This window comes from Gossypium arboreum, chromosome 3 (genome assembly GCF_025698485.1).
Source record: "Gossypium arboreum isolate Shixiya-1 chromosome 3, ASM2569848v2, whole genome shotgun sequence".
NCBI lineage: Eukaryota > Viridiplantae > Streptophyta > Magnoliopsida > Malvales > Malvaceae > Gossypium > Gossypium arboreum.
The window spans coordinates 45,001,336-45,073,424 of record NC_069072.1 but is presented as its reverse complement, the minus strand read 5'-3'; the positions used below and the strand labels follow the sequence as shown (position 1 = coordinate 45,073,424).

Sequence of the window (72,089 nt, the reverse complement as noted above, 5' to 3'; positions counted from 1 at the left end):
GAAATTAGACTCATCAAGATTCGATTACATAATTTATTAATTATTTAATTCCATTTCTACTATTTTTAGTGATTTTTAAAATTCACATCACTGCTGCTGTCAGCATCTATTTTAAGGTAAATTTTTTTTACCTATTTCATAGTTTTCAATGAATCAACTAGTAATTTGACATACATTATTTCCAAGTATAATCACGATTAGCCATGACATACGTAGCACCAATAGGACCATGATTGGCCATTCCAATGGCTAATCATTACCGATTACTTCCACACCACTTAATAACCATATCATAAGACCATATATACAAAATGATCATAATGTTATACTCAAAATATACAAGCCATTTTCGCATGGCTATACGAATATACATTACTAAAAGATACTTAATCAACAACAAGGGTCAGCCCTATACATGCCATTATCAAGTTCAACTGAAGAGTACCAAAAAGAGGCTTAGATAGTGTGGATGACTTCAACTTTGACACTTCCGAGTCCGATAGCTGACGAACAAAATCTATAAACAGAGAATTAAAGCAAAAGAATAAGCATTTCGATGCTTAGTAAGTTTTAAATAATGAAATCATTTAAAAGAATGGCATAATAATATCTAAGTTTGTTTGTTTCATCCTTTGGCCGAATAGAAAATAACTAAGGTACTACTTTTATCATTCATATCACAAAGGTGAAAGCAATATATATATCCAACTAAATTCATTCTATAGTCGAATACATTCATCTCACATTTTCGTGTCAATCTCATGCATATACACCTACATCTCACATTTGTGAAGTTGAACTCTCTAATTCGGAACTCATACATCATAATCAGATCATAAACGTTCGAATGATTTTAAACAATGGCCTAAGCATCCCCACCAATTTCAAAGTCATAATTTAACATAATCATATTCTCAACGAGAGTAAATTACTTACCTAGTTATCTTACTGTAAGTAGCACATTTGTTTAAAATTGTTTCAACATGTATTATATGATTTCTCGTACGAATATTTACGAGTTTTCAACTCAATATTATGCCGTCACAGACGCCCTTCGGAACCAAGCCCGATTCTTAGCGCTGACTCAAAAAGCCCTTCGAGACCAAGCTCGGATTATGACATTGGCCCGAAGGCCCTTCGAAACTAGGTTCGATTATGACACTGGCTCAAAAGCCCTTCGAGACCAAGCTCGGATTATGACACTGGCTCAAAAGCCCTTCGAGACCAAGCTCGGATTTAAACCCCGATTAACATTCACACATATATGTGTATATATATATATATAATTACTTTATCAAATCATAAGTTAAGTTCCATTACTTAAAGACTTACTTCGGATGTTGTCGAACGATTTCAACGGCTATTCGATTTCTTTTTCCTTTCCCTTATCCAAATTTGATCCTCTAAGCTCTTGAGCTAAATCAAACAATTTACTTCCCAATCAAACACAATCATACGACATCCATATACAGTTTAGAACCAATTCATTTGAATCAATTTACCACTTAAGTCTATCACCATTTCGCTTTCAAATTTGTGTACTTGGTAAGTCACATTAAACAACTACAAATATAACTTTAATACATATTTATTTTGAATGTCCCCATGACACAAGATGTATACATAAGGCACTAACATACATATAAGTATATATATACTTATGAAATTTTCATATTTTAGTCGATTACTTAAGTTATGCACAATCACGTATTTATATACACTCTCATATTCATTATTATAATTATTGCCGAATACTTAACACAACTAAGCTAAGAATTTACCCAATATCATCTTAATTAATCTCTACTTATACATCAAAATTTCCAATACAAAGTATTTAGCACCTATGCACTTAAACCGGATTAACAAACACCCGTAGACCATGACCGAATGTCATCTAAACACAAGTCAACAAAATCTCATGATTTCAAATCAAACTCTTAACAAGAATGCACAATGTCGAACCCTTAGATGATTGAACATCTAATTTAGACAATCTAGAGCACCTAAATGGCACTTGTTCAAAACCTTAAACAACTACATGTTCGGCTATTACCATAAGTGCAATAAAAATTTATACTATCAATAAGCTCAACTTCTTGCAACAACAATTTCTTCCTCAAAGATTAAAGGCTAAAATCAAATTATTTCCTCATTAACCATAACCGAATGTGCCATTCATCCATCAAGATTCAATTTTTTTTTTGGCATGGGCTAAGTAAGAAATAAGATGATTAACCTACAACAAGCTTAAATTTCAAAAATCCAATACATTTCACTAACCTTTCTTCTCCTTCAATGACCGAAAGTCTCCTTTCTCCCCAACTCTTCTTCTCTTTCAGTTTTTGGAAAGAAACAAGGTGAGTACTTTTTTTTTTGTTTTCACCCACCTACTATTTTATTACATTCATCCATGATAATATGGCATCTAGGTAATTAAAGTTAATAGAAAATTCATATTTGATTATATAATTTGTAGCATGGCTGGCCACTACCTATAGTTTGGCTAATTTGACATGCAAGTACAAGCACTTTCCAACATATATTAATAGGCCACTTTAGCACTTGCCTAGCACATTTCTAAATTTTCTCATACAAGTCCTATTTAATAAATTTCACATACTATATATAAAATTTAAGCATGAATTTTTCACACATGCATATTCATATATAATAAGCATCAAATATGACTGTTAATTATTTTTATGACTCGGTTTCGTGGTCCCGAAACCACTTTCCGACTAGGGTCAAATTAGGGATGTTACAACTCTGCCCCACTTAAAAATTTTCGTCCCCGAAAATCTTACAAGTGAATAAATTTGGGTATCATTCTTTCATAGAGTTCTTGGTTTCCCAAGTAGCTTCTTCAATCCCGTGTTTGAACCATAACACCTTTACTAAAGGAACCTTTTTGTTTCGTAATTCTTTCACCTCACGAGCTAGGATACGAATTGGTTCTTCTTCATAACTTACATCGGATTGAATTTCCACCTCCGATGGATTAATTATGTGCGAAGGATCGGATCTATAACGTCGAAGCATCGAAACATGAAAAACATTGTGAATCTTTTCGAGTTCAGGGGGTAAAATCAATCAATATGCAACTGGACCAATTCGTTCGGATATTTCATACGGCCCAATGAACCTCGGACTCAATTTCCCCTTACGGCCAAATCTGAGTATCTTTTTCCAAGGTGAAACTTTAAGAAACACTTTATCTCCCACTTGATACTCAATGTCTTTTCGTTTCAAATCCGCGTACGACTTCTGACGATCTGCGGTTTGCTTTCGGACTTTCACGATTACTTTTACTTTCTTTCAAAGCATCTTTAATCAAATCAACCCCGAAGATTTTTCTTTCCTAAGCTCGGTCCAAAACAACGGTGTACGGCATTTACAACCATACAAAGCCTCGTAAGGTGCCATCTTAATACTTGATTGAAAACTATTGTTGTGGCGAATTCAATCAAAGGTAAATACCGTTCCCATGAATCACTAAACTCAAGGATGCAACATCTCAACATATCCTCGAGTATCCGAATTATCCGCTCGGATTGACCATCGATCAGGGGTGAAAAGCGGTGCTAAAATGCAACTTGGTACCCAAAGCTTCTTGCAATTTCTTCCAAAATCGCGAGGTGAATCTCGGATCTCTATCCGACACAATAGAAATAGGTACCCCGTGTAATCTTACAATCTGAGAAACATACAATTCAGCCAGTTTATCCAGTGAATAATCCGTACGTACGGGAATAAAATGAGTTGACTTAGTCAGTCTATCAACAACAACCCAAATCACATCTTTCTTACTTGCCGACAATGGCAACCCAGATACAAAATCTATTGTAACTCGATCCCATTTCCATTCAGGTATCATGATTGGCTGAAGTAAACCTGTAGGCACTTGATGTTCCGCTTTCACTTGTTGACATATTAAACACTTCGAAACAAAATCGGATATGTCTCGTTTCATACCATGCCACCAAAACTGATGTCTCAGATCGTTGTACATTTTCGTACTCCCCGGATGAATTGACATTCGGCTACAATGAGCTTCGTTCAGAATCGTCGAGATAAGTTCTGAATTTCTTGGAACACACAAACGACTTCTGAACCTCAAACAATCGTCATCATCAATTTGAAACTCTGATTCCATATTCGAAACACATTCAGCCCGTTTTGCAACCAATTCATCATCGACTTTCTGAGCTTCACGAATTTGATGAATCAACAATGGTTTGGCCTTTAATTCTGCTACTAACACATTATCGGATAGAACGGACAAGTGTACATTCATCGCTCGTAAAGCAAACAATGATTTACGACTTAAAGCATCCGCAACCACATTAGCCTTTCCCGGGTGATAGTCAATGACAAGCTCATAATCTTTTAACAACTCAAGCCAACGTCTTTGTTGCAGATTCAAATCTCTTTGAGTCATCAAATATTTGAGACTTTTGTGATCCGAAAATACATGGCACTTCTCACCAAATAAGTAATGTCGCCATATTTTCAAAGCGAATACGATGGCGACTAATTGAGATCATGGGTTGGATAATTTTTCGATGTGGCTTCAATTGCCTCGACGCATAAGCTACAACTCGACCTTCTTGCATCAATACACAACCCAACCCAAGTAAGGATGCATCATTGTAAATGACAAACTCTTTGCACGATTAATTTGTACTAATCTTGGAGCTTGATCAAATAAGTTTTTAGTTGATCGAAATTTTATGACATTTTTACGTCCATTCAAACTTAACATATTTCGAAGTAGTTTCGTCATTGGTGTGGCTATCATCGAGAAACCCTTTACAAACCGTCAGTAGTAATGTGAGCAAGTCCCAAAAGCTCGAACCTCAATAATATTTCTCGGAGGCTTCCGGTTAAGTATGGCTAAAATTTTGCTCGGATCAACTCGAATACCCGATGTAGATACCACATGACCCAAAAAGCTAACTTCTCTCAACCAGAACTCACATTTACTGAACTTAGCATATAACTGCTTATCCCGTAAAATCTGCAACACTAATCTCAAGTGTTCAGCATGTTTGGTTTCATCTCTCGAATAGACCAAAATGTCATCAATAAACACAATTACAAACTGATCCAGAAACTGTCTGAAGATCCGATTCATCAAATCCATAAATACCGCAGGGGCATTAGTGAGTCCAAACGGCATCACTAAGAACTCATAGTGACCGTATCTCGTTCTAAAAGTAGTTTTGGGTATATCTGAATTTCAAACCCGCAACTGATAATAACCCGATCTCAAATCTATCTTTGAAAACATTGAGGCTCCCTTTAGTTGATCAAACAAATCATCAATAAGGGTAACAGATATTTATTCTTTATTGTCACTTTATTCAGCTGACGATAGTTGATGCATGTAACACCCCGAAACCGTGGCCGTCACCGGGATCGAACACGAGGTGTAATCTGGCTTAATTCATCACTTATACAGCTCAAACAATTTATTTTAAAACTCCCAGACAAACTATCAATCTGCGTTATAGTCACTTAAAAATTCGTATCTTGAGTTCTGAAACTCGAAATTTAATTCCGAAAATTTTTCCTGAAACTAGACTCATATATCTATCTACTAAATTTTTCCACAATTTTTGGTCCGTCCAATTAGTACAGTTTATTAGTTAAAGTCTCCCCTATTTTAGGGTTCGACTACTCTGACCTGTGTATTACGAACCAGATATCTCTCTGTACAGAGATTCAATGACTATGCCGTTTGTCTCTAATAAAACTAGACTCAATAAGGAATCTGTACATATAAGGTATGACTTCTAATTATCTTTGTAGAAATTATGGTGAATTTCCAAATTCGGAACAGGGGATCTAGAAATCGTTCTGCCCTGTTTCACAAGATTTTAAATATCTCATACAATATAGCTCATATACTTGTTTTACTTCTTCCATGTGAAAATAGACTCATCAAGCTTCGATTCCATAATTTATTCATTATTTAATTCCATTTCTACTATTTTTAGTGAATTTTCAATTTCACATCACTCTCGCTGTCTGCATCTATTATTAGAGTAAATTTTACCTATTAGAGTAATTTAACAAACATATCACCAAGTATGATCATGACTAGCCATACCAAAGGCTAATCATTACCAAGCATTTCCTTACTACTCAATAACCATATCATGAGTGTAACACCGGACATGATTAGCCATGACAAAGCGGCATAATAATCAAATAGACTTTAACTATTGCTTATAACTAAGTATTATAAGACCAAATCCAACTTAACATTTATGCCATTTTGCATGGCTAAAAGTATACATACCAAAGTTCAAACAAAACATAATAGCCTATACATGCGAAATGTCCTCTTAGACCAACTAAGAAGAAGATACCAAAAGTTGCAAGTGGTGTGATGGCTTGACGATGGTCCCGAGCACACAAAAATGGATCAAAGGAACCTAAATAAGTGACAAATAAACACACCGAATGAGTATATAACTCGATGAAGTCATAAGCATTACTTCGCTGTCCATTTATAAAATATCATAAAAGAAAACAAATAATGCAAGATTAGGTACTCCATCCATACCGACTATGCTATAATTTCACGCACATTTATCATTACATGCTCTCAATTAGCCAAGCCTCCATTGACATCTCGTATGATATTCGATATGATATTTGATGCATTTCCACACATCATTTTATTTTCGTTTAAATTATACTAATAATAGCATTTCATCTATTCCACAATAATCTTATGTTCCTAACTTCAAATATAATCACCACATAGGTTCAAGACTTACCAAGCTCAGTTCCAAATATAAACATAACGTCTATTCCTTATGAACTCAAAATATCTACTCATTCCATGTCCATGATTTACTCGATAAAAGTCGCACACTTAACGTTAATAATTATTGAAAATATATAGTAAGTCTGCACACTTAGTGCTTAATAGTCAAACTCGCACACTTAGTGCTATACAATTAAACTCGCACACTTAGTGCCAATCACATTATCGTAAATGTTTATACCCGCACACTTAGTGCCGAAATCAACAACTCAATACATCACACTTCTTTTTACAATCGATAATTTTGTCATTACATGCATTTATATATCATTCCATTCGACATAAGTACATAAGTATTATGATTATTTAAATCAATACGAAATATATGCTTAATAACTTACCTTGTGTTGGGTAAAACGGTTCCAACTCGGCTACTCGATGTTCTTTCCTTTGCCTTTGCTTGATTCTCCTCCTTTAACTTCTTGAGCTTAATCAATAAATTAACTAGTTTAACCGTCTTGCTAAATATTTATATCAAAATATTAATGATTTCATATAATAGGAGATACATGACTAATTCTTATCTTCCTACCATATGTTTTTGAGCTATTCGGCTAATAACCATATGCTATCACCCTACTCTCAATAATCCAATCACACATGCATATATATTTATATGGCTGAATGTGAAAAACTTAGACTCAACATCACCTATGCTCTTAATTTGATGGCCGAATATGCATACATATATTTATGATATCAACTATACTATCATCTTTAATTCACCTAAACACAAAATTTCATCTCATGAACACTTGACCGAATTTTTCCTAATCTAGCATGGCTTCACATCTATTTGTAACATCCTATAAATCCACATATACCACATTTCTACATAAATTTTCTTTTACTTTACCACTACTTCCATTCACAACATCAAAAGCACCATACTCTTAGCATTTACCTCTTCCTAACCATATGCCATCTAAGTACCCCTTTAGGTAGAAAATTAACATATGGGTTGTAATAAGACATTGGCTACTAACTAGATTTTCACAAGAATTTAGTAAAAGTAACATAAATCCTACCTTAATCAACCCCTTTTGAGTTGGCCGTATGTCTAGAGCATTTCTTCTTTCCTTCTCCTAACTCACGGCAATTGCAAGAAAAGAAAGAAGATGAATACTCCTCTTCCTTCCTTATTTTATTCATCTTTTCTTTTAATTCCTTTCTTTAATTTATTTTAATTGCTAACTAATAAAAGAATTGCATTGAAATTCAACCTAGTGGATGGGCATCATGGCTTGGCGGCCACTACTTGGGTTTTGGGCAATTTGACATGCAAACCAAGTTTCCTCACTTTGTTATTATTTGGTCCTTACATATCCCCTATCATATTTTCTTAAGTTCTCAACTAAGTCAATCACATGAAATTCACATTCATAAGTCTAAATTAAAACATCAAATTTTCACACATGCATTAATACACATAGAGGATATGCAACCAAATTTTTTTAAATAAATTTTGGGACTCGGTCTTGTGGCCTCGAAACCACATCCCGACTAGGGTCGAATTAGGACTGTCACAACTCTCCCTCACTCAAAAATTTTCGTCCCCGAAAATCTTACCAGCGAATAATTTTGGATAAAATTCTTTTACTGAATCCTCGAGCTCCCAAGTAGCTTCTTCGACCCCATGTTTATGCCACAGTACCTTCACTAATGGGATTTTCTTATTTCGCAATTCTTTTACTTCACGTGTTAGAATGCAAACCGGTTCTTCCTCGTAACTCAAATCCGATTGAATTTCGATCTCAGATGGAGTAATTATGTGTGATGGATCGGACCTATATCGTCGAAGCATCGAGACATGAAAAACGTTATGAATCTTTTCAAGTTCGGGGGGTAAAATAAATCTATATGCAACTAGACCAACTCGTTCGGATATTTCATACGGCCCAATGAACCTCGGACTCAATTTGCCCTTACGACCAAATCTGAGTATCTTCTTCCAAGGCGAAACTTTTAGAAACAGTTTATCTCCCACCTGATACTCAATGTCTTTTCATTTCAAATCCGCGTACGACTTCTGACGATCTGATGCTGCCTTCAGACTTTCACGAATTATTTTTACTTTCTGCTCAGCATCTTTAATCAAATCGACTCCAAAAATTTTACTTTCACCGAGCTCGGTCCAAAATAATGGTGTACGACATTTACGACCGTACAAAGCCTCGTAAGGTGCCATCTTAATGCTTGATTGAAAACTATTGTTGTACGCGAATTCAATCAAAGGTAAATACCGCTCCCATGAACCACTAAACTTAAGGATGCAACATCTCAACATATCCTCGAGTATCTGAATTATCCGTTCGGATTGACCATCAGTCTGTGGATGAAAAGCGGTGCTAAAATGCAACTTGGTACCCAAAGCTTCTTGCAATTTCTTCCAAAATCGCGAGGTGAATCTCGAATCTCTATCCGACACAATAGAAATAGGTACCCCGTGTAATCTTACAATCTGAGAGACATACAATTCTGCCAATTTATCAAGCAAAAAATCTGTATGGACAGGGATAAAATGAGCAGTCTTTGTCAATCTATCAACGATAACCCAGACCGAGTCTTTCTTATTTTGTGTCAATGGTAAACCGGATACAAAATCCATTGTTACCGATCCCATTTCCATTCGGGTATCATGATTGGTCAAGTAATCCGAAGGCACTTGATGTTCCGCTTTCACTTGTTGACATATCAAACACTTGACACAAAGTCGAGATGTCTCGTTTCATACTGACCACCAAAGCGGCGTTTCAAATCATTGTACATTTTGTGCTACCCGGGTGGATAGACATTCGGCTATTATGAGCCTCATTCAAAATCATTGAAATAAGTTCCGAATTTCTTGGAACACATAATCGACCTTTGAATGTCAAACAATCATTGTAGTCAATCCGAAACTCCGATTCCTCATTCGAAGCACATTCAGCTCGTTTAGCAACCAATTCATCATCGACTTTCTGGGATTCAAATATTTGACGAATCCATAATGGTTTGGCTTTTAATTCAGCTACTAGCACATTTTCGGATGAGATGGACAGGTGAACATTCATCGCTCTCAAAGCAAATAACGCTTTATGACTTAAAGCATCGGCAACCACGTTAGCTTTGCCCGGGTGATAATCAATGATAAGTTCATAATCTTTCAACAATTCAAGCCAGCGTCTTTGTCGCAGATTCAGATCTCTTTGAGTCATCAAATATTTAAGACTTTTGTGGTCCGTGTAAATATGACACCTTTCTCCAAACAAGTAATGTCGCCATATTTTCATGGCGAACACTATGGCCGCTAATTCAAGATCATGGGTCGGATAGTTTCTCTCATGCGGCTTTAATTGTCTCGACGCGTAAGCCACAACTCGACCTTCTTGCATCAACACACACCCTAGCCCAAGCAAGGATGCATCACTATAAATGAAAAACTCTTTCTGGGACTCTGGTCAGTACTAGCAGCTGGAGCTTGATTAAGCAGGTTTTTAGTCGATTGAAACTTTCTGACGACTTCGACCATTCAAACTCAACATCTTTTGAAGTAGTCTTATCAAGCGGTGCACTATCATCGAAAAACCTTTTACAAACCGTCGGTAGTATCCAGCAAGTCCCAAAAAGCTCCTAACTTCAGTAACATTCCTCGGAGGTTTCCAATCGAGTATGGCCGAAATTTTGTTCGGATCAACTCTAATTCCCGATGCGGATACGACGTGCCCTAAAAAGCTAACCTCTCTCAACCAAAATTCGCATTTACTGAATTTCGCGTATAACTGCTTGTCTCGTAAAATCTGTAATACTAATCTCAAATGCTCGGCATGTTCAGCTTTATCTTGGGAATAAATTAAAATATCATCAATAAACACAACCACAAACTGATCCAAGTATTGTCTGAAAATTCGATTCATTAAATCCATGAATATCGCAGGGGCATTAGTAAGCCCAAACGGCATCACTAAGAATTTGTAGTGACCATATCTCATTCTAAAAGCAGTTTTGGGTATGTCTGAGTCTTTAACTTTCAACTGATAATAACCCGACCTCAAATCTATCTTTGAAAACACCGAGGCTCCTTCAATTGATCAAACAAATCATCAATACGCGTAGCGGATATTTATTCTTTATTGTTACTTTATTCAAGCGGCGATAGTCGATGCACAACCTCATGGTTCCATCATTCTTTTCACAAACAATCTTGGTGCACCCAATGGTGAAAAACTTCGGTCGAGCAAAACCTCTATCCGTCAATTCTTGCAACTGAATTTTCAATTCCTTTAATTCCGTTAATGCCATACGATACGGGGTTATCGAGATTGGCGTGGTACCGTGTACAAGTTCGATGCCAAATTCTACCTCTCGAAGCAGTGGCAACCCGGTAACTCCTCGGGAAAAACATCGAATACTGCAAACGACCGGCACCGATCCGAAGTTTCCTTTCCGTCTCTTTGCCATCAAATACATACGCAAGATATGTTTCACACCCTTCCTCACATATCTCCGGCGATCATCGAGGATATTGTTCTTGGCACTCCCTTAAATCAAGAGACTCAACTCGGACTATCTCATTATTTGCACCCTTAAATCAATGGTTTTTCTTTTGCAACTCACCATTGCATCATATACGGTCAACCGGTCCATACCAAGAATAACATCAAATTCATCAAATGGTAAAAGCATCAAATCGGCGGAAAAGCAGATTCTCGGATCATTAGAGGCATCTCTTACACACTTTGTCAACAAGCGCATATTGACCCAAGGGATTTGACACTCGAATTACGAACTCAGTAGACTCAATAGGCAGAGTCTTACTGGATACTAAAGTCTCACATACATACGAATGAGTAGAGCCAGGGTCGATTAATGTAATTACATTAGTATCAAAAAGAGTGAAAGTACCAGTGATAACATCAGGGGAGGATGCTTCCTCTCGTGCACGGATGGCATATGCCCTAACAGGAGTACGGGTCTCAGATCGAACAACCGTATCAAAAGTCCCTCTCTGACCACCACCCCTGCCTCCTGAAATTCTCGGTGGTCTACCCCTAACCGTTGTTCCACTAGGTCTTGCACCTTGCATCTTATTTTTCTCATGGAATTTCGTGTAATCTCTAATGAAGTGATCCTTCGAACCGCATCTGTAACAGGCCCTGTTAGTGGACTTACCCCAAAATTCACTTATGTGTCGTCTTCCACATTGTGGACATTCAGGTTTTTCTTGGCGATTGTTACCCACACTAGCAACCGAAGTAGCTCGTGAGTCCGTTAATGGTTGTGTCCTAATAAAAATTCCCTGATCGTCTTGGTTTGTGAGTGTCCTCCTAAACTTCTTTATAGTGAGAACGGAGTTCTACTCGTTGATCTTTTACGAAAGTCTCTAGCTTGATTACGCCTTCTTTTCTCCTTTCCAAGTTCTTCCGCCTTGCAAGCTCGTTCAACTAGTGTTACAAATTCTTTTATCTCTAAAATACCCACTAGTAGCTTTAAATCTTCATTCAATCCTTTCTCAAATCTTTTGCACATAGCAATTTCATCGGCTACACACTCCCGAGCATATCGATTGAGTCTTACGAACTCACGTTCGTATTCAGATACTGTCATGCGGCCTTGCTTAAGTTCCAAGAATTCCTTACGCTTTTCATCGATGAACCGTTGGCTAATATGCTTTTTTTGAAACTCTGTTTGAAAGAAATCCCAAGTAACTCGTTCCTTCGGGACTATGGAAATCAAGGTCCTCCACCAATAGTAGGCTGAGTCTCGCAACAAAGATATAGTACACTTTAAACACTCATCAGGTGTGCAGGACAGTTCATCAAAAACTCGGATGGTGTTATCAAGCCAGAACTCGGCCCTTTCAGCATCATCAGTAACTACGGCGCTGAATTCCTCGGCCCTGCGCTTCCTAATCAAGTCTACAGGTGGTTTACTCGGCCTTACAGGATCAGTAGTCGATGGCATTATAGGCTCCTGGGGTGGATTATTTAAATTCGGGAATGGTTGGGTAGCCGAATTAGTGTGGGCATATTGTGCGACCCACTCTTTCATCATAGTAAAGAAGGCTTGTTTTGCCCCCTCATTTTGATTATTCGCAGATGACTGAGGTTCAACAGGCGGTGTCCCTTGCAGAGCAGCCGCTACACTTTCAACGTCATCCGCTAAGGTTCTCTCTAAACCGGGATCCATTTACTAATCAAAACAAAAATTTTAGCCGTCAGAAGTCATCACACTATTAAACACTAACATTAAGGCATGTATAGCTAGACTCATACGCGCTATGGTAGTCCTAGAACCGACTAAACCATAGCTCTAATACCAATAAAAATGTAACACCCCGAAACCGTGGCCGTCACGAGGATCGAACATGAGGTGTAATCGCTTAATTCATCACTTATCTGACTCAAACAATTTATTTTAAAACTCCAGACAAACTGTCAATCTGCGTTATAGTCACTTAAAAATTCGTATCTTGAGTTCTGAAACTCGAAATTTAATTCCGAAAATTTTTCCTGAAACTAGACTCATATATCTATCTACTAAACGTTTTCCACAATTTTTGGTCTGTTCAATTAGTATAGTTTATTAGTTAAAGTCTCCCCTGTTTCAGGGTTCGACTACTCTGACCTCTGTGTATTACGAACCAGATATCTCTCTGTACAGAGATTCAATGACTATGCCATTTGTCCTTAATAAAACTAGACTCAATAAGGAATCTGTAAATATAAGGTATGACTTCTAATTATCTTTGTAGAAATTATGGTGAATTTCCAAATTCGCAACAGGGGATCCAGAAATCGTTCTGGCCCTGTTTCACAAGATTTTAAATATCTCATACAATATAGCTCATATACTTGTTTTACTTCTTCCATGTGAAAATAGACTCATCAAGCTTCGATTCCATAATTTATTCATTATTTAATTCCATTTCTAATATTTTTAGTGATTTTTCAATTTCACATCACTCTCGTTTATGCGCATCTATTATTAGAGTAAATTTTACCTATTAGAGTAATGTAACAAACATATCACCAAGTATGATCATGACTAGCCACACCAAAGGCTAATCATTACCAAGCATTTCCTTACTACTCAATAACCATATCATGAGTGTAACACCGGACATGATTAGCCATGACAAACGGCATAATAATCAAATAGACTTTAACTATTGCTTATAACTAAGTATTATAAGACCAAATCCAACTTAACATTTATGCCATTTTCGCATGGCTAAAAGTATACATACCAAAGTTCAAACAAAACATAATAGCCTATACATGCCGAAATGTCCTCTTAGACCAACTAAGAAGAAGATACCAAAAAGTTGCAAGCTGGTGTGATGGCTTCGACGATGGTCCCGAGCACACAAAAATGGATCAAAGGAACCTAAATAAGTGACAAATAAACACCTTGAATGAGTATATAACTCAAGAAGTCATAAGCATTACATCGCTGTCCATTTATAAAATATCATAAAAGAAAACAAATAATGCAAGATTAGGTACTCCATCCATACCGACTATGCTATAATTTCACGCACATTTATCATTACATGCTCTCAACTAGCCAAGCCTCCATTGACATCTCGTATGATATTCGATATGATATTTGATGCATTTCCACACATCATTTTATTTTTGTTTAAATTATACTAATAATAGCATTTCATCTATTCCACAATAATCTTATGTTCCTAACTTCAAATATAATCACCACATAGGTTCAAGACTTACCAAGCTCAGTTCCAAATATAAACATAACGTCTATTCCTTATGAACTCAAAATATCTACTCATTCCGCTGTCCATGATTTACTCGATAAAGTCGCACACTTAACGTTAATAATTATTCGAAAATATATAGTAAGTCCGCACACTTAGTGCTTAATAGTCAAACTCGCACACTTAGTGCTATACAATTAAACTCGCACACTTAGTGCCAATCTCATTATCGTAAATGTTTATACTCGCACACTTAGTGCCGAAATCAACAACTCAATACATCACACTTCTTTTTACAATCGATAATTTTGTCACTACATGCATTTATATATCATTCCATTCGGCATAAGTACATAAGTATTATGATTATTTAAATCAATACGAAATATATGCTTAATAACTTACCTTGTGTTAGGTAAAACGGTTCCAACTCGGCTACTCGATGTTCTTTCCTTTGCCTTTGCTTGATTCTCCTCCTTTAACTTCTTGAGCTTAATCAATAAATTAACTAGTTTAACCGCCTTGCTAAATATTTATATCAAAATATTAATGATTTCATATCATAGGAGATACATGACTAATTCTTGTCTTCCTACCATATGTTTTTGAGCTATTCGGCTAATAACCATATGCTATCACCCTACTCTCAATAATCCAATCACACATGCATATATATATATATATGGCCGAATGTGCAAAACTTAGACTCAACATCACCTATGCTCTTAATTTGATGGCCGAATATGCATACATATATTTATGATATCAACTATACTATCATCTTTAATTCACCTAAACACAAAATTTCATCTCATGAACACTTGAACGAATTTTTCCTAATCTAGCATGGCTTCACATCTATTTGTAACATCCTATAAATCCACATATACCACATTTCTACATAAATTTTCTTTTACTTTACCACTACTTCCATTCACAACATCAAAAGCACCATACTCTTAGCATTTACCTCTTCCTAACCATATGCCATCTAAGTACCCCTTTAGGTAGAAAATTAACATATGGGTTGTAATAAGACATTGGCTACTAACTAGATTTTCACAAGAATTTAGTAAAAGTAACATAAATCCTACCTTAATCAACCCCTTTTGAGTTGGCCGTATGTCTAGAGCATTTCTTCTTTCCTTCTCCTAACTCACGGCAATTGCAAGAAAAGAAAGAAGATGAATACTCCCTCTTCCTTCCTTATTTTATTCATCTTTTCTTTTTAATTCCTTTCTTTAATTTATTTTAATTGCTAACTAATAAAAGAATTGCATTGAAATTCAACCTAGTGGATGGGCATCATGGCTTGGCAGGCCACTACTTGGGTTTTTGGGCAATTTGACATGCAAACCCAAGTTTCCTCACTTTGTTATTATTTGGTCCTTACATATCCCCCTATCATATTTTCTTAAGTTCTCAACTAAGTCAATCACATGAAATTCACATTCATAAGTCTAAATTAAAACATCAAATTTTCACACATGCATTAATACACATAGAGGATATGCAACCAAATTTTTTTAAATAAATTTTGGGACTCGGTCTTGTGGCCTCGAAACCATATTCCGACTAGGGTCGAATTAGGACTGTCACAATGCACAACCTCATGGTTCCGTCCTTCTTTTTCACAAACAATACTGGTGCACCCCAAGGTGAAAAACTCGGTCGAGGAAAACCTCTATCCGTCAACTCTTGCAATTGAGTTTTCAATTCTTTCAATTCCATTGGTGCCATACGATATGGAGCTATCGAAATCAGTGTAGTCCTAGGTACAAGTTCGATGCCAAACTCTACCTCCCGAACAGGTGGTAACCCCGGTAATTCTTCGAGAAAAACATCCGGATATTCACAAACCACTGGTACCGATTCAAGTTTCTTTTCTGATTCTTTATTATCAAGTACGTATGCAAGATACGCTTCACACCCCTTTCTCACATATTTTTGAGCTAACATCGAGGATATTATTGTTGGTAATCCGTTCCAATTAGTAGACTCAACTCGGATTATCTCATTATTTGTACATCTCAAATCGATGGTCTTACTTTTGCAATTTACAATTGCATCATGTACGGTCAACCAATCCATCCCGAGGATAACATCAAATTCCTCAAACGGTAAAAGCATCAAATCGGCCGGAAAACAGGAACCTCGAATTACTAGGGGACATTTCTTACACACCTTATCAACAAGCACATAATGACCCAAGGGATTTGACACTCTAATAACAAACTCAGTAGACTCAACAGTAAAGTCTTCTTGGATGCTAAAGTCTCACATATATAAGAATGAGTAGAACCGGGGTCAATCAAAGCAATCACATCAAGATCAAAGAGAGTGAATGTACGGTAATAACATCAGCGAAGAAGCATCCTCACGTGCACGTATAGCATAAGCTCTAGCAGAGCACGAGCCTCGGATCCGTGGTAACATCTCTAGATCCTCTCTCGACCGCCACTAGCATTCCCGCATTTTTAGATGGTCTACCTCGGCAAAGTAGTAGCACCCAGTTTCCCACTCTGATTTACATTCTGTTCAGACAATCTCGGGCAATCCTTGATAAAGTGGTCAGCTGATTCGCACTTATAACAGGAGCGGTCATGGAATATACAACTCCCCGAATGCCATTTACCGCACATCGGCACTCCGTCTGTCCCGACGATCATTTCCAACACGGCAATCAAGTGACTCACAGATTATTGTGGGGTCGATCACGATCTCGTCTCGAAAAGCCCAAAGTGTCTTTAGATCGGCCTGGATCACTTTTAAATTTCTTTGATGATTGTTGAAAGGGCTTTCTTCAAGACCTCTTATGAAATTCTCTTACTTCCACTTCAGCTTTTCTTTTCTCCTTATTGAGCTCTTCGGCTTTGCAAGCTTGTTCGACAAGTACTACAAATTCTCTAATTTCAAGAATGCCAACATACAGTTTTATATCTTTGTTCAACCCGTCCTCGAAGCGTTTACACATGATAGCCTCGGACGAAACACATTCCCGAGCGTATTTACTAAGTCTGACAAACTTTCGCTCATAATCGAATCGACATAGAACCTCGCTTAAGCTCAAGAAATTCTTTCCGCTTCGATCGATGAATCTTTGACTGATATATTTCTTGCGAACTTCGGTTTGAAAGAATTCCCAAGTAACCCGTTCTCTCGGCACGACGGAAACCAAAGTATTCCACCAATAGTAGGAAGAATCATGTAACAGAGATATAGCACATTTTAAACATTCATCAGGTGTGCACGATAATTCATCGAACACACGAATAGTATTATCAAGCCAAAACTTAGCCTGCTCAGCATCATCACTGTCAGTAGCCTTGAACTCAGTAGCCCCATGCTTTCGAATCCTATCAACCGGGGCTTGTTCAACCTCGACGGTTAACTCTGGGAGATATTACAGTGCGAGGTTTGTATTAGTCGGGGTGGGGTTGTGGGACGGTAGTATTAGTTCGAATATCTTGATTGAACCAATCATTCATCACGCTATAAAAGGCCTGCCTAGCTTCATAATTCTGATTACTAGCAATAGGTTGAGAGTCTACCGGCGCCGTCCCATGTGCTAGAGTAGGCGATACACTCTCAACATCATCACTACCGCTTCGGTTGGGATCGGGATCCATTACTATAAATAAACACATTTTTAAGCGTAAATCACCACACTATCGATAAACACATAATGGCATGTATAGCTATTCCCCTACGTATTACGGTAGTCCTAGAATGGACTAAACCGTAGCTCGATACCAATTAAATGTAACACCCGTGCAGAGACCGTTGGGAGTCGAACACGAGGTGCTAACGGACTTAATTCCTTACTTAACAGCTCATACAATTCATTTTTTAAATTTCAGACGAGTGGCTAAGCGCATCACAGTCACTCTAAAATCATAACTCGAGTTCCAAAACTCGAAATCCAATTCCGTAAATTTTTCCTGAAACTACACTCATGCATATATTTACTAAGTTTTTTTTCTAGAATTTTTGATTGGGCCAATTAGTAAAGTTTATTAGTTAAAGTCTCCCCTATTTCAGGGTTTGGCTACTCTGACCTTCATTCATTACGACTTGGATATCTCCCTGTACAGGGCTTCAATACTTATGTCGTTTGTTTCTAATGAAACTAGACTCAAAAAGAAATCTGTACATATAAAGCATGACTTCTAATTATCTCTGGTTAATTTATGGTGAATTTCCAAAGTCAGAATAGGGGATCCAGAAATCGCTCTGGCCCTATTTCACGAAAACTTAAACGTCTCATAAAATACAGCTCATATGGTCATTTCGTTTCTTTCATATGAAATTAGACTCATCAAGATTCGATTACATAATTCATTAATTATTTAATTCCATTTTTACTATTTTTAGTGATTTTTCAAATTCACATCACTACTGCTGTCAGCATCTATTTTAAGGTAAATTTTTTTACCTATTTCATAGTTTTCTATGAATCAACTAGTAATTTGACATACATTATTTCCAAGTATAATCACGATTAGCCATGACATACGTAGCACCAATAGGAACATGATTGGCCATTCCAATGGCTAATCATTACCAGACACTTCCACACCACTTAATAACCATATCATAAGACCATATATACAAAATGATCATAATGTTATACTCAAAATATACAAGATATTTTCGCATGGCTATACGAATATACATTACCAAAAGATACTTAATCAACAACAAGGGTCAGCCCTATACATGCCATTATCAAGTTCAATTGAAGAGTACCAAAAAGTGGCTTAGATAGTGTGGATGACTTCGACTTTGACACTTCCGAGTCCGATGGTGACGAACAAAATCTATAAGCAGAGAATTAAAGCAAAAGAATAAGCATTTCGATGCTTAGTAAGTTTTAAATAATGAAATCATTTAAAAGAATGGCATAATAATATCTAAGTTTGTTTGTTTCATCCTTTGGCGAATAGAAAATAACTAAGGTACTACTTTTATCATTCATATCACAAAGGTGAAAGCAATATATATATCCAACTAAATTCATTCTATAGTCGAATCGTTCATCTCACATTTCCGTGTCAATCTCATGCATATACACCTACATCTAACATTTGTGAAGTTGAACTCTAATTGAACTCATACATCATAATCGATCATAAACGTTGAATGATTTTAAACAATAGCCTAAGCATCCCCACCAATTTCGAGTCATAATTTAACATAATCATATTCTCAACGAGTAAATTACTTACCTAGTTATCTTCTTGTAAGTAGCACATTTGTTTAAAATTGTTTCAACATGTATTATATGATTTCTCGTACGAATATTTACGAGTTTTCAACTCAATATTATGCCGTCACAGACGCCCTTCGAAACCAAGCCCGATTCTTAGCGCTGACTTAAAAAGCCCTTCGAGACCAAGCTCGGATTATGACATTGGCCCGAAGGCCCTTCGAAACTAGGTTTGGTTATGACACTGGCTCAAAAGCCCTTCGAGACCAAGCTCGGATTATGACACTGGCTCAAAAGCCCTTTGAGACCAAGCTCGGATTATGACACTGGCTCAAAAGCTCTTCGAGACCAAGCTCAGATTTAAACCCCGATTAACATTCACACATATATGCATAAATATATAATTGCTTTATCAAATCATAAGCTAAGTTCCATTACTTAAAGACTTACCTCGGATGTTGTCGAACGATTTCAACGGCTATTCGATTTCTTTTTCCTTTCCCTTATCCAACTTTGATCCTCTAAGCTCTTGAGCTAAATCAAACAATTTACTTCCCGATCAAACACAATCATACGACATCCATATATAGTTTAGAACCAATTCATTTGAATCAATTTACCACTTAAGTCTATCACCATTTCGCTTTCAAATTTGTGTACTTGGTAAGTCACATTAAACAACTACAAATATAACTTTAATACATATTTATTTTCGAATGTCCCCATGACACAAGATGTATACATAAGGCACTAACATACATATAAGTATATATATACTTATGAAATTTTCATATTTTAGTCGATTACTTAAGTTATGCACAATCACATATTTATATACACTCTTATATTCATTATTATAATTATTGCCGAATACTTAACACAACTAAGCTAAGAATTTACCCAATATCATCTTAATTAATTTCTACTTATACATCAAAATTTCCAATACAAAGTATTTAGCACCTATGCACTTAAACTGGATTAACAAAGACCCGTAGACCATGACCGAATGCCATCTAAACACAAGTCAACAAAATCTTATGATTTCAAGTCAAACTCTTAACAAGAATGCACAATGTCGAACCCTTAGATGATTGAACATCTAATTTAGACAATCTAGAGCACCTAAACGACACTTGTTCAAAACCTTAAACAACTACATGTTCGGCTATTACCATAAGTGCAATAAAAATTTATACTATCAATAAGCTCAACTTCTTGCAACAACAATTTCTTCCTCAAAGATTAAAGGCTAAAATCAAATTATTTCCTTATTAACCATAACCGAATGTGCCATTCCTCCATCAAGATTCAATTTTTTTTTTTGGCATGGGCTAAGTAAGAAATAAGATGATTAACCTACAACAAGCTTAAATTTCAAAAATCCAATACCTTTCACTAACCTTTCTTCTCCTTCAATGGCCGAAAGTCTTCTTTCTCCCCAACTCTTCTTCTCTTTCGGTTTTTGGAAAGAAACAAGGTGAGTACTTTTTTTTTTTGTTTTCACCCACCGACTATTTTATTACATTCATCCATGATAATATGGCATCTAGCTAATTAAAGTTAATAGAAAATTCATATTTGATTATATAATTTGTAGCATGGCCGGCCACTACCTATAGTTTGGCTAATTTGACATGCAAGTACAAGCACTTTCCAACATATATTAATAGGCCACTTTAGCATTTGCTTAGCACATTTCTAAATTTTCTCATACAAGTCCTATTTAATAAATTTCACATACTATATACAAAATTTAAGCATGAATTTTTCACACATGCATATTCATATATAATAAGCATCAAATATGACTGTTAATTATTTTTATGACTCGGTTTTGTGGTCCCGAAACCACTTTCCGACTAGGGTCAAATTACGGCTGTCACATTGGAAGATCTTGCTAGGGTAGCGATTAGTTGGTTGATGAAGAACCTGAAACGAAAGTTGATTGGGATTACCGAAGAAAGCTAATCACCCATCATCATATTTGATTCCTTCTACTTTTACTATCACTTGAAATTTAGTTTTCTTTTATATTATTTCCTTTTTGTTATTATTACTATAGAAAACAAAAAAATCTCTTACTTATGTTTTCATACTACAGCTTGATTAAAGTATTAATTAGATCTTTTAATGTGTAGGTTAAAATTTATCTAGCCTTTCCTTCCCTTGGGTACGGTCCTCAGAGTACTCACCCACTCCGTTGTAAAACTATTCTTGCGAATACCACCTCGTAATTTTATATTTTACTATAGTATTCACACTCTGAACATTAATACATCTGGAGGCGGTCAAATGCAAAGCTTACTATTTGGTCTTAATTCATTCCTCACCTTTAGTACTAAATTACTAACATTGTAATATTACAATCCAACATTATAGATATATTCTCAATTCAACCACAATAAATACATAAAAGTACTTAACTATATCATATGAACTTACCTAATAAAAATCAACTAGCAAATTGAATCATAGAGACTATTCAACAAATTTTCCCTTTTCTTGATTATTCTCCGATCAATACAAATATTGATCTATATAATAGTTAATTCAAAATTATCAATACCAAATACCTTATAATACTTAAATACATACATATAACCTTTTAAATTCATTTTACACAATTTCCATAAATTTTGATATTTTATTCAATTTAGTCATTAAAACTGAAACCATCATATCTTTCACATTTAAACCCCGTTTTACAATCCAATTTCAATTTCATCTTTCTACAGCCTTATAGATCCAAAAATTATAGAAATTTCATGTTAATTTTGAAATATTTTCATTTTAATCTTGTAACATCCCTAACCCCTCTCTGTCACAAATTAGGGTTATGAGCATTACCGTACAATTAGAACATTTATAATTAATTCATTTAAAAATCAAAAACATAACTTAAACCATTCCTACATACACATATCATCCCTAAATCAAGGCCTTAAGGATCTAAAAATACTTTATCTAGACCAATTTGAAATCATTTAAAAAGCCTAGGAAAAATTCAAAAAAATTGAAAACAGGGGTTACACTGCCGTGTCACACGCTCGTATGCCAGGCTATGTAACTAACTGACTTGCACCTTAAGCATTCAACAGGTGATACATGGCCATGTCGCCAAGCCATGCGTCTTATACGGCCGAGTCAGACACCCGTGTCTCTGGCCGTGTGGACCTAAAATGTACCTTAAACAACAAGCTTAACATTTCAAGCATACTTGGGACTTAAGCAATTCAAATACCAATCATTTAACCTATTCAAAATACGATTAAACATACTCAAAACATGCCAAAACAATCATCCTAAGTGCCTAACCAATGTACCCTCATTGGTCCATATTTTATATAATCAAAACACATCAACAATGCATCATCCAAATCAAAGTTTAAAGTATGTCAAAATCACTCAATTTAGCTTAACATAAAGCTACTTATGCCAAAATCACTCAATTTAGCTTAACATAAAGCTACTTAAGACATCAAGCTTTAAGTTTCATACACATGTCAAGCCTTTGGTCAAAACACATACTAACATTTAGCTTTAAACATAAACATATACTTATAACTCAATTTAAACCACATTCACAAAACAACTAACAACCAAAGACATCCTAGGTACATGCCATTACAAAATTAAACATCACTACACTTAAGATTGAGATTGTTGTTGGATGCTGAGTCGGCGATCAAAAGAGAGCACCTAACCTGCGCATGGAAAACAAAACCACATGTTGAGTAAAACTCAGTGATATTTCTATAATCTGAACTTTTTAAGACATGATATGATACAAGAATGCTCAAATTGAATTATATCATCATACTACTATCTAACATATAATTACAAGATATCACCATTTCAATTTCATGCATTTTATCACATTATTTCATGCTATACTCAATTTTCACAAGTATTCAAATTTAGTTGGTTTGAACATATATCTCAATTCACATCACTTGCTATATAAATAGTTTTTCATAGACCAATCAACAATTTACTTATATTATGGCACAAACCAATCCATAGTAAGTAACTTCACTTATTCGAATAACCACAAGTATATCTAAAGCATTTGAATTTATTTCACAACTTTAATAATCTAACTCAAGAATATATCATATCTTCTAATGAATAAATGTACATACATAAGTAAATATAATCTTCTTTAGTAATACCTATAACCATCCTTCTTAGATGATTCATAAAACTTTGTTGTATAGTCTAGTTGATACATAACACTTGGTGCTTAGCAGATAATTCGCAAAAGAGTTTGCGCCCAGCGCTAGTCAGATAAACCGATAAATGTGTTCCCAGCACTAGTCAGATTGTAACACCCCTAACCCGTACTCATCACCGAAATAGGGTTAAAAAGCATTATTAGAGTTTTCTGAACATTCAAAGATAATTCATGTCAAATACTATACATTTTCTGAGATTATTCATAACCCTCAAAGCCCAATACAAGTATCAAAATCGAATTGGGACTAAATCGGGAACCTAGAAAATTTTTCGTGAAATTTCAAAATTTTTCCCACGTAGCCACACGGCTAAGTGACACACACATGTCCTAAGCCGTGTGGTATATGAAACAAGTCACACGGCCGTCTTCCAAGCCCATGTAACTCTCTGACTTGCAAAACATTAAGGTGCAGTTTTCACACGGCTAAGACATACGCCCGTGTCTTAGGCCGCGTAGCACACACGGCTAAGACACACGCTCTTGTCTTAGGCCGTGTAGTACACACGGCTAAGACACACGCCTGTGTCTCTGCTAGTGTGCTCAATTCTGAGCATTCTATTTCCCAAATTTAAGATGTAGGGGACACACGGCCAGTCTACACGCCCATGTGCATGGCCGTGTGTCACACACGGCTAAGACACACGCCTGTGTCTCTGCCCACATGGATGAAAATAGGCCATTTAAAGGCCACTTGTCTCACCCTTTTTACAATCAACCTAGATACAACATTTTCATATACCAATACAACCCAATCAAGCAACCAATACAAGCCAAAAATCAAGTTTTAAACCTAATATGTTATCACACAAAACATTTGCATAAAATTACTACATTAACTCCATTCATTGATTATTATAAGCTATTACTAAGTGCATGCATACAAACATACATATATGTATATGTGTCACTATCAACTATATTACAAGTTTACTTCTTTTTAATTTAAACCTATACATGCTATGCAGTCCTTAAAATGCATAACAAAATCTACCAGAGTTATCTGGATAGTGTGAAGTGATGTGTTGATCCGACCCTCTGAACTTCTTGAAAATCTGAACTAGTTTGTAAATTTTGTTGTAGCTCAAGAACTATTCGGATAATTTGTAACACCCCTTACTCGTGTCTGATGCCAGAACAGGGTACGAGGCATTACCGGACTTAATTGTTCATAAACATGCAAAAATCGGGCTACAAAATTTCTTTTAATTCAAAACTTTTCATACACATGCATAATGTCTCATACTCGGGCCTACAAATCCCTAAACATGCATTGAAAGTAGTTAGGGACTAAACCAAGAACCTTAGTAAATTTTGGAAAAACTTAAAAAATTTCTTTCCATGAGACAGGGTCACACGCCCTATGGACATAGGGACACGCCCGTGTACCTTCGACACGCCTGTGTCCCGCCTGTGTCCTCAGGCCGTGCAACTCTCTGTCTATGATGTCAGCGAATAATTTGAACCATATGGCCAAGCCACACACCATGTGCTAAGGCCGTGTCCCCCACACGGTTGAGACACACGACTGTGTCTTGGCCTGTGTCAACACTTAGGCTATTTTCCAAGCGTTCATGTTACCTATAAACCCTTACAACCTTATACATATTTAAACCACAAATCATGGCATCATTTTAGTGATTAAACATGTGACAGCCCTAAAGTGACCCTAGTCGGAAAGCAGTTTCGGGACCGCTAAACTGAGTCACCAAATTATTTGAATGTGATATTTATTATCTAAAATATGTGAATATGAATGTGCGAAAATTTTAAGCTTCGATTTAGTTAATTGCATGTGAATGTGGTACATAGGACTTGTGTGACACTTTTGAAATGTGATAGGCTAATCTAGAAGGATCTAATAGTGCATGTAAACAAAAAGGAGGACTTGCATGTCAATTTTCCCCCCCTAATTAGTAGTGGCCGGCCATGAGCATGAGGGTGGACAAAATGTTATGGCTAAAACATGTCATAAACATGTTGGGTTGATGCTTTATGTTAGGAATAATAAAATAAAGAGCATGGGCAATAAAATATTAATGTTAGTATGTGTGTGGTTGTTTCCCCCCCATTGCCGTGAGTTGAAGAAAAGAAAACAAAGAAAGAAAAAAAAAGAAAAAAAAAAGTGTCCATCCTTTTTCATTTCTTTTGGCCGAAAGTTCTAAGGAAGAAGGAAGGAGCTCTTGCTTCATGTTCGGCTTGGAAGAGGATTAGGAAGAGGTTCGGCCATACTTGTATCTAGGTTAAGGTATGTTTGATGTTGTGCCATGAGATTCATGCATGTTTTTAGTAGTTAGCTTGAGTTCTAACTAGCCCATGGTTCAAATCTTTACTATGTCATGGAGATGATATTCGGCTAAGGTGGATTTGTGTTGATGTCATTTGCATGCTAAAAGTGAAGCTTTGTAATGATGCATGTGATGGTGGATTGATGACTCTTGAATCTTCTTTTTAGCATTTTTGAGTGAGACATTAAGTTCTTTGTTTAACCATGACCAAAATTGAAATGGTATGGTGTTGTGATGCATTCGGCCATGGTAGGAAGTAGAAGAGAAATATGGTTGTTGTTCACGTTATTTGGATGAGAAATGGTAGTAAGGTGAAGTGCAAATGTTAGTGTTTGATTTACTAGTGTATATATGTGTATGTTCGGCCACATGAATGAGTACATAAGTTGATGTGTATGTTCGGCCATAGGTAAGCATATTGATGGCTTTATCTTGACTTAGAAAATTCGGCTAAGGGGAAATATTAGCTAATATGTGGAATTCGATTCGTGATTTCGTACATATGTGACTCTAATGTCTAATGTATATATGGGCTAAGTACCTTGAGCTTCTCTTTTGATGTTCGAATGAATTGTATTAAATTGCTTAATGTGATTAAAAATGGGTATGGCCATTTTGTATTTGAGCTAAAGGTGGCCATATGACCCATCAAATTCATTGTCATGTTCGGCCATAAGCTAGCATAATGAGACTTTAATAAGTTAAATTTGTTTAAATTAAGCTCAAGAGCAAAGGGGAACTAAATCCGATAAAGGGAAGGAAAAAGTGGTCGAATAGCCATCGAAATCGTTCGACAACATCCGAGGTAAGTTTTCGAGCAATGAGACTTAGTTTGTGATTTGATTAAGTCATAATGTATGTGCATAGAGATCGTGTTATAAAGCAAACTAAACCATCTTTGTTTGTATGTGGCTAGTGAGCCGAAATGGGAATGCTTAATCGTGACTTGTGTTTGAACTCTAATTATGAAAATGAAATTAGATGTGTCATGATTTATTGATATGTGCATGAATGTTCGGATGATAACCGGGCTAAGTCCCGAGAGCATTTGAGCTAGTGGCTAATTTCGGGCTAAGTCCCGAAGGCATTCGTGCGAGCTACTATATCCGGGCTAAGTCCCGAAGGCATTTGTGCGAGCTATTATATTCGGGCTAAGTCCCGAAGGCATTTGTGCGAGTTATTATACCGGGCTAAGTCCCGAAGGCATTTGTGCAAGTTACTATAACCGGGCTAAGTCCCGAAGGCATTTGAGCTAGTGGCTTATCCGGCTAAACTCCAAAGGTACTTGGTTTGAGAACGAGTGATCTTGCTGTAATAATTTAAATTGATACGCTCGTAAAACCCAACGATGAGGTACATTTCGTATATGCATTATGGTGGTGATTCTGTTTAACTAATATCCGCTCAGTAAATTAATGAGCTTCTGGCCTTGGCTAAGTTGATCTTTTGCGTATGAATATAAGGGTTGGTAATGTGAAGTAAGTATGATATTGAGAATTTGTGCATATGAGATTATCCGTTTAGCCATATGAATGCTATACTTTGGTTGTGTCTAATTTCATGGCTCAAACTTACTAAGCATTAAATGCTTACTCCGTTTCTTTGATTCTCTGTTTTATAGATTTTGGGTTCGTCGGCTATCGGACTCGGGATTGTCGAAGTCGAAGTCATCCACACTATCAAAGCCCCTTTTGGTACACTTTTGGTTGAACTTTGAAATGGCATGTATAGGACTACCCTTTTTGTTGTTGGTCATGGACCCTTTGGTTTTGTATAAATTTGGATAGCCATGCGAAAATGGCTTATATACACTTTGAGCTTAATATTATAATCGTCTTGTATGATGTTCATTAAGAGGTATGGAAATGTTTGGGAACGATTAGCCATTGGAATGGTTAATCATGATCATATTTTGTGCTATATATGCTAAAGGGCTAGTTGAATCATGGAAACTATGTAATAGGTAAAGTCTACCTTAAAAATAGATGCTGATAGCAGCAGTGACGTGAATGTGAAAAATCACTAAAAATATTAGGAATGGAATTAAATAGTGAATAAATTATGTAATCGAACCTTGATGAATCTATTTTCATAGGAAAGTAACGAAATGATCATATAAACAGTATATTATGAGATATTTAAGTTTTCGCGAAACAGGGCCAGAACGGTTTCTGGATTCCCTGTTCCGACTTTTGAAATTTATTATTAATTAACCAGAGATAATTAGAAGTCATGCCATATATGTACAGATTCCTTTTCGAGTCTAGTTTCTATAGAAACAAACGGCATCAGTATTGAAGCCCTGTACAGGGAGATATCCAAGTCGTAATGCACAAAGGTCAGTGTAGTTGAACCCTGAAACAGGGGAGACTTTAATTAATAAACTGTACTAAATGGCTCGACCAAAAATTCTAGAAAAAAATTGTAGATTGATATATGAGTCTAGTTTCAGGAAAAATTTACAAAACTAATTTTCGAGTTTTGAAACTCAAGATATGATTTTTAAGGCGAAAGTGACGCAGTAACCCGTGTGTCTAGAAATTTTTAAATGGACTATGGAAATAAGTGAATTAAGGCTGTTAACCCCTCGTGTCCGACCCCGGCGACGGTCTCGGGTATGGGGTGTTACAAAACACTCTTTATTAAGACATATTCATAAAATTAACATGTCCTCTTCTAAGCAATGCATCTACTCATTCAATACCAAGTCTAGATTCCTTAATTCACATTCATAAGACTTGTCATTTTGATGATCACTTTTACCATTATATTAGGGTTACCAACTTATCCATCAAGCACTCATTTTCAATCATTATCATGTTGTTTTTATAACGTGCAATTACTACAGGGTTATGACCACCTCAATTGGTCATAGAGCATATATCCAACACACATGTCATATTACCAACCATGCATCACAAACAAACATAATCACATCATCAACATTAGACATGACATGAATAGCTAGGTTTACAAGCCATAATGAATATGAGCCACATCTCATAGCCATATACATATAAATCAATATAAGCCAATACATTTGGCCAAAGCATAATAACACATGACAATAACCTAGATCCCTATACATGCCACTCACTTGAAATTTCTAATATATGCTTAATTATTCCAAAGGTAGTGACTTGATAGTGTGATGCTGCTTCCGACAATCTCCAACACTGAGCTAACCTAACCTGTCAACACTAAAGAAAAGGAAAGGAAGGGAGTAAGCTTTATAGCTTAGTAAGACCGTATGAAAATAATAACCAATTTATCAACTTGCTTCTCAAGGTAATACAACCCTATTTGCATTTTTACTTATGTTCCAGTCAAGTTGTTTTCTCGAGTCATGGTCTCTAAATCATTTATATCTGGAGCTACTGAACTCCAAATTAAGATCTACTAATTTTCCCTAAAACTAGACTCAAATATCTTCTTATCGTAAAATTTTCAGAATTTTTGGCTTAGCCAATAAATACAGTTTATTCCTTAAATTTACCCATTTATTGCTGTTAGATAGTTTCGACCCTTCTTCACTAAAAATTAATTATATCATAATACAGGACTTGGAGATGTTCCTATATATTTTTTTTTGAAAATAGATTCTAAGCATATAAATTATTACCCATAACTATTTTTTTACAATTTCCAATGATTTTCTCAAATCAGAACAGGGGATTTTGAAATCATTCTGACTCTATCTCACATTAATTTAAATATTTCATAGTATGAAATGCCTTTGCTTACACCTTTTCTTCTATGTGAAACTAGACTCATTAAGATTTAATTTCATATTTTATTTAGCCTTTAACTCAATTTCCATAATTTTTGGTGGATTTTCAAAGTCGGACTGCTGTTGCTGTCCAAAACTATTTTAGTGTAAATTTATGATACTAAGTTTATCACCCTTACTAATTCATTCTCACCACATTGGTAAAAATACATGTTTATACATCTTAAGTATAGACTTATAATCACAAGGTCATCACAAAATCATTCTCATAGGCATGACTTACCTATTTATATCCTCACTAAATGTACATCATAAACCAAAATCATTTCTCATGAGTTTGGCATACATACCTAAGTTACTCAACATGCTCTTAGACTTACTCATATTCATTCCTTATTAATCATACAACATGAATTGAGTTCACATCTCATCAATTTCATGTAAGTACCTGTACCACTCACAACATGGTCATAAGTTCTCTTATTTCGATATATACCATAAATCTCCCGTTGAACCATTTGGAATACTATAGGATATTCAATAGCCCTAAACATGGGATAAGATGCCGACGCCATATCCCAAACATGGTCTTATACTGACTAGCACATCAAATTCTATGTCATGTCCCAGACAGGTCTTACACTGACTTTCATATATCGAGGCCGATGCCGTGTCCCAGACAGGTCTTACACTGGCTCTCATCTGTCGGTGTCGATGCCATGTCCTAGACAGGTCTTACACTGACACACAACAAGCTGACGCCATGTCCCAGACAGGTCTTATACTAGCTCGTATAACTCGAGGCCGATGCATGTCCCAGACATGTCTTACACTAGCTCTCGTCTCAATGCCGATGCATGTCCCAGACATGTCCTACACTGGCTCTCATAATGTGGCCGATGCATGTCCCAGACATGTCTTACACTAGCACACATATCACCCAATGTCATGGCATGAATATCCAAATCTATTCCTAATGTTCAACCGGGAGTCTTTATTACATTAATTTCTCATCATGCGTACTCATATTCACATTCAAAACAATTTATGTAATATCAATTCAATCACACATCATAACAATATGGTTGCATTATTAACATACAACTTACTTGTTTCAATGGAATGTCAAATTCCATCAACATATAATTAAATACAATCATAGCAAAATAGATTTCAAGTATATTAACAATAATATGGATAACATGCTTATTTAGGCTTCATTTGGGGCGGCGGTGTGGTGCGTTTAGCTTACTTTTTGTCTCACGCTATAGTATCTAATCTCACCGCCACCGCTATTTTTACACTAACCGCAGGTAAACGCACCGCCCATCCAAACTCACCCTTAGTCACACAGACTTACCTCGGTAGTACAATCGGTGAAAAGGACTTATTCGTCATACTCTTTGTTTTTCCCCCATTCTAAGTATGAATCTCGTCTTCCTTGATCTATAACAACACATTTAATTTATTTACTCATCATGCTACTCAAATTAGCCCAATTTCACATTTTGGTATAATTATATTTTTACCCCTAAACTGTCATATTTATGCTTTTGCCCCTAGGCTCGTAAAATGAAATTTATTCAATTTCCTTGCTACCCATGCCTAGTCGAACCTTTTTCATGCTTATAGCAGCCCACATTTTCATTTATTTCACATTTCAACCACTAAATTTACACATTTCACAAATTAGCCCCTAATTTGCATTTTCATTAAAAATCATTTAACAAAACTTGTATATCTATCAACAAGCATTCATAATCTATCAAGAAACTTCACAATACATGCTTATTCATCAATGGCATATTTTAAAATCTTTAACAGTTTAGAAATTGAAGATACGGGCTAACTAGATTAAGCTACAACGGTCTCGAAAACGTAGAAATTATTAAAAACTGAGCAAAAATGACTCACCAATTAACGCACAAAGCTTGGCCGAATGTAGCTTTCTCCATGGCTGCCCACTTTCTTTTCACATTCGGTTCAAGAAGAAAAGAGAAAAAGATGATGCCTTTTTACTATTTTTGTCTTATTATACTTATTAACTTAATTATCAAAATACCCTTTTATCAAAACATAAAAAACAAAATTCACTATTTCATGTTTTGCCTAACCGTCCACTCATAATATCAATAGGCTAATTGCCATGCAAGTACTCCACACTTCCTTTTAATAGCCATTGAACACTTTTAACAAATAGGATGCAACTTTTATATTTTACGCGATTAAGTCCTTTTATCAAATTAAGCACTCAAACAGTAAAATTACTTTTCGAAATTTTCACATAATAATTCCATCATGCTGCAAACCTTAATAAATTAATAAAATAAATTTTTTGAATTTGGGTTTGTGGTCCTGAAACCACTATTCTGACTAGACCCAAAATCGGGTTGTTACATAATTTCTCTTTTCCTCGATCTTCTTTGGACTCTTGATATGCAGTAAAATATGAAAACCAGCTTCTTAAGGTTTCTTCAATGGTGTTTTTGGCTGAAGAAAAGTGAATATATCTCTAGAAATTCAATTTAATCCTACTTTAACTATTTAAATTTAGTTTATTTCCAATTTTTCCCCTTGTTCTCACTAATTCCTTTATTTTTTTCTGCTTATGCCGTCCAAACCTTTCACTTTAGGCTTATTTGCCCTGTTAATCCCTCCCATTTCTTATTTGAGCTATTTAGTCACTATTTCTTTAATTAACAAGTTTTGCACATTTTTCAATTTAGTCCTTTTTAATTAATTAACTATCAAAACATTAAAATTTTCTAACGAAACTTTAATACTAATTCACTTCCACTCCGTAAATATTTATAAAAATATTTACAGCTTGGTTTATGAAATCGAGGTCTCGGTACCTTATTTTTGACCCAATTTACCTAATAAATTCTTTTAAATCACAAAATTCACTAATTCAAAAATAATTGTAACGCCCCAATTTTTGTGTTTCGTCTTTTGCGATTTATTGACACAAATATCTATTTGCTTCAGTGGTTAAGTGTTTTGGGTGTGTGTGAGAGGTCCCAAGTTCAAGTCCTAGCTTTGGCAATTTTGGTACTTTTCTGAATTAAGCTTGATACTTGAGCAATGGGCTTATATTTAAATATTTGTAATTTCATATCAGAATGGGCCAGTTGGTCTAGTGGTTAAGTGGAATGTGGGTTGGCTAGAGGTCCTGTGTTCGAAACTCCGCCTAACTGTAATGTTAATCTTTTTGTTTGGCTGTGGGTCAGAGTTTCAATTGTAGTTGGTTTCTGAGTAGTAGGTGGTTGAGGATGAGTGTTTAGTGGGGGTTAGGCAAAGTAGTTTTATCTTTTTGTTTCTCAAAAATCCTGTTTCCCTTTCCTGTCGAAATTCTGCTCAGAATTCTGACGTTCTTTTTGTTTTCTCCCATTTTCTTCTATCTTGTTGTTTTTCTTTCGATCGGCATCAACCCTTTGTTTTAAATTGCTGTTTTCTGCTCACGATTAGCGTACGTTGGTAAGTAGTATGCTTCGTTCGTATAAGTAGTTTTTTCTTTTAATCTATTGAAGCTGTGTGGATTGTTTGTTAACGTTAAACTTACGTCTGGCAGCGACGAATAGAGAAGATCACGTCCCTACTTTTACGGAATCATAGACAATCGATCCGGGTGTTGGGGTAAATGTTAAACGCTCTTTATGGTCTTTTTTCGTTTTTGAGTTTTCATTCTAATCAAGAATTGTGACTGATTTTGGAGGGTTTTGATATCGATCTTAGGTGTCAGTCCTTGCGGGAGTGCCTTGGGCATCAAAACGAACCAAGTGTGTACCCAGAAACGTAGAAAACAAGGGTTTTGATAAAAGCTAAAAACCATTCTGTCGAAGCCACACGGCCGTGTGCCCTAACACAGGCATGTGATCGACGAGGCCAGGCCGTGTGCACTAGACACGGCCATGTGATGGCCAGGAAGGTTGTGTGCGAGACACGGGCTAGACTGTTTTGGGCCGTGTGGGTCACAAGGGCATGTGGGCCCACACGGGTAAACCACACGGACGTGTGGAATTCTGGGCCAGGGCCAATTTGGGCCATGTGGGCCACACGGGTAGGCCATATGGGCGTGTGAGCCCATTATTCTAAGAAATTCTGTAAGATTGCACGGGTCTCCCAAGTTGACTATGGACCTACTATAGGGTCGGTAAGCATTATTTAGACCCCTATCTATGTGATCTGATTGTATGATGTCTGACTGAAGTTGAATACAGAACTGATTGTATGATTTGATAAAATTGCATAACTGCATGACATTCTATTATTTGTTGCATTGCATTGAGGTGGGTTGACGATTTGTAGAGGAAATGTTTGAAAGGATCTTAAGCCTGTTATCTGGCAGCTCAGCTGCAAATTTCTATTTATGTGTCGTATTTCGGTACAACATGGTGTGTAGAGATGGGTGGGTTGATTTAATCCTCACATGGTGTGTAGGGTTGGACGAAGATGGTGTGTAGAGGCTGGTGGGTAGGATTCTGATATTCTATTCTGTATATTGCATCTGAGATGAGCCAAGGCCTTAATATCTATCTAAAACTGTGACTGATTGGGCCAAAGCCCAAACTTACATTTGAGATTGGTTTTATATATACTCTGATGTGTATCTATATATATGTTTTCTATGGGGATTACACACTGAGTTTGCGTAAACTCACCCTTTCTGTCTAATCTGTACAGGTAATCCCCAGACTTGACGGTTTGGTGCAGCGGAGGACTCGACGATGGCCACACCTATTTAGACAGTTTTAAACTCTGTTTCTGTATTAACCTCTCAATTATTTTTTTCTGGTTGTTTTAATGTAATTTGGGACTTTATGGACTGTTTTACTTTATTTGGATTTTTAAACTGTTTATGGGATTTTAGTCTAAACAAGGTTTTTAATCAAAATAATAGTTTTCTTAAATATGAACGGTTTTCCAAAGATGAACTTTATCAAAGCTTCTGTTAAAAAGACACGATTTTTTTTACATAACAAAGCACATGCCTTTTACTCCGAATTAAGACAAAGATTAATTAATTGGAATGGATTTAACTCAAAAATTTCATTTTTGAAATCCATTCCATGTGACACTATCAGATTCGGTCATAACGTCTAGGTTGGATTTGGGGTGTTACAATATTTCTAAAATCACACTTGACTCATAAATATTAATTTATTAAATTTTCGAACTTACTCGTTGGATTTAGTGACCTCGAATCACTATTTTCGACACCACTAAAAATTAGGCTGTTACATAGATAAACTGGCAAAAGTTGTGGAGTGCTAGTAGGATAAATCGATGAATGTGTGCCCACCACTGTCAGATAAACTGACGAAAATTACGACCACTGCTAGTCGGATAAACAGACGAAATAATTAGTAAGCGCAGCTCTAGTTGGATAAACCAGCGATATTTGTGCTCAGTGCTAGTCGGATAAACCTATGATATTAAATGTGAGCCTAGCTCTAGTTGGTTTAACCAACAAATTGACACTATTTCATTCCACAATTTCCTCATTCATTAAATATCATCGTCATTCAAATATAGACAAAATATTGTTTATCAAGTATTCAAATAACATTTAATAATAGTCAAATAAATAGACAATAGGTTAAGTTTAAGACTATGAACTTACCAAAATATGGCACATGCTATGAATCGAAGACGTCTACTCAGTGATCTTTTACTTTCCACGGTTGATGCCCAATCTATTCTTCTTTTGATCAAATTAGCAAATTAATTCCATTACTTAATTTGAATACCATACTTGCTTTTAATTAAATCAATTAACCTTAGATCATAATTTATACTTTTACCCTCAACAATTGACATTTACTCAACTAAATCATTAACATCAAAATTAGCTTGATTGCATCGTCATCTAATTTCCATAACTAACCACATATACATATAATTTATTAAAAATCCCTAAATTCTTGAATTTTATAACTTAACACAATGGTAGTTTAATTTATAGCATTTAACTCCTTGAAAGTTAATACTAATAAAACTCATAATACAAAATATTTTACTTGCTCACTAAACTTATTAATTCAACTCAAAATTTCTAGCCTAAAGAACAATCCACCAAAACAGTCCCTAGACTTCACAAAAATTAACAATTTAACCCCTAATTCTATCAAAACAACTTCAAACATTAGAGTTTATCAACAATAGCAACTTTCACAAATATCATAATTTCTCTAAATTTTCACATAGGTAATCTACTGCATAATTTTAAGGTTCCAAAAATATAAAGTTTAATTGAAAATTATCAAATCATGCCAATAAAGTTAAACTTCAAAAATGAAAATTAAAGGCCGAATGGTGCTAACCTTTTTCTTCTCCAAATCGGCATGCAAAAGAGACGAAACTTTAATTTGTTCCTCTTTCCATTTTCTTTCCCCACTACTCTATTTGTTTCTTTTATTTTATTGATATTTTCATTTCATTTTCATTTTTATTATAACTTAACATAATTACTAATTTAAGCATTATTATACAATTAACATATATTATATATATATATATATATATATATATATAATTCCCTCATAATTATCCACTAACCATAACTCATCAAATTAATGGATTAATTATTTAAATAGTCCCTTATTCTAATCCCACTTTGAAATTTAATACTAATTACTAATTTATCACCTACTTATTTTAATTTAATAATTCAACCCCAAGAATATTTATACTCAAACTTTTAACCCTTCAAACAAATTTCACATCTTTGCATTCAATATATATACCATTAAATCCTTAATCCAAAACCTCCAAATTTTAGTTTTCTTGAATCAATTCTCATGAAACCAATTTATACTATTGTCCAACATTCCCTTAATCACTACAAATCACGGTTTAAGCTATTCTATCATTTAATTACATTTTTACTTATTTGCACTCAACATTTACCCTCAATACAATTAAATCCTTAAGTATAAATCATATTATTTAATTAAAATCAAGGAAATCTCATTTCAACCAATTATTCCACAAGGTCCAAAACAACTCATACTTTCAATTAATTCACAATTTAGTCTTTAAATTTACCATTTCCATAATTAAGCCCCTAAGCTTTAAAATCATCAAGAATTATTTAACAAAAATGTCTATTTAATTACCAAACTTAATATCCAACAAAATAACATCAAGAACTTAATTTCCCTACAATGGCAATACTTACAAACTCTACTAAATCTAAAAATTTGAACATGGGCACATTAACTCATGAGATTAAGACTTCAAAAACATAAATTTCATGTAAAAATAACAAAAATCTACTAACCAAATTAGTCATGCAACATTAGCTCTTGGCTATGCGTGACTTCTCTATAACATCCTTCACCCGTATCCATCGCCGGAACCGGGTTACAGAGCATTACCGGAGTTTACAAATCAAATAGATAGGAATTTCAAACATTTCATATCTTATAATATTTAGGTCAGAAACCAATCATACATATTGTCCCTTATTCAAGCCTTCAAGGCCCAAAATACGCATTAAAAACAAGTCAGGACAAATTCAGAAACTTAGAAAATTTTTTGGAATACAATAAGAATTTTCAAAGCAGATGGGTTCATACGACCGTGTGGTCAGGCCGTGTGACTCACACAATCAGGAGATATGTCCGTGTCTTAAGTCGTGTGGGCATTTGAAATAGGGACACATGGCCATGTCTTAGCCCGTATTCATGCCCCTGTAACTATCTGACTTGGGTCACATGGCCAAGCCATACGCCCATGTGCTAGGTTATGTACCTTTTTGAAATGGCCTCGCACGCCCGTGTGCAAGCTGTGTGTTTCACATGGCCAAGTCACGCGCCCGTATGTCTGGCCGTGTAGACCTAAAATGTATCTTTAACAACAATTTTGTCATTTTCTACATACTTGGACATTAAACAACTCAAAAACCATTCATTTATCCATTTTAAAACACGATCAAACACATTCAAAACATGTCAAAACAATTATCCTAGGTGCCTAACCAATGTACCCTCATTGGTACCACATTTATATCACCAATTCATATCATCAAAGCATCATTCAAATCCAAATTATAAACAAACCAAATTCAATCCATTTTGCCTAGTTCATAAGCACTTAAACACCAATTTAAATTAACATGCACATAATTAGATTTGGTTCAATTTACCATGCCATAATATGGCTTCAAAAACAAACACATATATATATACCAAACCATTATTAAACTTTTAACCTCATTTACAATCAATCCACGAAATAACTATTATTTAAACACCCTAGGTACATGCCGACACAAAAGATAGACATCACCACATTTGAGTCTGGGATCGTTGTTGGATGCTGAATCGGCGTTCAAAAGTTAAGTACCTATCTTGCGTACGAAAAACAAAACTGTATGCTGAGTAAAACTTAGTGGTATTTCTATAATCCGAATCTTTAAAGACAAGATAATATAATATGCACAACTGAATTTTAAGCACATATTAATGTCTAATATCATGACTATCATATGCTATCATATTTCATTTTTTGAGCAATGTCCCAATTCACACAATTGCTATATCAATAATTATTCATATATCAAACCATATTTATTTGTACAATGACATTAGCCATTCAATACTTAATTCATGAATACATCATTTCATACCATACTCAATTCTCATCACTTGCTATACAATAGTTTTTCACAATTTGATTCACATATCATTTAAACAATAGCATTAGCCATTCCATATTCAATTCATGAGTATATAATTCATATATTCCATGTATTTACAACATATTTCACATTCTATTTTCAATTCACTATATCATTTCCATTTCTCACACCATGCCATTTCAATATCAATTATAAAATTTTATTATTTATTTACCCCTATTAACATGACTCGGACTCGGACGGATACATGGATCCAACCAACACACTAGTTTGGCACCCAGTGCCTCATTAGATAATTCGAAGTAATATGCACCTAGCGCTATATAAATTTGACACCCAATTTCTCATCGATTAAACCAAAGTAAATTGGCACCCAATGCCTCATCAACTCGAAGTCGAAGAAATCCCTGAACTCGTTCTATGCTATGGCATGCCATCTATATCCGACTCAGCCTGATATAGTTAATAGGGTTACATTTTACTTCTCAAATATAATCAATATTCAATATCAAATTTTCATATCATCACATATATACACATGAGTTCAATTCAATTTATATAAATTCAATAAATTCATCACATATCGAAACAATCCATTTCAATTGTAAAACACAATAGTTCTCACCTCTAATACTTACCATATGCAAGAAATCAAAATGCAATAATTTTACAACTTAATTCGGATTATAAAAATACAAACCAAGAATTCTGAACTATTCGATGTCCACTTTATCTTTCCCCATTTTAGTTAAGGATTCAAGTATGACGTTAGTTATGGAATTAAAACAATTAAAATTCATCAATATAACACAATTCAATTTCATATTGAATATTTAATTTTGACTCAGAATTTGCTTAAATTTCAATTTAGTCCCTAAACCGAGACTAATTTTTATTCTTTACAATTAATTTTATATTTTTACACAAATTTCACTTTAAACTAATTCAACTTCCTATTTTAACTTAAACCCATAAATTTTAAATTTTTCACAATTTAGTTCCTATTTGATAAATGCCAAATTATACATATCTATACCCCAAATACTTAGCATATTTATGGATGTTTATTACTAGATTTGTGGATTTTGGTGCTCTTAATCCGGTTATTTCATGTTTTGTACTCAGGAGAGCACCAAGAGTCAAAAGGAGTCAAAAACAAGCTAAAAAGAGACAAAACAAACCAAATCGAGAAGATGACACGGCCTAAGCCTTGCCACACGGGCATCTAACACGCCCGTGGCCTTCGAGGGTGTCGACCAAGGTTTTCACGATTCACACGGCCTGACCATTGAGCCCACACGGCCGTGTCCAATTCAACAGATCGAACACAGCCTGGTAATCACGTCACACGACCGTGGCACACAGGCGTGTCCCTTTTTCAAAGAGTTGTATTTTACACGGAAAAAGGGTACTCAGGGAGGAAGAAAGCCAATCCAAAGCCTATATAAACACCCTAAGTGTGACCTAGAAAGAGGCCGCTCTTTTCAGAACTTTTCTGGAATATAGAACAACACACCAGGAATTACTTAAAGAAAGCCAGACTATCCATCTCAAAAGCCGGAGCTACTCCAAGACTGAAGATCTCTATCAGAATTCCTTCAGGGGTTTTAGAGTTTTCTTTATGTTTTGTTATTTTCATACTCTTGAGATGTACTCTTCTTTTATTATGAACTAAACCCCTTAAATACCTAAGGGGGATAAAACCTCTGATGGATCTTGTTATTATTATCTGAACTGTATGATAAATACTAGATTTGTTCTTAATTATGTGTTCTTAATGCTTGATAAATACTAGATTTGTTCTTAATTATGTGTTCTTAATGCTTGAGTTAATATTCCGGGTATTAATTCATGATTTGATGTGCTTTTGCAGAGGAGGAATAGACCCTGCCTAAGAGTAGATTTGGCATAATTAAGTGGAGTTGATCGAAGGCCTTGAAATAGGGTTACGAGATTTTACCGGATTAGGGTGAAACTTAATATGGGAGTCCATAGAGTGATTTACTGCTTCCCTAGGGGTTTTAATTAAGAAAGAAATTTCGATTAATTCAACTGAGGGTTAGACGTTATTAGTCTTGAAAGGGATAATAACATAGGTTAGGGAGTCTCACGGATCAAGTCAAGTGAATAAATCATCCAATTCAGAGTCAGATAACAAGTGAAATCTAGGTGGATTCCTCCTTGGGTGTCGTCTTTATCAATTGCTTTTCTTCGAGTCTTTTTCCAAATTTTCTTTTTGCTTTAATTAAATCAGTTAATTAGTTTAAATAATTAGTTAATTAAAACAAACCTTTTTATTCTTAGGCTAGATGCTAAAAAGATAGTTATTATTAGTACTTTTGGTTCCTTTGGGTACGATATCCTGGTCTTGCCATTACTATTCTATTGTTCGATAGGTGCGCTTTCCTTTTCGTCGTGATAATAGTTAGTCTAAGTTTGATCTTCATTATAAATATTTATTACTTGTTACGAATCACGTGATCAAGTTTTTGGCGTCGTTGCCAGGGAACTGAAATATTAGGAACACTAAATTTTTATTACTTTAGCCATTTATTTTTCTTGCAATTTTGTTTTATTTTATTATTTATTAATTTACTTTTTCTCTCTCTTGGCAGGTTTTTATAGTTTATGACTAGAAGAAACCCGTCAGGACCATTACTCTTTGACAAAGAAATCGATCGTACAATTCGTAAAAATCAAAGAGAAATAAGGCGTAATTTACAATACACGGAGAACGAGCAAGAAGACAATACTCAACCCCCAACCGAAGAGATGGTTGAAAAACCAAGCGATCAGCTGCCTCCTGCAATTGCAACTAATTAAAATCCTGCTCCACGTACTATGCATGATTATGCTAAACCTTCTTTAATAGGAACTAAGTCTAGTATAGTTAGACCTGCTATTGTTGTGAATAATTTCAAACTAAAACCTAACACAATTCAGATGATATAGCAGTTTGTTCAGTTTGATGGTTTGCAGGATAAGGATCCCAACACGCACTTGGCAAATTTTCTTGAATTTTGCGATACATTCAAAATCAATGGCGTTTCTGATAATGCCATTTGTCTTCAGTTATTTCCCTTTTCACTAAGAAACAAAGCTAAACAGTGTTTGAACTCGTTACCACAAGGGTCTATCACTACTTGGGAACAAATGACCGAGAAATTTTTACTAAAATATTTTCTGCTGGCTAAAACGGCTAAATTGCGTAATGATATTTCTTCTTTTGTACAGATGGATTTAAAAACACTTTACAATGCATGGGAGTGATACAAGGACTTACTGAGAAGGTGCCCTCACTATGGGTTACCGCTTTGGCTGCAAGTTCAAACGTTCTACAATGGTGTGAATCCCTTGACAAGACAAATGATTGACGCAGCTGCTGGCGGAACCATCAACAATAAAACACCGAAAGATACATATGAATTTATAGAGGAGATGTCACTGAAAAACTATTAGTGGCAAGTTATGAGGACAAAGCCAACGAAAATAGCCGGCGTCTATAACATCGATTCAGTCACCATGCTCTCAAATCAGGTAGAACTTCTCAATAAAAAGATTGATAGTTTTCTTGGTTCTACGCTGGTACATCCAGTAATGAGGTGTGACTCAAGTGGAGGAGGTGTGCATACAGAATATCAATCCTTCAATCCCACAACCGAAGAGGATCAAGTCAACTATATATGTAATAATAACTTTAGATCTCAAAATAACCCGTATAGTAATACTTATAATGCAGGTTGGAGGAACCACCCAAATTTTTCCTGAGGAGGTCAAAGAAATCCAAAGGCACAAAATCCTCAGGGTTTTCAACAGCTACCTTATCAACAGGAGAAAAAACCAAACCTTGAAGGGATGCTTTCTAAATTCATCTTGGTGACAGAAACCCATTTCCAAAATACCGAGACAGCACTTAAGAATCAACAAGCATCAATCCAAGGACTCGAAACTCAAATAGGCCAGCTGTCCAAACTAATCTTTGAACGACCATAAGGTAGCCTACCAAGTAATACTGAACCTAATCCGAGGGAACAACTCAATGCAATTAGCATTCAAGATACGGAAGGATTCATTACACCTAAGCCAGAAATACAGCAAGACAACGCGATGAACAAAGAACGAGAAGAGGTAAACAATAATGATCCCAAACAGGTAAGTACAAATCATGAACCTCGTGTGCCATATCCTAAAGCGATGACTAAAGACAGAACAAAAGAACAATTCAGTAAGTTTCTCAAACTCTTAAAGAAATTACATATTAACTTACCCTTTATTGAAGTTCTTTCATAGATGCCCAACTCAGCAAAATTCTTAAAGGAACTTCTGAGCAATAAAAGGAAATTAGACGCTACATCGCATGTGGAACTCAATGCAGTCTGCTCAGCTATTCTAAAGAATGAGGTACCTAACAAATTGAAAGATCTAGGAATTTTTACAATTCCTTACTTAATTGGTAGTCTATCTGTGAATAATGCTTTAGTTGATCTAGGGGCAGGTATAAATGTTATGCCATATAAAATGTTTAAACGACTAGGTCTCGGTAAACCCAAACAGACTAGGATGAGCATACAATTGGCTTACAAAACAGTTAAATTTCCTAAGTGTATTATTGAAGACGTTCTCATTAAAATTGATAAATTTATTTACCCAGTAGACTTTGTTGTCTTAGATATGGATGAGGATAACGAGGTACCTCTAATTTTAGGACGACTATTTTTAGCAACTGCCAGAACCATTATTAATGTAGGCACAGGAGAGCTAACACTTCGTGTAGGTGACAACACAGTAACACTCCAAGCACGCGACTCAGTCAAAACCTCTAAGACTCAAGATAATGCTATAAAAACTGTCGATGATAAAACTAATATTCAATCGTCCTTGTAGGAACTTCCTCGAACAAAGACAACAGAGACAGTGCGCTACTATCATGAAAAGAACAAAGCCGTCCATGAAGAACAAAGACTACAGATAGATGAGCTAGACGAACAGCGAGAACACAAACTGAGAACACATGATAAACCAAAACTATATAAAAACAAGCCCGATACCTCTCCTAATCAACTTCAGGTCGGCGATACAGTCTTACTAGATGACGTTGATCCTCAAATTGTCACTCCCACACCAAATAAGGAAATCTCTCTTACGGTACTTAGTATTTGTAACACCCCTATCCCGTATCCGTCGCCGGAAGAGGTAAAGGGCCATTACTGGACTTGAAACTCATATCAGCACAGTAAAAAAAAAAAATCATTTTCTTGAAGTAAAGATCATTCAATTGGATAATTGCTAGACACAACCAGGGATAAAATTTAAAAAAACTTATAAAAGTAAACATTCATAAGATGTCATATTCACATAGCTCATATACATTAACCAAAATATCCTTCCACTACTAGTCTATTCTATACATGCCATAAGATAATCCAAAACATAGCAGTACCAAACAAAGGATAGTGATAGTGTAACTAGTTCTTTGACGATCCCCGAGCCTCGTAGCTTCCAAATGAGATCTATAAAACAGAGGAAACAAAGTAAACTGAGTAAGCATTACAATGCTTAGTAAGTTTTAAGCAAGTGTCAACAGATAACAATCAAATTATAACATAGTTGTTCATATTTTTATTTCACTCTTCCTTCGGGCATACCATCCCTTTACCGAATATGCACATCTCATCATATATAATAGGCGATAAATTCTCACTTGATAGTGATCTCTTAAAACATAGGTACATTACATATTTTCACCTAACTTTCCACATTGACCAAATGCACAATAATCATAGAAACGTCTTATTGCTTTACTCACATGTACATCACATAACGACCTTGTGATTTAGTCCAAATCAAGCTTAAATATAATCTCAAAATACATACCTGACCAACTTAACGCATTGAACGTATTTATTACCAATTTTACTGTGAAGTCGTATAATCTTATGCTTTACTCGAATCTTCAGCGAAACCTTTAGCTCGAATAGTCTCCACTTGTAGTTATCGGGTCTTACCCGGACAAAATCTCCACACGTAGTCATCGGGTCTTACCCGGACATAATCTCCACACGTAGTCATCGGGTCTTACCCGGAATATATTTCCAAGTTTCATGTACATTTAATCACATGTTACAACATTCACATCGACTGTCATATTTGTAATTCATTTGCCTCATCAAATATCTAATAATACACACCTTTCACATTTGGTCATTCGGCCACAATATACACACATCTCCTACATATTTCACATTAGCCATTCGGCTTTACCAAATATACATATCTCATACATATTTCACACTAGCCATTCGGCTTTACCACATATACATATCTCATACATATTTCACACTAGCCATTCGGCTTTACCACATATACATATCTCATATATATTTCACATTAGCCATACGGCTTTACCACATATATATATCTCATACATATTTCCCACTAGCCATTCGGCTTTACCACATATACATATCTCATACATATTTCACACTAGCCATTCGGCTTTACAACATATACATATCTCATACATATTTCACACTAGCCATTCGGCTTCACCACATATACATATCTCATATATATTTCACACTAGCCATACAGCTTTACCACATATATATATCTTATACATATTTCACACTAGCCATTCGGCTTTGCCACACATATATATATTTGTCTTGTACATCAATTTCATCAATAGCTTATAAGCAACTCAAATAGTTTCATCAATGTTTACAACAAAATCACATATTCACTACAAGCTGTTTTCCTAAGCAATAGTCACTAAATTATTTATAACTGGAGCTACAAAACTCAAAATAAATTTCCATTAATTTTCCCTGAATATAGATTCATATATCTTCTATCCATAAAATTTTCAGAATTTTAGGTTTGGCCAATCAATACCATATTTTTCTTAAAGTTTCCCCTGTTTCACTGTTTGACTTATCTGACCAGTCTTCACTACGAATCAAATTTCTCATTGTACAGAATTCAAAATATGTTCTATTTGATTTCATTTGAAACTAGACTCATTAAAGAGTCTAAGCATATAAATTTTATCTTGTAACCATTTTTGTACAAATTATAGTGATTTTCTAAATACAGAACAGGGGATTTCATAGTCATTCTGACATTGTCTCACACAACTATAAATATCTCTTTATAGGAAATTTCTTTGCTTACACGGTCTCTTTTATAAGAAACTAGACTAATTAAGCTTTGATTAAATATTTTATTCAGCCTATAATTCCACACCAAAAATTTATAGGATTTTCTAAAATCACGTTATCGTTGTCTGTCCTAAGCAAATTATTACAATTTGCTCTTAAATTTCCAAGTCCAAACACTTATGAACTTACCATTTGAGTTTAAGACATATCATGGCCACATCATATCTTATTAAATCAACTCATTATGTCCTATTATGATTGAGTTTACTCAACGTTTAATCACTTAAAACTTACCTTGGAAGTGGTCGACGACTAGATATCCACGACTATTCGTTTACTTTCTCTTTTCCCCTATCCGACTTTGATCCTCTTTGCTCTTAAGCTTAAGTAAAACAATAGATTTGCTTAAGTACTTAACTAATATTATTCACTTAACAATCACATTTGGCAATCACATATCATTTAATCTACATCTAAAACAATAGATTTCAATATGTATCATATTTAATAAAACATGCCATGATTCGATTTCATGCTTATTTAATTTATATCTAATTCACATTCTAAATAAAAGTTTATCAAGCTTCCATCTTCATTTAACTATGTACCATTTAGAACTATCAATACTTTACACCCTTTAACAAATTATAATCAATTGCCAAATGCATCTTTGACAATTTAAACCACACAACTCAAATTCTTACAATTTAAGCTTAGAAATTTCTATTCATGTAAATTTTAGCAACATGGAGTCCATTAAACACTCTAAAATTCCATTTGAACAACAATTGTTCAACCTTCTAGCATAATTTCAATCGGACAGAAGCATTATTTAACATTCAGTTGTTTTATTAGACCATCTGAATAGCTTAATTAACACCAATTTATAGCCCTTGAACAATGAATTAAACCCATTCGATTAGCAACAAAAACTAATATTTAACAACCATTGTTTTCTTTTATTTCAAACATGCAGTGCAGACCAATTCCTCCACATATTACAAGACATTCAAATCAGCATTTACATGCTGGAACAATTTGTTTTCAAGTCGGAGTTTCCAAGATCATTTATGCATTTAATTGTCACATTGTTACGTCACTACTAACAACTGAAACTTAGTAAGAATAACATAATATTTTTGCTATTAGACTCAATTTATCAACCCCTAATCGGCATGAAAATAGAACCATTAATTTGTTCAAATTTTGGACAGCATAACAAAGGCACAAAATTGGACAGTAGTAATTTTTTTTACAACTAATCAAAGAGCTTTTCTTTTCTACAACCCGCATTCATGCCTTCCAACCACAATCCATCATCATTTTTCTTTACAACAAAGTTAAAGATAGAGGGGAGCTTAGAAAACTTACCAACTTAGGATACAACTCTTAAACAAGCTAAATCTTTAGTTTCCTTCAACATGCAAACTGTCTCCATTTTTCTTTTTGTTGCAGCCCTCTTCTTCTTCTTCGATGGATTACCGAGTTACTTGAAATTTCAGCTACCTAACTAGCTAAAATCATAGTTTTTCCTCCTTCTAGCCATCTTCTAAGCCAAAAATTAAAGCAACCAAACTTTCTTCTTCCTCCCTCAAGTCACGGCAATGGAGGAGCAAGGGTGAGACAACTTTGGTTTCTCCTCCCATTAACTAGTATTTTATTATTTCTCCCACAACATTTTAACACAAAATGTTTATAATATGTTTTAACCCCTAGCATGGCCAGCCACTACCTAACATTTTGGGTAATTTGACATGCAAGTACAAGCATTTCCTAACATGCATTAATAGATCCTTATAGATTAACCTATCACATTTCAAAAGTGTCACACATAAGTCCTATTTAATAAAATTCACTTTCAATTAACAAAATTCAAACATGAAATTTTCACACATGCATATATACATATAATAAGCATCAAGTATGACGGTTAATTATTTTTATGACTCGGTTTTGTGGTCCCGAAACCACTTTCCGACTAGGGTCACATTAGGGGTGTCACAACTCTTCCCCCCTTTAGGGATTTTCGTCCTCGAAAATTTCTACCGATGCATAGTTTAGGATAACGTCCTCTTAGTGAATTATATCCATATAAACATTAGCTCATCGATAGCAATTGTAATTCATTACTGATTTTGCATCGATTTATAAAATCATTTTCTTATCTTAAAACAAATACATAAACATTTCTACAAGTATGCACATATATCCCATTTTCTTGATTTCATAAGCAATAATCACTTAATTTAATTCACAAATGCATTTCAAACACATATTAAGTACATATTAACATGTATAATTCACATCATCAACCCACATATTTGTAATGCACATTTTCATTCATGTATAAGTTGTGACCTGACCGAAAGTACACATATACTCAAACATCCCAATAAATATCCTTTATAACTCCATCATATCTCACTATTCAACTTAACCTATTTCCAATGTAAAATCGACTTCCCATACCGAACATTGAATTCATTTAGCACATTTAACCATCATTAACGATACCCGTATACAATCGATTTGGCATAAAGCCTCATATAGTATACCGGCATGGGATTTATTTTAGCACATAACCCATATATCCAAAATTATTATCATTCATAATTTTTTTTTATAGACTTTCAAATGTCGAACTTAATCGAAATAATTTCTTGAACATGATTAACAAAAATAGGGGTCATTTAGCAATAGCACATATGACTTCATATACCAAGCATCCCAAAAACTAAATCTGTAACACATTTATAACATGAATTCATTTCTTAACAACATATCCACCATCTTAAATCAATGCCTTCGTTCCATACGAGGTCTTACATAAATCTTGTTTTACTCACTTAATGTCTCATCGATCGATCTCGCACACATAGTGCTCGGTTGAAGAACTCGCACTCTCAGTGCCTCTAATCATTTGCACACATAGTGCCCCTATTCATTTGTTATTACACATTGAAATGACTTAACCAAGTCTATAAACATCATGTATGTACACCTTTAAACATATCCTTTCATTTAAATTTGAATTCGTATAGTAATGAACACTTAAACTTTGCTCAAATTACCGGCACGAAGCCTACTAGGCACGAAGGCCCGAATACACATCACCAGCATGATTGCTCTTCGGGACCTAGCCCGGATATAACACTAGCACGAATGCTCTTCGGGACTTAACCCTGGTATAACTCTAGCACGAATGCTCTTCGAGACTTAGCCCGGGTATATCACTAGCACGAATGCTCTTCGGGACTTAGCCCGGATATATCACTAGCACGAATGCTCTTCGGGACTTAGCCCGGATATATCACTAGCATGAATGCTCTTCGGGAATTAGCCCGAATATATCACTAGCACGAATGCTCTTGGGACTTAGCAGGATATATCACTAGCACGAATGCTCTTGGGACTTAGCCAGGATATATCACTCTCAATTCTCATGTACATATACACATATAGCAATACACATTAGTATATCATTTACATTACTTGAATACAAACACAACATGCTTATCGACCATTCAACTTCCGGCCCACGACCACATACAAAAATCACATTTATAGTCATAACACTCTTTCAAAATTGCATCACTTATACCCTTATAATTCAATCCAAATCGAAATTCAAATACGAGTACATGATACGTACCTGATCAACTTAATAATTTAGGCATATCTAAGTGAAGTTATATCGCAAATTCTCATAGTCAGAAGCTTGCTATAGCTCGATTGGGATCAAGATTCATTACAATATAACAAACACATTTTAATAGTCAAAAATCATCACACTATCATTTTATCACTTTATGGCATGTATAAATAGACTCACGCGTGCTATGTTAGTCCTAGAATCGACTAAACTGTAGCTCTGATACCAATAAATTGTAACACCCCTATCCCGTATCCGTCGCCGGAATAGGTAAAGGGGCATTACCGGACTTGAAACTCATATCAGAACAGTAAAAAAAAATTTCATTTTCTTGAAGTAAAGATCATTCAATTGGATAATTGCTAGACATAACCAGGGATAAAATTTAAAAAAAACTTATAAAAGTAAACATTCATAAGATGTCATATTCGCATAGCTCATATACATTAACCAAAATATTCTCCCATTACTAGTCTATTCTATACATGCCATAAGATAATCCAAAACATAGCAGTACCAAACAGTGGATAGTGATAGTGTGACTAGTTGCTGATGATCCCCGAGCCTGTAGCTTCCAAATGAGATCTATAAAACAGAGGAAACAAAGTAAACAGAGTAAGCATTACAATGCTTAGTAAGTTTTAAGCAGTGTCAACAGATAACAATCAAATTATAACATAGTTGTTCGTAATTTTATTTCACTCTTCCTTCTGCATACCATCCCTTTACCGAATATGCACATCTCATCATATATAATAGGCGATAAATTCTCACTTGATAGTGATCTCTTATAAACATAGGTACATTACATATTTTCACCTAACTTTCCACATTGACCAAATGCACAATAATCATAGAATGTCTTATTGCTTTACTCACATGTACATCACATAACGACCTTGTGATTTAGTCCAGATCAAGCTTAAATATAATCTCAAAATACATACCGACCAACTTAACGCATTGAACGATTTATTACCAATTGTTACCGTGAAGTCGTATAATCTTATGCTTTACTCGAATCTTCAATAAACCTTTAGCTCGAATAGTCCTCACTCAGTAGTTATCGGGTCTTACCGGACAAAATCTCCACACGTAGTCATCGGGTCTTACCGGACATAATCTCCACACGTAGTCATCGGGTCTTACCCGAATATATTTCAAGTTTCATGTACATTTAATCACATGTTACAACATTCACATCGATCGTCATATTTGTAATTCATTTGCCTCATCAAATATCTAATAATACACACCTTTCACATTTGGTCATTCGGCCACAATATACACACATCTTCTACATATTTCACATTAGCCATTCAGCTTTACCAAATATACATATCTCAGGCATATTTCACACTAGCCATTCGGCTTTACCACATATACATATCTCATACATATTTCACACTAGCCATTCGGCTTTACCACATATACATATCTCATACATATTTCACATTAGCGATACGGCTTTACCACATATATATATCTCATACATATTTCGCACTAGCCATTCGGATTTACCACATATACATATCTCATACATATTTCACACTAGCTATTCGGCTTTACAACATATACATATCTCATACATATTTCACACTAGCCATTCGGCTTTACCACATATACATATCTCATATATATTTCACACTAGCCATACGGCTTTACCACATATATATATCTCATACATATTTCACACTAGCCATTCGGCTTTACCACACATATATATATTTGTCTTGTACATCAATTTCAGCAATAGCTTATAAGCAACTCAAATAGTTTCATCAATGTTTACAACAAAATCACATATTCACTACAAGCTGTTTTCCTGAGCAGTAGTCACTAAATTATTTATAACTGGAGCTACAAAACTCAAAATCAATTGCCGTTAATTTTCCCTGAATATAGACTCATATATCTTCTATCCATAAAATTTTCAAAATTTTAGATTTGGCCAATCAATACCAGATTTTTCTTAAATTTTCCCCTGTTTCACTGTTTGACTAATCTGACCAGTCTTCACTACGAATCAAATTTCTCATTGTACAGAATTCAAAATATGTTCTATTTGATTTCATTTGAAACTATACTCATTAAGGAGTCTAAGAATATAAATTTTATCTTGTAACCATTTTTGTACAAATTATAGTGATTTTCTAAATACAGAACAGGGAATTCCGGAGTCATTCTAACACTGTCTCACACAACTTTAAATATCTCTTTATAGGAAATTTCTTTGCTTACACGGTCTCTTTTATAAGAAACTAGACTAATTAAGCTTTGATTAAATATTTTATTCAGCCTATAATTCCACATTAAAATTTATAGTGATTTTCTAAAATCACGTTACTGTTGCTGTCCTAAGCAAATTATTACAATTTGCTCTTAAATTTCCAAGTCCAAACACTTATGAACTTACCATTTGAGTTTAAGACATATCATGGCCACATCATATCTTATTAAATCAGCTCATTATGTCCTATTATGATTGAATTTACTCAACGTTTAATCACTTAAAACTTACCTCGAAGTGGTCGACGACTAGATATCCACGGCTATTCGCTTACTTTCTCTTTTCCCTATCCGACTTTGATCCTCTTTGCTCTTAAGCTTAAGTAAAACAATAGATTTGCTTAAGTACTTAACTAATATTATTCACTTAACAATCACATTTGGCAATCACATATCATTTAATTTACATCTAAAACAATAGATTTCAATATGTATCATATTTAATAAAACATGCCATGATTCGATTTCATGCTTATTTAATTTATATCTAATTCACATTCTAAATAAAAGTTTATCAAGCTTCCATCTTCATTTAACTATGTACCATTTAGAACTATCAATACTTTACACCCTTTAACAAATTATAATCAATTGCCAAATGCATCTTTGACAATTTAAACCACACAACTCAAATTCTTACAATTTAAGCTTAGAAATTTCTATTCATGTAAATTTTAGCAACATGGAGTCCATTAAACACTCCAAAATTCCATTTGAACAACAATTGTTCAACCTTCTAGCATAATTTCAATCTGGACAGCAAGCATTATTTAACATTCAGGCTGTTTTATTAGACCATCCGAATAGCTTAATTAACACCAATTTATAGCCCCTTGCTCAATGAATTAAACCCATTCGATTAGCAACAAAAACTAATATTTAACAACCATTGTTTTCTTTTATTTCAAACATGCAGCAGACCAATTCCTCCACATATTGCAGACATTCAAATCAAGATTTACATGCTGGAACAATTTGTTTTCAAGCTGGAGTTTCCAAAGATCATTTATGCATTTAATTGTCACATTGTTACGTCACTACTAACAACTGAAACTTAGTAAGAATAACATAATATTTTTGCTATTAGACTCAATTTATCAACCCCTAATCGGCATGAAAATAGAACCATTAATTTGTTCAAATTTTGGATAGCATAACGAAGGCATAAAATTGGACAGTAATAATTTTTTTTACAACTAATCAAAGAGCTTTTCTTTTCTACAACCCGCATTCATGCCTTCCAACCACAATCCATCATCATTTTTCTTTACAACAAAGTTAAAGATAGAGGGGAGCTTAGAAAACTTACCAACTTAGGATACAACTCTTAAACAAGCTAAATCCTTAGTTTCTTTCAACATGCAAACTGTCTCTATTTTTCTTTTTGTTGCAGCCCTCTTCTTCTTCTTCGATGGATTACTGAGTTACTTGAAATTTCAGCTACCTAACTAGCTAAAATCATAGTTTTTCCTCCTTCTAGCCATCTTCTAAGCCAAAAATTAAAGCAACCAAACTTTCTTCTTCCTCCCTCAAGTCACGGCAATGGAGGAGCAAGGGTGAGACAACTTTGGTTTCTCCTCCCATTAACTAGTATTTTATTATTTCTCCCACAACATTTTAACACAAAATGTTTATAATATGTTTTAACCCCTAGCATGGCCGGCCACTACCTAACATTTTGGGTAATTTGACATGCAAGTACAAGCATTTCCTAACATGCATTAATAGATCCTTATAGATTAACCTATCACATTTCAAAAGTGTCACACACCTATTTAATAAAATTCACTTTCAATTAACAAAATTCAAACATGAAATTTTCACACATGCATATATACATATAATAAGTATCAAGTATGACGGTTAATTATTTTTATGACTCGGTTTTGTGGTCCCGAAACCACTTTCCGACTAGGGTCACATTAGGGGTGTCACAGTATTTTTTCATTCGGTACAGTGGAGGTGAGTCATCCCAAGTTCGGCACTTTTAAGGTAAACAACAACTGTTTAAAACCTTATTTTAAAATTGACAACAGGAATGAGGAGTATGAACTCCTCGAACCACCATGATCATTCAACGGAGAGGTAAGTCGAGCTTAGACTATAAATAAGCGCTTCTCGGGAGGTAACCCGAGCACTAATATATTTTGATTTCTTTATTTTTATTTTTATTTTCTCACACTTCGAATCAATTAACTTAATCTTTTAATTGCAAAGTTTTTCAGCACACACGGCTAGGCACACGGGCATGCCTCAAGCAGTGGCCAAATAGGGGAAGAGGCGCCGTGCGATACGGTCGTGTTGAAGCAGGATATGATTTCCCCAAAACACGGGGTACGATAAATCCGTGTAACATGGTCATGGGTGAACTTGATAGGAACACACGAGCATGGGAATGAAAACCCAAGGGTGTGCCAGGGACAAGGCTCGATTCTATTTCTTCGACGCAGGTGTGCGACACGCTCGTGCCATTCAGCCATGTACAACAATACTCGGGCGTGCTACCATAACACACGGGCGTGGGAGAAGCGAACAAAGCTAGGCACGGCCGTGCACCATGGCCGTGTGCCACACACGCCTAAGATGCATGGGCGTGGGACAGTAGCCGGGCACGACCTAAATTGAAAAATTTTAAAAACACGGGCTCACCCTCAAAGTACACGGGCGTGGCCCTAGGCCGTGTGACCCTCTCCTATATAAACAAACCACTGCTCATCTTCTTCCCCCTTTCAAAACCTTAGCTGAAAACTCCTCCTCCCCACTCCCTAATCCTTATTCCGGCCACCATTCCCAAGATTCTCACTTCTCCAACCCTCAAACCACCCTAAAATCCATTCCCCTTGCATTAATCCTCACTTTCCCCTATCTATATCCTCCATTTTTCCTCCACACGGCTATACCCCCGCGTCACACGCCCGTGCTCGACATCAACAGGCCCGTGCGCCGCCATACAGCAGCCTTTGGTTCCCTTTCTCAACTTTGTTTTTCCAATTTGTATTGCTACATTAGTGTTCTACATGCTTTACATAGATATTGTAATATTTTGCTTTAGACAAGTAAATAATTTGCCTTAGAATTTTCTATATTTGAATTATTTAAGCCACCAAATAGCATATACTAGTTTTGGGCCACTTGTTTAACTACTGATGTATCTTGGATTCTATCAATTCTCATATATTTTCAGGTACATTATGTCGTCATCAAGAGGAAAGAAGGCTGCGGTCCCATCCTCAAAGAGACGTAGAGGACCGAGTTCTTCCTCGGTGCGTGCTACAGCCGAAGTTCAGCACCCGTTCCTTGAATTTCCACAAGGTTCGTAGGAGGAGCTATTTTCGATACTATACGCACGACCCATCACCATAGGTCGCTTAATCGACTGGGCTGCCATAGAGCAAGCCCAGCTCGCTGACGCCATCCGTGCCCTCCTGTCCACAGACCCATGGAAACGGTTCTTCGCTATTACCAAGCCCACTTATTTAGAGCTAGCTTTAGAATTATGCTCTACTTTTTATTTACAGGTGGTGATGACGAACAATGACGACTCAGACACCATTCACTTTCAATTAGGCGGTCTAGTTCTTTCGATGAGTGTCCCAGAGTTTGGAGTTGCTCTGGAACTTTACACCGATAAGTTTATAGAGGAGGAGGACATGAATGCACTACCACATAATACCCACATCTCCCCCTCCTTGTGCTGGAAGGCTTTGGCACCACTCTCTTCCACCTACGACCCCAGCCACTCGAAGGCCTCAGCTCTCCCCCCTTCCCTACGATATCTTCATGTCATATTGGCACACACCTTAACCAGAAGGAGAGAGAGCACTGGCGTCATCACCACCCACGACGCCTACTATTTATGGTGTATGGTGAATGCACACGTGACCGACTTAGCATACTTTATTACTTTTGCCATTCGCCATCAGACCGAACGGCATAGGAAGGGAGTGATCTCTATCGGCCTTGCCAGATACTTCGGCCTCCTCAGCACGCGGCCCAGTCATCAACGCTTACCCTGATAGGTCAGATGTCCCCACAGGACATCACGACTATGTTACACATGAGGATGATCGAGCGCCAACGTGGGACCGATCCTCCTCAGTACCGTCTCTCGTATGCCATTGACAAGGATGATCTTGAGGACATCCCTAATGATATTCCCCCACAACATGAGGAGCCTTCTACCGTCCTACTTAGGGAACAACTAGCTCATGCGGCTACTTCATTGGCACACCTTTCCGACCGACTCGCCCATTTCGAGCAGTATTGCTTTACACAGTTCGAGATGATCCACGAGCGAGATCGGCGACGGGACTGACAGATAGACGATATGCAAGCCATGATGTAATAGCTGTGCCAACACTTCCGCATCGCCACTCCAGCACCACCACCTGAGGGCCCCACCGACGAGGATCATTGACTCCTCTTATTTATTTATTTATTTTTATTTTTATTTTATTTTATTTTTATTTTTCTTTTGATTTTTATTTTTATTTCAATTTTATTATTTTATTTTGAAAGACATATCTATATTAGTAAATTTTACTTTTCTATTTTTTGGTATTTCTAACAAGTAATTCCACTACGCTCTCTTCCACACTAACTCCTAATAAACTCTTCATGATTCTACAGACTTCCAAGCAAAGCTACTAGGAATATTTTACGGAATGAGGAAACAAAAGGGAAACAGTACCTCACGAGTGCCATGTTCAACGACCTAATTTCTTCATCTAGCCAAGAACAATGGCAGCCACCACTTTCCCCGAACACTTCATCCTTAGAATCAAGCTCCACATCCATATAACAGGGAGTTTCACCTCCTTTCCTCTTATGATTTTCTTTATTTGAATAATATATCTTTGTACATTGAGGGCAATGTACATCTTAAGTGTGGGAGGGGTAAACATGAAACCTAACTTTTTGCATTATTCTCAAATCCCTGAATTTGGTCTTGTGCTTAAGTGATTTTCTCATAATATTGATAGAATGAATTCTGATTGATCTATAATTATTGTTGATATGTTGTGAATTAGACCAAGGGAATTATGCATGATTATTTGATTATAGGACCTTAAAGAATCGAGCATGATAAGTTGATATTTTGAGAACTAAAATTTTTTAGATTATTTTCCTAAATTGAGGTATTATCTTGAAATCTTAAGTATACATGAATGACATCAAAAACCCAAATTTTTGGTGAGATTTTTTAGCCTTTTGAGCATATAGCTTTCTTTCTTGCTCACTTCTTTTGTAGTTTGAGTGTGTCAACATTGAACTGTTATTCTAGAACTTGTTTCGATTATACATATCGAAATCACACGTATGATTTGATATACTGAGATGATAAAGGCACTTAGGATTTAACCTATTTACTCCATAAAAAGCCTTCCCACATAATTAAACCCTTAGTGAAACCCCTTGAGCCTACTAACCCTTTTTCATTGATTAACCCTCATCATTAACCCATTATTGTTGAAATCCTCCTACTGAATTTGACCCTTTTTATCGAGATTGAAATTAATATTGTTACCTCGCTATGTTCACCATTTTTTGTTACTGGATCATGAAGTATGATTTCTATATTGTATCGATTTGATTTGTTCTTAAAAAAATGTAATTCTTAGTAAGCTAAAGTTGCCATGAACTCATGTAAAATAGTTCTAGATATTTGTTTGTGGTTCAGTAATTAAGTTTTTGATAGTGGGGTAATATATTGAAATTATCTCAATTCTAACCTTTGTCTCTTCAGCTTGTATCCATACCTGTAACCTAAACCCCGTTACAACCATGCAAAGACCTTTTTGATTAGTGTATCATATCAATTACAAGTGGTGGAGATTTGATTTTCATGCAAGCCTATGGTAATAACTTTTCATGTTAGACAATCGAGTGCTTAATCTTGAACCTTAAACACTTTGAGTGATTTGAGTGAATCTTTAGTAAGGATGTCATCTCTTGTATATTTAGGACTAAAGTTAATTACTTAGAGGAAGGAGATTACCAATGATTTTATTATCAAAATATTCGATTTAGATTGTTTGAGGCTTTTAATGCCCTTATAGTTGAATTCTCACTGTATGATTTTTTGTGGAATAACTTGTAACATTATCAGTAATGATTATGTGATTGAGAAGAATGAATTCTAGCAGTAAATGAGAATTTTGCTTGAGGACAAGCAAATGCTTAAGTGTGGGGTATTTGATAAATGCCAAATTATACATATCTATACCCTAAATACTTAGCATATTTATGGATATTTATTACTAGATTTGTGGGTTTTAGTGCTCTTAATCTGGTTATTTCATGTTTTGTACTCAGGAGAGCACCAGAAGTCGAAAGGAGCCAAAAACGAGCTAAAAAGGGACAAAACAGACCAAATCGAGAAGATGACACGGCCTAAGCCTTGCCATACGGGCATCTCACACGCCCGTGGCCTTCGGGGGTGTCGACCAAGGTTTTCACGATTCACACGACTTGACCATTGAGCCCACACGGCCGTGTGCAATTCAATGGATCAAACACGGCCTGGTAATCACGTTACACGGTCGTGGCACACGGGCGTGTCCCTTTTTCAAAGAGTTGTATTTTACATGGAAAATGGTACTTATTGAGGAAGAAAGACAATCCAAAGCCTATATAAACACCCTAAGTGTGACCTAGAAAGAGGCCGCTCTTTCCAGAACTTTTCTGGAATACAGAACCACACACCAGGAATTACTTGAAGAAAGCTAGACGATCCATCTCAAAAGCCGGAGCTACTCCAAGACTGAAGATCTCTCTCAGAATTCCTTCAGGGGTTTTAGAGTTTTCTTTATGTTTTGTTATTTTCATACTTTTGAGATGTACTCTTATTTTATTATGAACTAAACCCCTTAGATACCTAAGGGGGATAAAACCTATGATGGATCTTGTTATTATTATCTGAACTGTAACACTCCGTACCCGAGTCTGTTACCGGAGTCAAACACAAGGTGCACACAGACTTAACTGAATTATTTTCACAGTCCATTTAAAAATTTCCAGACAAGCTGGGTACTGCGTCACTGTCGTCTTAAAAATCATATCTTGAGTTTCAAAGCTTGGAAATTAGTTTCGTAATTTTTCCCTGAAACTAGACTCATATTTCCATCTACATATTTTTTTCTAGAATTTTTTGTCTGGCCAATTAGTACAGTTTATTAGTTAAAGTCTTCCCTGTTACAGGGATCGACTACACTGACCTTCGCTCATCACGACTTGGATATCTCCCTGTACAGGCTTCAATACTGATGCCGTTTGTTTCTATAGAAACTAGACTCAAAGAGGAATCTATACATATATGGCATGACTCCTAATTATCTCTGGTTAATTTATAGTGAATTTCCAAAGTCGGAACAGGGGATCCAGAAACCGTTCTAGCCTTGTTTCACGAGAACTTTAATATCTCTTAACATATAACTCATATGACCGTTTCGTTTCTTCCATATGAAAGTAGATTCATCAAGGTTCATTTACATAATTTATTCCCCATTTAATTCCATTCCTACAAATTTGAGTGATTTTTCAAATCCACACCACTGCTGCTGTCAGCATCTGTTTTCAACGTAAACTTTACCTATTTCGTGGTTTCCATGGACCAACTAGAGTTTTGTCATACATAGGTCCACATATAATCATATTTAGCCATTCCAATGGCTGATCATTTGCCCAACACTTCCATTCCAGTCCACAGTCACATCATGAAACCATACATATATACATAAACACAAATGGTCTAATGCCATACTCCACTTCTACGAGCCATTTTCACATGGCCGTACACACATACATCACAAAAAGTACTTGAAAAACCACAAAGGGGTAGTCCTATACATGCCATTTCAAAGCTCAACCAAAATTGTACCAAAAAGAGGGCTTTGATAGTGTGGGAGACTTCGACTTCCAAAAATCCCGAGTCCGATAGCTGACGAGCCAAAATCTATAAAACAAAGAAACAAAGAAACGGAGTAAGCAATTTATGCTTAGTAAGTTTGAGCGAAGAATTTAAGCACAACAGAGGTATAGCATTCATATAACTAAACGGATAATTCCGTATATACATACTTTCAAATCATTTCTACTTTACATTCCAACCCCTATGTTCATACATAAGGGATCATCTTAGCCAAATACCGGAAGCTCATTACTCAACTGAGCGAATATTATTCAAAGGAACTCAACTATTCCAATGTACATACGAACATACCTCATTGCTGGAATTTTTCAAGCGTATTAACTGGGATTTTTACAGCAAGATCGTTCATTTCCGAATCACGTACCTTCGGAATTTAACCGGATATAGCAACTCGCTCGATTGTCTTCGGGACATTGCCCTGTTATAGTGATTCGCACAATTGCCTTCGGGAATTAGCCCGGATTTAGTAACTCGCACGAATGCCTTCGGGACTTAACTCGGTTTTGGTAACTCGCACAAATGCCTTCGGGACTTAACCCGATTTTGGTAACTCGCACAAATGCCTTCGAATTGACCGGATTTAGTCACTTAGCACAAAAGCCTTGGGACTTAGCCTGACACCATTCGAATAAACATGCACATTTAACACTAAATCATGACACATTCGTATTTCATTTTCATTAGCAAAACTTAAATACAATACACTTATCACTCTTGCACATTTCAGTTCAATATCCACACACAAAGAGCATGATTTCGATTTACTTGAGACATGATCTAATCAAATCATAATTTAAGCTCTATTACTCAAGAACTTACCTCGGATGTTGTCGAATGATTCCGATGGCTATTCGACCACTTTTTCCTTCCCTTTATCGGATTTAGCTCCCCTTTGTTCTTGAGCTTAATTTAACAAATAAATTGATTTAATCATTTGAGCGTCGAAAGAGGAATTCAAGGTACTTAGCCCACATATTTTCATTAGACATTAAAGTCACATATGTACGGAAATCATGAATCAAACTCAACACATTAGTTAGTACTCTCCTTAGCCGAATTTTCTAAGCCAAGAATAGGCATCAATATGCTTGCCTCTAACCGAATGCATGCACACTAATCCCCCTCATGTGGCCGAATATGCATGTCCATGTTGAGGCCAATTATACACTTAATACCACACATAAACGGCATACATTTTACTCACTAACGCATTCCATATTGTAACTCAATACGCATCAATCATTTACTTCATAACCGAAACATCATCATATGTAAATATATACCTTGAGATAGTATATATGTCATACCAATACATCATGTGCAAACATATATATATATATGCTAGAGCCGAATCTCAAAGTTGATTATAACTAAACATGAATATAAATCCAAAACACAAATCTTACCTACCATGCAATAAGCATAAATTATACTTATGGATGTACCATGGCCGAATACATCACAACACCATACCATTTCGATTTTGGTCATGGTTAAACAAAGAACTTAATGTCTCACTCAAAAATGCTAAAAAGAAAGTCCAAGAGCCATCAACCCACCATCACATGTATCATTAGCAAGCTTCATATTTAACATGCAATGGCATTAACACAAAATCCACCTTGGCCGAATACCATCCCCATGACATAGCAAGGATTCGAACCATGGCTAATAAGAACATCAAGTTAGCAACCAAAAACATGCATGAATCTCATGGCACAACATAAAACATACCTTAATCTTGATACAAGTATGGCCAAACCTCTTCTTAATCCTCTTCCAAACCAAACATGAAGCAAAAACTCCCTCCTTCTTCCTTAGAATTTTTGGCCAAGAGAGAATGAAAAGGATGAACAAAAATTTTATTTTTTTCTTTTCTTCAACTCACGGCAAGGGGGGGAAACACTCACCATTCTCTTTTTTTTTCTTCCTTTTCATTATTCAATTCCCATGCTCATTATTTTATTTTTTTCTTACATACACCATTGTCACAACATGTTTTATGACATGTTTTTGCCCATAATCCCTTGTCATGGCGGCCACTAGCTATTAGGGGGAAATTTGACATGCAAGTCCTCCCTTTGATTACATGCACTATTAGGTCCTTATAGATTAGCCTATCACATTTCAAAAATGTCACACAAGTCCTAATAACTGAATTCACATGCAATCGACTAAATCGAAGCTTGAAATTTTCACACATTCATAAATACATATTATAGACAATAAATATTACGCTCAAACATTTCGGTGACTCGGTTTAGCGGTCCCGAAACCACTTCTCGACTAGGGTCAATTTTGGGCTGTCACATGAACTGTATGATAAATACTTGATTTGTTCTTAATTATGTGTTCTTAATGCTTGAGTTAATATTCCGGGTATTAATTTTGATGTGCTTATGCAGAGGAGGAATAGACCCTGCCTAAGAGTAGATTGGCATAATTAAGCGAAGTTGATTGCCTAGAAATAGGGTTACGAGATTTTGCCGGATTAGGGTGAAACCTAATATAGGAGTCCATAGAGTGATTTACTGCTTCCCTAGGGGTTTTAATTAAGAAAGAAATTTCGATTAATTCAACTGAGGGTTAGACGTTATTAGTCTTGAAAGGGATAATAACATAGGTTGGGAAGTCTCACAGATCAAGTCAAGTGAATAAATCGTCCGGTTCAGAGTCAGATAACAAGTGAAATCTAGGTGGATTCCTCTTTGGGTGTCGTCTTTATCAATTGCTTTTCTTCAAGTCTTTTTCCAAATTTTCTTTTTGCTTTAATTAAATCAGTTAATTAGTTTAAATAATTAGTTAATTAAAACAAACATTTTTATTCTTAGGCTAGATAATAAAAAGATAGTTATTACTAGTACTTTTGGTTCCCTTGGGTATGATATCCCGGTCTTGCCATTACTATACTATTGTTCGATAGGTGCGCTTGCCTTTTCGTCGTGATAATAGTTAGTCTAGGTGTGATCTTCATTATAAATATTTATTACTTGTTACGAATCACCCGACCACTATTACTCAAAATTTATAATTTATTCTACAATTTAATCTTTTTTTTCATTTCTAGCTTAAAAATCTATCAATTTAATCCCTAATAATAAGATTATTTAACATTAACAACCTTTAAAAACTCAATCAATGCTAAAATTTTGACATAGTTTGGGTAATACTTAACACCAGGATTCCAGAAACATAAAAATTACAAGAAAAGGGACTAAATTAACTAACCAATTAAACTTTGAACGCTAAAAATCCCTAAACAGTGCGTTGACCTTTCTTTCTCCCTTTCTTCTTTCTCTTTTTTTCTTTTTTTTTCTTTTTTTTCTTTTTTTTCTATCTGTTTCGTAAGGCTTTCTTTCTTTTAATACTTTTTGTTTTATTATTATTATATAATATATATACTTAATAATTAAGCAAACATATTATAATATATATTTTAACTTTGATATTATAATATATATAAAATAAATTTACACATGTAAGTTACTAATACCTTCCACTTTATGGAATAAGGTATAATTGCTTCTTTAGTCTCTTTAATTATTCTTTAATCTATAATTCAACTTTCATTCTATATGCAATTTAGTCCTTAAACTTAATTACTTTTAATTCAAGTAAATTTACTTAATCGAAACCTAATTAATTACACAACTAGCTTAAATATTTACGAGTCCGATTTACGGGAACAGAGTCCTGGGAATGCACTTTTTTTTAATTTGGTCATTTTTAATTCATTAACTATCAAAATGTTAATTTTTTTCAACAAAACTTTACTACCATCTTAATGACACTCCGTAAATATTTATAAAAATATTTACGGCTCGGTTTATAAAAACAAGATCCCAATACCTCATTTTCTAAAACCACTTGAACTTAATAAAACACGTATATAACATAAATTATCAAATTAAAAACCTTTTGTAAAAATCACACCTATCTCGTAAATATTAAATAATAATATTTACAAGCTTACTCATCAAATTTAATAGCCTCAAAACCACTATTTTCAACACCACTAAAAAAACTCTATTAGAGTCTCCCCTTTGCTTTTGTTTCGGAAAGAAGAAAATTAAAAGAAAAATATGCTTGGCTTCCTTCTCTCCACTCACTAACATCTAACATTATTATTAACATTATAATTTTTATAATACAATTATAATTTAAGTATTATAATAACTTAGCATATAATACTTATAATATTACCATAACCGTCCACTATCACATGCCTATATAAATAATGGTTCATTTACTTAATAAGTCCTTTAACCTAAATCCACCTTTTAATTTCGTATTAAATCCTACTTTTATCACTAGTTTGATTTAGTCATTGTACTCAAATTACACACTAATTCAATGAAATTATTTAATTGAAATTCAGTTTGTTTCTAAAATAATTTCGTAAATATTTAATAAAAATATTTACGAGTCTAGTTTACGAAAACGAGATCCCGATACCTTAATTTTTTTTAAGCCATCGACATTAGGACCGAGACACTCGTACCCTATCTAACTTCCAAATAACCAAAATTATTAGACCAAACTTCAATATAATACTGTAATATCCTCGTAAATATTAATAAACAATATGCATTGATCCTATCCTTGGAAAATAGTATTCTGAAACCATCATTTCTGACTCCATTAACTTTCAAGTCGTTACAAATCCCTAAACTCAAAACTAATCAATTTCACTTTATAAACTAGTCCTTAATAGTATCTAAGCTTTCAATAAAACCATTTAACACTAAAAGCTTCAAAAATCATCAATAGAAATATTTTAAAAACTTTAACAGTTTTATGATTTATTATTAGGGTTAACTTATTTGAATTACAATAATCTCAAAAACATAAAATTTACGAAAAATAATTTTGAAAATCTTACCATGCAATGGCCGAAGAAATTGAAGCACAAAATCATGGCTTCTCTTTTTTTGTTTTAAGCATTCGGTGAAGATAAATGAGAAAGTGAAGATGCCCACTTTCATTTTCTTATGTTTTATTATATTTTATCAAAATTTTAATTTAATTAAAACATATATTTTGCTTAAATAAAGACACTATTCGCCCATTAATATTAAAAAGTGGTAAATTGGCACTTAAAACCTTAAATAGTTACTAGTTATGCATTTTAGCTAATAAAATTCAATAGTGATTAACTTTTATGATTTTTACAATTTAGTCATTATACCTTAATTAACCACTAATTTGACAAAATTATCTAACCAAAATTCAATTCACTTATACAATAACTCTTTAAATATTTACTAAAAATATTTATTGGTTCGATTCTGATAATGAGGTCTCGATTTCTTATTTTCTAAAACCACTGACTTTAGGATCAATACACTTGTACCTAAGATAACTGTCCACTTAACAAATTCATCATACCAAAATTCATTAAAATAATATAATTAACTCGTAAATATTAATAAATTATATTTACTAACTCGATCATAGGAATACGGGGTTCTAAAACCGTCATTTCCAACACCACTGAAAACTGGGCGATGACACTTTTGATATTTTGTTATAAAATTAACTATATTACGATTTGACATGACTCATACATATTTAATTGTATATTTTTAAGCTTCAGTTTACGCACATCGAGACGCGATCAATTGGCATGTGATTAGCTATGACATTATGTGCCAAGGATAACCAAATTTTATACCAAAATGATTAGTAGTTAGCATCTTTTAAGTGATCAAGGTAAGCATAGTATTTACATTTGAATTTACTATGCATTTGTATGCTTACTCTAGTTGCCTCTCTACTTGTAGATCATCACCTTGAGGAACTCACCAAGTCGGATTAGCGTGAAGCACACACTATCAAAAGACGATAGAATTATGTTCATTTTGAGTCCAAATGTTGTGGCATGTATATAAGGGCACCTTAGTGTGCATATGGTCATTTTGAGTTGATAGTTATGTGATAAATGAGGTAATGGTTGATATTGTATATTAAGTATTGCATGTGACTTAATTGATGCATGGTTTGGCAAAGTTTGATTCTATTAAAAATGATGATCTTGAACTTACTTAAGCTTAGTATGTTTAAGGTTGCAAATTGAAATGGTTAAAATACATAAGTTGGTGAATGAATTGAAAATGGTAAGCTTGAATGTTAAGCATGATATATATATAGCTTAGTATGTCCATTGTTAGATTCATGTAAAGACCATTTAGGTGCTTGGTTTCCATATAGCACAAGTTTGATATTTTTGAATTAAAAGATGAAGTTAGTTGGTATACTTAGTTTAATAAATGAGTTGGTTATACTTAAATTATCAATACTTGTTTGTATTATATGGATTTTTGGTTTTAAATGATCATAAGAATGAATTGGTTTAAATTGTTATGAAATGATGGTATTGGATTGTGGAAATATGCATGAAAGCATTTAGGTGATTGTTTGAAAGCTCGGAATATGTACCGAAGTGTTAAGTTGCTAAAGCAGGGGCAACATTAAGACCTCGAGTCCTCAATGTCGTGACATGAGCCAACAATGAGTAACGTCGCGATGTGACTTATTGATTGACGATGTCGCGACATAGAAGTCATGATGTTGCGATGTTGATTCGAAACTTTGAAAACTTTACATTTTGGTCCTAGTTTAATCTCGGGTTAGCAAAAGAGCTTTTGTAAGCTTGTATGAGACTCGAAAATGTTTATATATTATAGAATGAAGGTGAAATAATTAAATTGCATGTGTGATTGGTTGTATGATGTATATATGACTATAATTACTCCGACAACGATAGTAACAACCCGTAACTCGGACCCGACGACCAAATCGTGTATGGGGTGTTACATAACCATTTTGATAAGACAATCATCACATCACCATTAATACATTTTCACCTCTCTCCTAGCTCCAATAATATCATCCCCTTTCTCACCCAACCTCCATCACCTAAATCACACGGCTCTTCGCTTGTACAAGGTGGAGTTTCACTCATTTTGATATCAAGAATATGAAAAACTGATTTGATTAAAAACAAGAACATATTTACAAGTAACTTAAATAGCTCATTTATTTAGACTGTGTAACTCTTAACTACAAAACAGGAGGTTTTAAGCCAGTCTATGTAGCGATTATGGCCTTGTAGGGGAATACATGAAAATGTAAAAAGTCAGCGGCTGTTGTGGTGGAGCTCTTTGCATCCCCCACTCCACTGAAATCATTTCAACCTATGCTTTAAATGGTTTGCCTAGGCATTAATTTCACGTTTGGCATCATTATTCATTGGAATAGCATGTCCTTCCACTGGAAATCATGGCGTTCGATTCCGCTGGCCGTATCGTATTTCTGACTTCCTCCCTGGTTTCTTGAATTCATAACCTAATAATTTTATTACATTACATTTTAATTTTAATACCACCGTATTTTAGTGCAAATATATATTTTTTTCAAAATTTTACATCATCTGGAGAAATGAAAAATAGAACAGCTTTTCTCTACAAGAGAGTTGAATTACTCGTATTAAAAGAAAAATTAGAACAAAATGATGCCTACTGCATCAAATTTCCGCATAGCAGCCTGATTGGACAAACCCAGAGAACTCATCAGGGACAGTGAGTTTCTCCAATTTACTATTTTGCCCTTCCTTCATTTCCACCATGTAATACCCATGAGGTCCACCTTGATACCCCGACCCCGTAACCAAAACCCGCCCTCCAAGCGAGATCCCACATGCTCCGACCCGAACCGCTGGGTTCAACTCTGCCCAATTCACCAATTTCCCATCTTTCCCCATCCCCACGCACGACCTCGGGCACCGACCAGGTTCCCAAACCCCTTCGACCCGCCTCCACTGCCCCGATTTTAACCCGTAGACGTTGGCACTCCCATCAAATTGACCTTGGCTCTCCGTTCTGTACCCACTCACGACCCAGAACTCGTCTTCCTCAATCACCACTCCTTCACACTCGTCTCGCTCTTCACTCATCTCCCCCAGCTGACTCCACTCGTCCTTTCTCAAATCATAAACCCACGCGCTTCTTAACGCGTTCTTGTTCTCGTCGTGGCCGCCCGCTATAAAAACCCGACCTAAACATGCTCCGATTGCAAAGAAGGATCTTTTTGACGGCATATCCTTCCCTTGTCTCCATTGCTGAGTCATGAAGTCGTAGATAAAAACGTCAGTAACCGGATCGTAACTCACCGGGTCCCACCCGCCCATCACCACAAGCTTCCCCTCACAGCTTGCTAATTGACAAAACAAAGGCAAGCCATTTGGGTACCTGTAAACCGCGGCGAGTCTATCCCATCTCTGATTCACCGAGTCAAACACAGCAATCCCGTAACTCGGTGATACACCCGGTTTTTTAGGTCCATTCACGGTTCCACCATTAAAATTTAAAACCAAGCAAGCGACTTTTTGGGTGTAGCCTAGTTTCTTGCGATGGTAATAAAAATCAGGGCTTTGGAGCAAATCCCGCCATCGATGACAAACTCGGGAGACAAGTCTGTGAGATGTGTGAGGTAGCCGAGATAAGCACTCAAGACCGAGTTCTTCAGGCAAGCCCGGAAGCAATTCGGTTGAAAACTCAAAAATGTCCATTTCTTGAAACTTTCTCGAAGGTTTTGGTTATATATAACAGACGATGGCCGAAAAGGGCATTACTCTATGGATGAGTGACACATGTACGTTTCGCTAAATTAAATCCATACTGAAGGAGATATTTTGACTGGTTGTTATGGCAGAGAGGATAAGTGCAAATTATGGGACCACATGTGGCAGTTGTCTGCTTATGATTAGTATTAGCGGGACCCATTTTCATCAGATCTACCGGTTCTGATTTGATCAGGTAAATGAGAAAAGGAAACCTTGTTGATGATGGTCTCTCGCCTCTACTGACGTGATTCCAATTTGCTCATCGTGATCACAACACTTTTTTTTTTTTAAATATATTTTATAATATATCATTATTAGTTGCAAATAAATTTTATAGGAATATCAGATCAAATAATTCACAAAATAATACAAAAAATTCAACAAAATCGTAACCTTTTTGTTTTTTTCCCTACATTTGTTAAATTTTCTCTAAAAATTGATACTTTTTCCTTTTCCTTTTCAATCCATTCTCAATTATTGACAAAAATGAGAATTGAGAACAAAACGATTAGATGCCGACCATACGTAAAATCTTCTAGAATACCAGTTAGGGATATCAAAGAAACGACAATTTGCCAGACTTGATGGGCAATGACACTGATTGGACCAATTTAATTTCTCTTTTACTTGTTTACTTTTTTTAAAATATGTGTATTTATCACATATTTAAATAAATATCTTTTCTAATAGTATGTTGATGTCAACAATACTAGAAATAAAAATATTAGTCAAATTTCTCTACTTCATTAAAATTTTATTTAAATCATAATATTTTATTAATTTACTAATAATTTAGACAAAATATATTATCTATGACCTGACTCGATCCATAATTAAATTATTAAATATAATTTATTATTATATTTAATTTCAATTAATTTAAAATAATATATATTAGTTACTTAAAATATTTAAAATTTTATTTTAGAATTATTATAATAAATTAGTTACATGTTATTATCAAATTTTATTTTCAGTATTATATATAAAATAAATTTAATTTGGATAAGAGTAATTATACAACCTTGTGAATCACTAATATTTTTGAAGTTTCAGGATTGTATTTGATGGAATAGTTTGTAGATAAGTTCTATGCAACTGTTTTTTTGTTGTCAAATCAATCAATTTAACAGTTGCTCACAGGAAGCAAAGTAAAACTCCAACTTTGAATCTGACGTGTTTGTATTTTATTCACCGTTTATCATGCTTCCTACCTATTTTCTATCAAACATTTTAAGAGGCTCCTTTATGATTGTAGTTTCTTTTCTAGGGTTGACGAAAAATTTTTTTTTTTTTTAGAGTACAATGCATTTTAATACATGCCTAACACTTACTGACGGCGAATGCTAATTTTAATATTATTTTTCAAAATATGATAAATTTACCATTTTGCTACTTTAGCTATTTCTTTTTCATTTTAACCCTCAAGTTGTCAAATAATTGGAAATTTAAAATTTTAGTGACATTGACATAGTAATTTACATGACAATTCATGTATATTTTATTACTGATGTGAATAATTTTTTTTAAAATAATGTACATTTTGATTTTTGTTAAAATATTTTATATTCTTAATAATTTTGTTTAATTTTATAAAATACGATACACAATTATACGAGCTGTTAATTGTTATTGAAATTTTAACAGGTCAATCAACTTTTTCAACCAAAAAATAATAATTTGACTAAATTTAAGAGAATGAGGGTCAAATTGATTATAAAAAATTAAAACCAAAGTGACAAAAGAGGTAAATATTAAAAGTTAAATTTATCTTTATATTTTTTGGCTCGATGGTGTAAAAAATCCTTAAACTTTTTTAAAAAAAGCAATTAAGTCCTTTTTTTTTTTGCACTAACTGGGGTACCTGAATTTTCATAATGCATAAAAAAAACTCTCAAACTTTTTTTCAAAAAAAGCAATTAAGCCCATGCCTTTTTTTTTTTACATTCAATTGGATACTTGAACTTTCAAAATGCACTAAAAAGGCCCTCAAACTTTTTCAAAAAGCAATTAAGCCTCTTTTTTTCACTCAATTGGGTACTTGAACCAACTTAATTTTTTCAGTTAAAGCCATCACGTGTCACAACCACAGCATGGCATGTGACAAATAATTATAAAAATAAAATAAAATTTATAAAATGATTAAATTTTAATAAAAATATTTAAAATTTAAATTTTATAAAAATATTATAAAATTATAAATATATAGAAATATAGAAAAAGTTTATAAAATTTTATAAAGTTGTAAGAAAATTATACAAAATATAAATAAATATAAAATATGTAAAAATTATAAAAATGATTGTACTAAAAGAAGCATTTTATAATTTTTCTATAATTTTATTTTTTTATCATTTTTGCCACAAGTCACACTTGTGTTGTGACATATAAAGGCTTTAATGAAAAAATTAGGGATCGTTAATTTTAATGGTCAATGGTTAAAGGATTTTTTCGATGCATTTTATAATTTTTATAAAATTTTATATTTTTAAATTTTTTATATTTCTATTAAAATTTAATAATTTTATAACTTTTATTGTTTTTTATTTTTATTTTTTTGCCATATGTTGCGCCTTGGTTGTGACACGAGATGGCTTTAACTGAGTTAAAATTAGGGCAATTAATGTTAACGGTCAACTGTTAAAGTTAACAGTCAAAAAGCCTTTTCAATTTTTAGTAAGTTTCAATGTGTGCTTGGGTGAGTGGAAAAGTGGAAGGATGAGAGGAGTGAGTAAAAAAAGTAGAAAAAAAAAAAAATTTTAAGTGTGCTTAGTAGGAAAGAAAAATAAAATAAATGAAAATAGAAAAAATAAGAGAAGAGAAAATGAAAAAGATGTGTATCAAAATTCTGTATTTTCCAAATATTTTATTTTTTTCCTTTCATTTTTCAGCTCTATAAAGCAAAAGAGGGAAAGAAAATTACTTTTTTCTTTCGATTTCTTCATCTTTCCTACCAAGCATGCTTATAAAGAGAAAAGTTATATTTTTCATTCTTCTAGTTTTGTACCCCTTCAACTTTTTATCTTTCCAATTTTATTTCTACTCTATCAAACAAAACCCTAGTGCTTAACTCTTTTTAGTCTCTTGTTTACTTACTTTAAGTATTTTACGCTTAATGAATATATATTTTTAGCTCAAAGTATCTATTGAGATAGGTAGAGACATTAATATGGGTATTTTTGTGTGAAAGATGATAAAGCATTTTTTTCTATTTTTCTTTGTAAATGTTCTTATTTTATCCTTTTTTTATGTATCTTTATTCAAATGAAACATGAAAAGAAAAGTGAAAGTACTTATATTATTGAAATTTTACTTTAGTTGATTCTTTTTGTATATCCTACTTTATTTTGAGGGATAGAGAGATAAAGAGGTATCAAAACATAGTGGAGTCGAAAATGAGTTGAGTGCTTAATTTAAGGAAGTTAAGGAATGATACTTTTAGCTAATATTTGATCCATAAATAACTAGTGCGTGGGGTTTGGGCCTAAATTGACTTTTTATCCATACTTTAGCCTTAGCCAACGTTACAAACCGAATAAAGTCCTATTGAACTTTGACAAAATTTTGTCTTGCATTAGTGAGGAAATAGATTAAAAGGCAAACGTACGAGGCCTTTTCGATAATGTTTACCTCAAAGTAATTTTATTTAACTCGATTGCTAAGATTTCAAATATTCCATTGGGTATCAGTTGTAGGATGAAAATAAAAATTTTAAGTTTGTTTAACTTGATTTTGATTTCAGATGCTGAGGCGATTTTTTAGAATATTTATTAAAGTTATTATT

At 34.8% G+C, this 72,089-nt stretch overlaps 1 protein-coding gene and 1 non-coding gene across 2 annotated transcripts; both read right to left on the bottom strand.

Moving 5' to 3' along the window:
• Positions 1 to 41,852: 41,852 nt before the first annotated feature.
• LOC128290755 (small nucleolar RNA R71) lies at positions 41,853 to 41,959 on the bottom strand. The gene has a single exon (XR_008280542.1). It is a non-coding gene; the product is annotated as a small nucleolar RNA R71 (small nucleolar RNA).
• A 25,114-nt stretch (positions 41,960 to 67,073) lies between these two features.
• Positions 67,074 to 68,344, bottom strand: LOC108480759 (F-box/kelch-repeat protein At2g44130-like). Its single transcript, XM_017783852.2, has one exon. The coding sequence runs from the start codon at positions 68,249 to 68,251 to the stop codon at positions 67,208 to 67,210; it is 1,044 nt and encodes a 347-aa protein (XP_017639341.1). The 5' UTR covers positions 68,252 to 68,344; the 3' UTR covers positions 67,074 to 67,207.
• Between the last annotated feature and the right edge of the window lie 3,745 nt (positions 68,345 to 72,089).

Excerpts from the sequence above, each read along its gene's own strand:
- LOC108480759 (XM_017783852.2), bottom strand. The coding sequence starts at position 68,251 with ATGGACATTTTTGAGTTTTCAACCGAATTGCTTCCGGGCTTGCCTGAA.